General features: G+C 40.7%; 3 protein-coding genes across 3 annotated transcripts; 2 read left to right on the forward strand and 1 right to left on the reverse strand.

Annotated features, from left to right (window-relative positions):
- Positions 1–10,157: 10,157 nt before the first annotated feature.
- LOC121898619 (retinol-binding protein 2-like) lies at positions 10,158–13,301 on the forward strand. The gene is made up of 4 exons (XM_042413853.1): positions 10,158–11,302; positions 12,420–12,598; positions 12,711–12,812; positions 13,148–13,301. The coding sequence occupies exons 1-4, from the start codon at positions 11,230–11,232 to the stop codon at positions 13,196–13,198; spliced, it is 405 nt and encodes a 134-aa protein (XP_042269787.1). The 5' UTR covers positions 10,158–11,229; the 3' UTR covers positions 13,199–13,301.
- A 1,186-nt stretch (positions 13,302–14,487) lies between these two features.
- On the forward strand, positions 14,488–26,113 carry LOC121899192 (coatomer subunit beta'-like). Its single transcript, XM_042414840.1, has 22 exons — positions 14,488–14,635; positions 15,342–15,479; positions 15,670–15,756; positions 16,012–16,138; positions 16,417–16,565; positions 16,864–17,010; positions 17,461–17,560; positions 17,669–17,811; positions 18,546–18,745; positions 19,008–19,118; positions 19,234–19,322; positions 19,429–19,535; positions 19,623–19,766; positions 19,904–20,034; positions 20,265–20,472; positions 20,797–20,907; positions 21,895–22,109; positions 22,259–22,351; positions 22,581–22,761; positions 22,940–23,011; positions 23,937–25,004; positions 25,163–26,113. Exons 1-22 carry the CDS (start codon positions 14,633–14,635, stop codon positions 25,250–25,252), a joined length of 3,714 nt encoding a protein of 1,237 aa, XP_042270774.1. The 5' UTR covers positions 14,488–14,632; the 3' UTR covers positions 25,253–26,113.
- Positions 26,114–26,144: 31 nt separating this feature from the next.
- mrps22 (mitochondrial ribosomal protein S22) lies at positions 26,145–31,257 on the reverse strand. The gene is made up of 8 exons (XM_042414842.1): positions 31,099–31,257; positions 29,939–30,096; positions 29,681–29,845; positions 29,011–29,154; positions 27,995–28,078; positions 27,458–27,603; positions 27,136–27,244; positions 26,145–26,564 (listed from the first exon to the last, which is right to left on the reverse strand). The coding sequence occupies exons 1-8, from the start codon at positions 31,223–31,225 to the stop codon at positions 26,472–26,474; spliced, it is 1,026 nt and encodes a 341-aa protein (XP_042270776.1). The 5' UTR covers positions 31,226–31,257; the 3' UTR covers positions 26,145–26,471.
- Positions 31,258–72,089: the final 40,832 nt, after the last annotated feature.

The following is a 72,089-nucleotide window of genomic DNA, read 5'->3' on the forward strand; positions in this document are numbered from 1 at the left end:
AGACCCTACCTGTCTGAGCATGCAGCACAACTCCTGGTACAGGCTCTTGTAATACCATGCATCGACTACTGCAACTCCTTATTGGCAGGCCTCCCTGCATGTACACTTAAACCTCTGCAGATGATCCAGAATGTGGCAACACGTCTGGTCTTCGATCAGCCCAAAACAGCAACTAAAACGGCTCCTGCCTACCTGAACTCCCTCATTCAGGTCTACACTCCCTCCCGCTCACTACACTCTGCCAACGAAAGGCCCCTGGTACCACCACCACAACAGGGCCCTAAGTCACTAGCTAGACTCTTCTCCTCTGTAGTTCCCCGGTGGTGGAATGAGTTACCAAACTCTGTTCGATCTGTAGAGTCCCTCTCAATCTTTAAGGAAAGACTAAAGACCAAGCTCTTTTGCAAACACCTCTGCACTTGATGAACTGTACGGAGAGAAAAAACCCCCCCCAAAAAACAAAAAAAACAACAAAAAAAAAAAACCCAAAACAAAAAACATGCTTCTATGCACTCTATGCACTCTAATCATTGCCTTGTTGCACTGCCTGTTGGCATCTACGTCCTATCGCTCCCAAACTTAAGTCTTACGGCGCTTACTTGTGTTGTTGTCTCCTGACTAGATCCCTGGTTGTGTTGTATCAGTCTCATATGTACGTCGCTTTGGATAAAAGCGTCTGCTAAATGAAAAATGTAATGTAACGTAACTTCATGCACCTGATTTTTATTTTTAGTCCCTAGGAGGAAGCTGAGAAAACCATGATGACATTATTATGACATCATTAGGGTTGTTTTCTCAGAACTGTGGTTCCTCCAGAGCCACAAAGACATCCGTCTTTACTGGCTGATATATATGTATGTACAGCTGGTGGAAGTCCCCTTCAAAAGCTGCTTTGTTCCAAAAAGTAAACGTATTGACAGATGGGGGATTGTGTGCACCCACAACTATCATGCAGAAATGAAGATGTGATTAAGATAAGATAGGATAAGATGGAACAACATACGAATGTCTATATAAATAATGTAGACAAAACAACAAACAATTACCCTCATGAAATAGCTTCCCAAAGAAACAGTGGCTACATCAACTGCACTGAGTTAATATAATGTTATAACTATTCAGGCCCAAAATGAATTGAATCTCCAAGCCTCTGTTAATATTCCTATAGTCCCAAATTTTAGATATTTAGGGATTAATATCTTTAATATTGACTAAATAATAATCTGGAATTACAAGAATACCCTAAGGAATACCACAGAGGATCTTAAAAAATGGAGCACATCTCTAAACTCCTTTCAGTTGTGCTTGTGAATTATCAACATGGCTATCTTACCAAGAATTAACTTTTTAACCTCAGTGATTCCTCTACCTCTCCCTATTGGCTTTTGGAAAAAAATAGAAAAATTTAGTGCATCCCTACAATCTGGAAGATTTCATGTATTTGGGCATTCCACAATTTCAAAATTCCTGTATTTTTAATAACAATTGCCTTAAATTACACAATAAACCAGTTATTTTTTCACAATGAAGACAAAATGGTGTACAGTATTTTTCAGACATTGTATGCCTGCAGGGGCTACAGCAATTCAGAGACCTCCAAACTAAATTTAACCTCTTCTTCTATCTACAGCAATGAAAGGACATGGCATACCTTTAGATTGTGCCCTTACAGTCCATCCTCTATGCAGCCTTTTAGCTAAAACTCAAGCTAAATCTAAAGGTGTAGTCTCTGGGATGTACAATATCCTGGTGAAAGCCTCTTACAGGCCCCTCTCTTTAGATACACTGTGGAGAAAGGATGGCACTTTATCCCAATTCCTAAACTGGAAAGTCATACGTCAGCATCACCTTGTCATCAAGAAACCCAAACCGCCAGATGATAGACTATAAATTTATCCACAGGGCTTATCTCTCTCCCTGAAGGCTCTGCCAAATGAAAACCAGAGCAGACCCCTACTGTTCTATTTGTACAGATGACACCATTGGCACATTTATTCACATGGTTTGGGATGCCCCAGAGGTTAAAGGTTTTTGGGAAAATGTTTCTACTGTTCTCTCCACCCCGTTGAGGAGACCGATCCTTGCATCACAGGACATATTACTCCTTAATGATACCTCAGTACTGGAGTTGAACATACAGAGCAGACGTCTCCTCCTTGCTGGGCTCACTGCAGCTAAAAGGATGGTGGTCCGCTGCTGGAAACCTCCACATTCCTTATCGATAAAAGAATGGCTCTTGTCATACTGGAGCCCTCCTGTGCAAGGTTAAAAACATCAAAACCCCAAAACATCACTTGCTGGGCAGAGTTGCTGGAAAAAATCAGGCAGTTCCTTGAAAATGCATGAATTACTGGTTGTTGTTTTGTATTGTTGCCGCATTTCTGTTTTTTGTTTATTGTATTCAAGTTGCTTGAATATGGACGTATCCATATGTATATATGTATATCTGTGATACAGCAGCCCCCTACCATGAAATAAGATTTCACTTGCATTAACAAGAGTCTCAGTGATGATGGGTGGGGAATGGGGGTAATGTGTTGTGTTATTATTTTGTTTTCTTTGCGTGTTTGAGGGTGGGGCTGGGGGGTAAAACTCCTGCATTCAAAAATTTACTCAGGTAAAAATGCAGAAGAATTATTAGCACAATGGACTTACATTTACTTAACATCTGGTCAAGGTGGAGCTCATTTAAGCTGCTTTATATACTGCTGGATAGTGTATTGTAACACATCATATTTTCTTTCATGATCATATATTTTGTGTAAAACCTTAATCTATAAAGTAACCAGTAATAAGCTGTCAGATAAATCTAGTAGAATGAGTAGAAGTACAGTGTTTCTCTCTGACATAGAAGGAAGTGAATCCCTCCTATAGAAGTGGAGGAGAAGCATACAGTTGCATAAATTAAAGTACTTGTAATTGTAAGCATAATACTTGAGGAAATGTACTTGGTTACTTTTCAACATATGGTATTAAGGAGGTTGATGATTTCCATTACTGCAATCATTTACCAGGTTTGTCCTCTGCTTCTCTGACATGAACATCTCACTGAACCAGCCATTGACAAAAACTATATTTGTTTACTCAAGTGAGGTACAATTACTTGAATATTTTCATTTTATGCTACTTTATATTTATACTCCACTGCATTTGCAGATTAAGATTTTCAACACAAAATATATGAAGTGCTAAAATATGACGCATCATTATACATTAAACTACCCAGCAGTATATAAGGTTGTTAAAATTATGTTAAAATTAACATTCAAATGATGCTTATAAGGCAATACATCTGTAATAATAATACATGTAACACAGTAAAACTTCATATAACACAAGTAAAACTTTAAATGCAGGACTTTGACTTGTACTAGTGTATTTCGATGTGGTAGTATTGCAATATATATATACTCTGTGTACTTTAAGGATCTGAATACTTCTTCCATCACTGGGAGCAGCATGATGTTGCACATTGACCTGAAAGCAGTTTTCTTTTCTTATAGGCTACTAGTTCATGCCTTCTCTTCATTGAATACAGTTTACGGGGGGGGGGGGGGGGTCGTACATGGACCTTTTTTTTTTTTTGGGCCCTCTGGTATGTAATTTCATGGTTTAATGAGTTAGAATAGTAACACCATTTCATATGTTTCATATCTAAACGTTAGATAAAACATCATACTAAATCTATAGCTGTTTGCGGCCCCTTTTTGTTGGGGGGCCCATGGCAGTTGCTTCACTTTCCTAATAGTAAAGTCCGCCCCTGAGTCACGGCTCATTGTCTAAATAAAGCTTGTATTATATCACCCTAACTCAAGTGTGAGAATGGAGTAGTGATGACTGAATACTACTTTGAGTTTCAAATCTCTACTCAAAACCTTCATCAAAATGTCCCTTGTATATTCATCCTGGCGCAGAGACACAAGCCTAAGGCGTGAATTATCACACAGAGACAGTTCTGGTGATAATTGACTGAAGGAATGCCAGGCACTTACTGATGAACATGGAAACACTCCACTGTGTATCTCCAAATGGCTTTAGCGTGCTAATGGTGGTGTGGGAAAAATTGAGCTCACATAAGGCAGGGGAGGTAATGTAGCTTCCAGCTCAGCTCATTTTCTCCAAACGAAAGAGATAATCTGGACCCCCTGAAGGCCTGCGAGATTGAAAGCTTCAGTAGCGGAAAGGCCAAATAAGTAAGAGAAATTAGACGTGAACCTGGGCCAAAGTTTTCTCATTCTGCTCCCACGCCTTGCATCAGAAGCACTGACGATATTCACATATCTTACAGTGAAGAAAGGATGTGAAATAACGGTTTACCTTTTCAAGGGATTTTTCTTCCTCCTCACACTTTTCTTATATTTATGCCTTCCTTCCTTTTTCTCACATTGCCTTACACCACCTCTTCTTCTTTCATTCATTCTGTCTCCTTCCTTTTCTCCTTCCTTCCTTTTTTCTCAGCGTTTGTTACAGATTGCGCAGGCAGAAACACAGAATGTTTGTGACAACTAGAGCACTTTGTACCTCCATCCAGAGAGACTGACAACCAACTGTCTCAGAGCAGGTTTTCATTCCCACCAACAGCTCCTCTCCTCCCCAAAACCTGCACAACCAGTGTACTGCTAGAAAGAGTCTGAAAGCAGTTACATAGACAGAAATGATACCAATATATTGTTAAAGTCCTCCACTCAAAAATGTGTTTTTTTTTCTTGTTCCTACAGTTGAATGTTTGCGCTTCACAGTGCAGAATGATGTATGTGCAGAGTTTGACACTAGGAGGCTGTTTTCACATTTATCTGCTGAAATTGGAAAGTTTCTCCATGCTCAGTGAAAATCTGATTTTAAAAGGCGGCCCTACGAGCATGATTTGTGACATCACAAATAGTTTGGATGCCGATCCTGGTCCAATATTCAACTTATACATGTGGAAACTTGAAGTCGCCACTGCATATACACTGAGAATGGACTTGTCAGTATAGCAGGAGACATCTTGTGTCCAGCAGTTCAACTTTTCAAATGAACAATATTTACATCTGGAATTTTTAATGAGAGAGAAGGAGTAGATGTCATTTTAAGGATTTTAATGTGATATTTATACTTTTTTTTGTGAAAAAATGGACGTAGTCACCGTGACGTCACCCATTGGTTTGTAGACTGCCATTTTGAAGCCTCAAGTTTAGCAATTTGACTGTCGCCATCTTGGATTTTTGGAACCAGAAGTGAGCATATTTCGACGAAAGGGTGGAGCTGACCCTAGCGCTAGCTGCTAGCTTGGTTAGCACTGTGCATTTACAGTCTATGGTTAACTGTGATAATGCTAATCCTAATGCTAATTTTCACTAGCAAAAAACAGGCCTAAAACCATTGAAACAAAATGTATGTACAAGAAAAACTGAACAACCAATTCCTTAGAGGATCTACAACCAAACACTGAACAAGACCTTTTTAGGCGACCAAAATGTTACAATTAACTTTCATGAACTGAAAACACACTGTCTGGAGGGGATCCTTACGTATTTGTTGGGGATTGTTAGGAATTAGATTACATGCATTAGTTGTCTACAAGAAAACCCTGATGACATTTGTTTATACATCTGTTTTCACAGTAATACTCCTTATGACAAGTGAAGTGATGCAACAAAACAAAATGTGACAAAAAAATATTTAGTAAAATTGCGAACATCAGAAGAACATGTACAGACAAAGAAAATTAAAAATACTGTGAGTAGTGTACATTTAAACTGTAGCTAGTGAAGCTAGAGCTAGTGGAAATATATTGAGCGATGGCAACGCCACACTTTTGTTGACAGTAATAAGTTACACTACAAGCTTCTCATAAAAAAATCCATACGAGGCTGCTTGCTTGATTCTCTCCTGAATCAGAAGATGAGGAGACATGGTTGCAGATTCTGTGAGGGAGGTGAAACAATATTTCAATCGGTTCTGAGCTGTTTCTTTTCTATAAGAGAACATAAAATATAGCAATTTAGCATTTGATTGTGCTACTTCTAATAATAGCTACTAATAGCTACTAATAATGGTACATGATTTTAATCAGATGAAAACAATTGCCAACCAGTAAATGGGCTAGAAAAGGACTGAAAATGCCCACACAACAGTACAACTGTCTAGTGTATACAACTGTATACACTATCACACTATGTAATCATGTATAAATATGTTATACGCATTAGATGACATGAGATGTATTCATTAAATATCAAATTAAACAAAATGAGAATTCTGGATTCTGCACAGTTTGCCAGATTAAAATTTAAGAAAACCAGAAAAGCATTACAGTAATCTGTACCACTAACACAAAAACATAGGAGTGAGTACTGGGCAAACAAATCTTTTTCCTCCATCTCATCTCTTTGACGTGCTTGGCCCTACACTGCAGAATGTGAATCTGGACACCCTTTCCCTTTCTGATCCCTTAGGACCCACAGCCCTTTCCAGCTCCATATAGGAAGCCCCATGCATTATGCATCACCATCCAGGCCTATTTCGGAGCAGAGAAGCAAAAAAAAAAAAGAGAGAAACACAGAGCTTCCCAGGCTCCCGCAATCAGTCCCACAGTTGCTCATGTTTCTGTGGAAAACGAGGTCTCGTTCCGACCATACGGAATTACCAAGAGGAACACATGAAATATTTAGCATTGTCATCCCCTTCTTCCCCTCTCTACTTTCCAGCTCAAACTTCCTGAGGGGGAAAAAAGTCAACAACAAAAAAAAAAAAGAAAAAAAAAGTGAAAGATGGCAGAGAGCTTACAGTATGTTCTCTGCCTATGATTATCTGGATGCTCTTCTCTGGGGGTGGATAGGTGAGGAAACACCACATGAACTGGTGGAGGTCAGGATCGCAGGATATTCCCCTCAGGGGACGAGATGACATGCGCAGAGATGGAACATGGGATTTGATTTATGTTCCTTGGAAGCAGTGAGAAGAATGGGCTTGGCTGGTATAGGTTGGAATCAAAGCGCGTGTGCAGGAGAGTGATGATGGTCAGGCAAGGCGAGGCATTTAGCATACATAAATGGACAAACAACCACAGGCAAGCATACAGTGCATGCATATATTCATGACAGGATACAAATGCACAGGACATGGAGTTTTGTTTTGTTTGGTTTTTTTTAGCGCTTGGACAACAGAATAAGCCTCCACATGTACCTTGCTATGAGAATGTGTCTGTGGCAGCTGAATGGGTCTTATCTATTGACATCAAGGCTGCCCAACCAGCAGACCTATTATTTTGTGTTCTCCTAAGGACTGTACACTGTTTGTGGGTGTGCTGAAGTTATAAAAAAGGTCACTGACCTAGCTTTTGTCCTCTGTCTGAAATTGTAAAGCTTTTCGAATATATATAAAGTGTAATTTTCTGCGTACGTGTGTGTGTGTAGGCATGTGTTCATTCTGTGCTCTGTGTACAGTCTCCTCTTAACGTGGCTACTTTTCATCTTGCACTGACGCATGAAACACCATTGCTGAGCATTTTTTCCCCCCCTAGAAAGGCTTCCATAAGGAGGATAAAAGCAAAAATCATTCAATTGTGTGGGAACACTGGGGCCCTTTCAAATCTCACTGGGACATCAAAGCACACAGCAAGCCGCTGCACTATTAGAGTCCATGGGTGGGATGAAAATATATTACAAATATATCTACTATCTGCTGAAATCCATGACTAGGCTTTCATAACAAAGTGCAGAATTTTACAGTCATTTAACTCCACTGAGGATTGTGATTAATCTGACCTTTGATGTTTTGAAACAACAGGGAGGCGGAAGAGATGGGAGAGATGAGGAGGCCGCTGGGGGATCTGCACGGGGTTTTAAAGATTTAGTAATGCACTGCTTTGAATGCCACACTAATGAAGCAAATTGAATTGAATCAGACAGGATATTGAAAGTGTATTGCGGGGAGTGACGCAGCATGCAAGCACAATGCACAGCAACTTACTGTTAAAAGATTAGGCTGAGATGGAGGGATAAAACACTGAGCTCTCAGAGGAAGAGGGGAGAGATGAAGAGTCGTAGGAAATAGAAGAGCAGGGTTCGTTCACAGCCTGTTGACCAGTGTATACGATGTGTGTCTGAAATGAGATCCAGATCTGCACAGAGCCTGTTTGCTGTTGCCCACGTGGTCAGAAATGTTGAAACACATTCACACAGACATGTATGATGTACTTCCAGAGAAGTCGTCAGTGTGCATGTGTGTATGAGTGTGTGTGTGTGTGTGTATGTATGTGTGTGTGTGTGTGTGCCTTCAAGGTTATGGGGCGCAGGATGTGCCATTAGGTGTGAATTAGGCAGAATTAAAAATGAATCTGCTGTCATGCATTATTAAAACTACCCTAATCAGGTTTATCAGATGCTGTGTAAGTGTGCGATGCATGCAAACATATGTGTGCATGTGAGCATGCATGCATGCGCAAGAGGGTGCAATCTTTCTCACTAAAAGGATTGATGCTTAAAACAGCTATTGCCTCTCATTGGTTAGTTCATATAAGTTACACATTTCCTCCAATTCACCTACTAAAGTAACAAACCATAGACAACAGATTTCTACCAAGTCAGCCCTCGGTTACCAGATGGCTGTGTGTCATCATAACTTTGATCTCGGTGTAACATGTGGTAATGTTTTGCACACAACTCAGGAGGATACTGTTGCCTGTTTTCATGAGGAGCTATGACTTATACGTAGCAACATTGCCCCTGTGTGGTGAAATGAAAAAATGCTCATGCAATCCTGAAGTTGAGTTAAGGTGAAGCTTGATTTAAAAAAAAAAAAAAAAAAACAACCAGGATATCAACAATCGAGTTTCCTTGACAGGTTGCCAGTACATTATAAATCAGTTAATCAGTTACTAATCACCATGATTCTTAATAGACTGCTGATTTACTTTTATAGCACATTGTGTAAATAGACATAGTTGAGGTCAGCTGCATTGCTGCGGTGTACATACAGCATTGTATGATAATTTATTAGTCACAAGAATAATACATTGAATTAACATCTTTTAACTGATCTATAAATAAAGTTTCTTTCTTATTGTACAACTTGATGCTGACTGTATGCAAAGTAAAAGTGCAATTCATTACAGCAGCATTATAAATTGTATAAAATGAAAGAACTAAAAGAAAGTACCAACTTTCTATTCAGAATTTCAAATGTAACCTTTCTCATCACAGATTTACATTGATGTGCTATAATCATAAAATCAAACATTGGTGTTTCACTGAATTTAAAGACATATCATTTGCAGGTAAATTCATTTGATATGTGGAAAAAAAAGAATACAGTATTCAATTTAACTATGTAGTAGCATTGGAAATGTCTGGGGTTTTTGCCATTTGCTGGCAGCACAACAAGCTGTAAACACAATTTAGACAGTATTATACAGCATTATCACTTTATAGAGTTATTATGGAGAACTTGTTAGCGGACAGTTGGGTACATATACGTCCAGCTGACACACAGCAACATTAGCGTTTATTTGGTAGCATGTTTCTGCAAATGTGAATCCAATATAAACTCTCCTTTTAGCTCTGTTTTGCTCTACACCAACTCCTGACAAGAATATCAGTATTTTTAGCTGCTAAATGATCCTCTGTGTTCACCGTATAATTGCTAACTTTGTCTGTCTGCTCTTTGGTTCTGGGCAGTCAGAGTTTTTCACTGAAAACAGTTGCCTCCTGCTACAAGAGACAAAGCTGATGAGAGAGGAGAGACTGAACCAAAACATTAAAGTTTTAGGTCATAAAAGTTTGGTAGTAATTTTCTGTGGGTTTGTCACCACAAGTGACACCTTTCACTTAACCAGTTGTCATTTTTTCTTTTGTTAATTTAAAAATATTGATTTAACTTGCTACACACTTCTACAATACCTTACTTGATGATGCTATGGGTCATTTAGTGTATGTACTGTATATTAATTGATAGTTATTCATATGTAGGGGGAAAATATGCATCTTATTGATCACAGATAATATATAATTCATTGTCATTTCAAGGTGAAAGTAATGAGTGCAGTAAGATATTGCGTGACGGATTAGTGTAATCGTATATTCAGGCATCTTATCATCTCTGATAAAGCATGACACACACCGCCCGCCTCACCTTTGACCCTCCACATACAGCCCTATCGCCAGAAGATCAAATTGGCATCTGTCAGATAGGGCACTATAGTGCTGCAGTTGTGAAACCATATCACGACCACAGCATTTTTTTTTTCACTGTATGCTCTTTGAAAGCACTTCAGCTCCTCTGAAAGAGATCCAGAGAGAAAACTGTATTGATTATGGCTGCTGCTGAGAGACAGTCTCTGGTGATGTCTGAGATAAAGAACAGAAGCAGGTATTAGATGGCAATGCAAAATCCATTTCACATTTCTTAAACATAAATAATGAACTGCAGTCAGTTAGACTGTGGCCTTGACCCATACCAATCAGCCACTTTGCATAAGCCAGCAGCTGGGCTCCTTGGACATGTAACACACAAAAACACGGGGATGAGTAGGTGCACAGAAACTCTTTTGTTGATAAAGCAGCTCCAGCTGATTGAGACATAGGTGTTTTATCTTGAACTGATTCCAAAAAAAGAGTGAAGAAACTTCTGAGACATTTTTTGTGAAATAAGGATTGAACTGCGGTCTTGTGGAGTTGCATTTGTGTCAACAAAATTTCTCCCAATGAAGTTAAAAACTTTGTTCTCTGACATGAAACCAGAAAGGGATCTTTCCACTGCAAGCCCCAAAAGACTTGAGACATAAACTTATGAGCAGTCAACAGTCAACTGAGGTAATCAGCACTCGTCTCTTTCCCTGCTTATGCCAGCATTTTGAAATGAGTGATTGCAGATGCTGGCTTGCTGGGAGGAAATGGGTAAAAGTGCAGTAGACTAAGTGCATCCAAGTCTATGTGCGCACACTTATAGCACAGACACACAAGTCTGTATATCCAGGTCATATGATATTTGTATCAACACACAGTTCATGTAGAGAAGTGTGTGTTCACAATGCACAATGTAAACCTGAACTTTACATCACACACCAAACACACACACTGCCCTTAAGGAATTATCAGGCGGACCCTGTCCTTTGGTCCACACATGCACACGCACACACACACACACCCACACACACAGAGTGTATATAAAGGGCTGGTTCCTTGAGCTGTCAGTCTGACAAACGAACCTAAAGACAAGCTGCTACCTTGACTCACAGACCAGTCAAAAATGCCTGCAGACTATAATGGACGTTGGGAGATGGTGAGCAACGAAAACTTCGAGGAAGTCATGAAGGCCCTCGGTGAGTTGCCTGCATACTGCCTGCTCTTAATTTTGAGATCTTGAATTGGTTAAATGAAGGTATAACGTCAAAGAAATAGAGAATATGGCTTGTAACCCTCATTAAAACACATAGATTAATTAGACGGTAATCTTTAAAAATGCAGCCAAGTGAGAAGGAAGGCTTGAGCAGAAACTGTGGATGAGAGAAGAGTCTGAGTGTGACAGCAGGAGAGAGAGAGAGAGAGAGAGAGAGAGAGAGAGCGTCAGTGTGAGGGAGAGAGAGAAAGGAAAAAAGAAGAATGCTGTGGCACTGCTTCATTTCCTCATTGAGCTGCTGTCAGGCCAAGTTAACCTCCACTCTGAGAGCGGTTGCCGTCTGTTACCACGCCAAATAAATATTGATTCACTCCTTTCTGCATTTTCATCCTCCTGATCCCAGAGAAGGAAGACAGATTCCGACCCTGGATCAGGCAGCAGGCCAGCTCATAATTTGAAAGAAAAAAAAAAAAAAAAAAAAAAGAGCACCATTGATCAAGCCCAGAAACACTTTTCATTATTCACGATTCTATCTGCAATTCATAAAACAACCCCGGTACACTGAGCTCACACAAATCCGGGGGAATCCTGAATGCCTCGTTCTTCCACGGCACCTCATTTCCATCGAGCGGATGGGAAAATGACATCCTTATGGAAATGGGTCAAAAATATCATTTAGATGGGTAAATATAGGGGCCTCATCTGTAAGAGTGATGGGAAGAAATTGAATTTTCACTTGAGGGCAAATGGGATATGAATATATCAAAATGGTCAGGGTGGGTGGTTTTCTTTGGCAGGGCCCAATGCTGAGCGGGGCGGAGAAACTCATTTAGGCCTATTCTGACTGGGAGCAAGGTCGTTTTTAAAGGGTAAATGAGACTGTCAGAAGACCAGTGGGCTAGGAGAGGAATCATAATAAGTGGCCTGTGGTGTCATGTGTGTCTGTGTGGATGTGTGCTTGCGGTGCATCTGTGCAGTCATAAAGTAGAAAAAAAGTCAAACCACATGCCAAACCAGGATGATTTTTTTTTTCTTTTTTTTTTTTCTTTTTGCAACTCCATAAAGCTCTTGCCAAATTGTGCATGTGTTCATGCTTGCAGACATTGACTTTGCCACCAGAAAGATCGCTTCCCACCTGCATCAGGCAAAAGTGATCGTCCAGAACGGGGACAAGTTTGAAACAAAGACCCTGAGCACCTTCAGGAACTACGAGGTCAACTTCACCATTGGAGAAGAGTTTGAGGAGCACACAAAGGGCCTGGACAACCGGAAGGTCAAGGTGGGATCGTTTTCTGAGTTTTTGAAAAATAATTTTCACCAAATGACTGAAAGTAACCGTATATGCATTGACAGCAGTTATAAAACAGTAGTTTGAATATGTGACGTTACAGACGCTGGTTACCTGGGATGGTGACAAGCTGGTGTGTGTTCAGAAGGGAGAGAAGGAAAATCGTGGCTGGAAACACTGGATCGAAGGAGACATGCTACATCAGGTAAGAGCAGGAGGGTGACGCACATGGGACACGGATGTAAAAGTTTTGATATGTTCCCCAAGAAATGAAATATTCCTGTGTGGATATTGCTGCAGCAGGAGCTTGTACATGTAGACACGAGTTGGCCACACTAACCAACAAAGTAAACACCAAAAAAATATAAAAAGAAAACACACTTTCTCTTGTCACTTTGCCCGACGGAATCTCTTCAAAGCCTCATTTAGATCAGATTGATTTGTTTCATATCTGTAGGCAATAACAATAAAACGAGATAATGAACCATCTGTTACATCATGTTGGACTGCCAGTCTAAAGGTCTGTTTCTTCTCTTTCAGGAAATCACTGTGCTCGACAAAGTCTGCCACCAAGTGTTTAAGAGGGCATAATAAGATGGGAACAAACTATCACTGCTCAAAACTGTCGTGTATTGCATGTTGCTGTCTATTTATAATGTGACTGTGAAGACCTGTAATAAATTGATTGAAAACAGTTTTCTTTTTTTTTTTAGTTTCCTTTTCTTTTTCAAGTATCACTTTTGGGACATTTTGTTCATGGCAGATTCATGAGGCCGTGATTCTCTATTGTATGGAAATTATGACTTGAATATACAAAATCATATGAAGAGAAAGGCTGTAATGTACTGCAAAAAAAGTCGAAATAAAATTGGTTGCAGTATCATATAACAAGCTGAACTTCTTAAGATGTTCATGGCACACGTGATTATTTTAACCCGTGGTCATATGTTTGCCTTCGCTTTAGTAAACTGTGGGGATTTAGATTTAAAGAGTCTAACTGGTGCTTAGTGTGGTTGTAGCCTGCAGTCTGTACTTTTTGCAGTGTGGAACGAGCTCACGGGCAGGTACAACATGTTCTGCCTCTCTGCCGGATCTCCAGCTACTCCACACAGGAAGCGCTGCAGGATCCACGTCGCCAAAAGAAGCAGCGTCAAGTCAGACAGCGGCAGACAGATGTAAACCGGAAGAGAGGAGATCTGTCGTCAAAATTAAACCGCCAATTTACGCAACAGCATCGAATTAAATGATTAAAAAATATATTGGAATAAAAACAAACTCTTGTTAGTTACATAATGGTCACTACAAAGTTACAGCTTTGGGAAAGCACTGGTATATCACTTTCAATTTATAAATATTACAGTTTAATATTCACATTGTGCAATAACACATGCATATATTGTATATTATTATCAAATGTAATTCTAAGCTGGCTGTATATACTGCACATAAACCACATAAGGCATGTGTATATAGTCAGATACAGTTACATTACACATATTTTATTGATTGATTGCACTTCCACACACACTTGTACTGTTTCATCCCTTTTTACAGTAACAGTCTGATCTTTATGTTAACAATGTGGGTCCATTTGTTGTTTAGATAAACACACATGTAACTATTATATCTATGATACAACACTGTTCTTTGAACTGCGGGTAAATATTTTAAGCCGAGGCAAATTTCTGCTATGAGTAAACATTACTGGTGACTAGTTTTCTCTTAATTTTGCTGATTAATAGTGAAAACTGCAAAATAGAATTTGAGTTTTACGTTATGTTTATGGTTTTGTCATTTTACTTCCACACATAATTTTCCTTATAATTTTATGTGGTTCCCAAAAGTTTTCAGTCCTTACTGCTTTGAAGTTTATTGTGAAAAGTCATACCGGACGTCATCTTGTTGTTAGTGTGGTTCACTTGTGACAAAAGTTTTCCTGAGCGATCCACAAACGAAGCCCGACGAGGGCAGCTGGGAGGCCGGTCTGTTCAGTGTACAGCACCGCGGACTTACGGACGTGGAAACATGGTAGGCGAAACAAACAAGCAAAATACTTTATAAAATGTAGTTTGTTTGTTGTTTTCTTGTTCTCATGTCAGTGGAACATGACTTTATGTGTTTACAATAACTTTTATGCTTAATCTCAAAGATTAGAAATGCAAACTCCATGCAAAACATACAGTACAGTACGATTCATTCAGCAGCCACATGCAACAACAGGTTTTACAAACTCCAACAATTTAATGATCAACATGATTAAACCAGCACAGAAAAAAATAATCATTTTTGCATAATATGACAAAGTCTTTAGATTTGTTTGCAGGGGATTTACATTTTCATATATTAATAATATAAGCTGATTAATGAAAAGTTTTAATATATTCATTGACATGAAAAGACTTGAAAGGACCCAGTCATTCTGGAGCAGGCATGCATAAAAAATGTGGAATGGGAAGTATCAACAGACACGCCCCCTCCATAACTATCTCCAAAACCTGTTCGAGTAGAATTAAATTGAAATACTGAAATCGCCCAGCCTTCACAGATATAGGTCATTCTGAATAAAAAAGTGTCTACAGTGCAAAACCTGCTATATAGAATATGATATTTTTAAATACAGACTGCTTATTGTCTTCTTGTTGAGTGTTTTTTTTTTTTTACATAAACTGTCTGTTGTTGAGAGGAGCTTCTTGGGTCATCATGTGTCTTCCTTTTTGTCTTTCTCCCTCCATAGCCTCTGCGGTTGGACATCAAGCGGAAGCTGACGGCTCGGTCCGACCGGGTGAAGAGTGTGGATCTGCATCCCACTGAGCCGTGGATGGTGGCCAGCCTCTACAGCGGCAGTGTGGTGGTCTGGAACCATGAGACACAGGTCACTATCAGTCAGACACACACTCATCTAATCATGCAATCACTTCACTGATCAATCACCTAATCACCCATAGAGTCATTCCCTCAGAAACACAATCAACTCAACTTTCTGATCTTTAAATGGATGGAAATACATTCTGTGTAATGTTAATAATCTTGAATTCTGTGTGTGTGTGTGTTTGTTTGTGTAGACGATGGTGAAAATCTTTGAGGTGTGTGATCTGCCTGTCAGAGTGGCCAGGTTTGTAGCCAGGAAACACTGGGTGATTGCTGGATCAGTAAGTATTGTAACTCAGTTGGAGAATATATATATGTGTGTTAAATGTTTATGAATCTTTTCCATATCTGAAGTCAGTTGAATTCAGTTGCTTTATTTTTCCTCCTACATTAAACAGTCATATTTGAACAGTCATCTGTTACTTTTCCTTTGTGTGAGCACTCACTCTGCGAACACTCACTCCTTTTAGATATACTTTCATCAATCACTTGTTGAGGGCCAAATGCACTTATCAATCTGTTTGTTCCCCCACCAGGATGATATGCACATCCGTGTGTTCAATTACAACACTCTGGAGAGAGTTCACATGTTTGAGGCTCACTCTGACTACATCCGCTGCATCGCTGTCCACCCTACGCAGCCCTACATCCTCACCAGCAGTGGTAGGAAAGAACTACACCCACACAAAACACCCCAAAAACCACGTATTTCTATAGAGGTTCCTTGAAGTGAAAGACTAAAACAAGAACACACTCATGGACAAATAGTTATGAATTGCTCTGATATATTTGTTAACAATATATTCTGCTGTCCAGTAGGTCCAGTGTATGTGCACATTCTAAATCTATCTAAAATTGAGTCCATGAGGGGATTTAAGACCTTCAGCTTTACTAACTGTATACACTCATTGTCATATTTAATGTGTGTGTATCTTTTTTAGACGACATGCTGATCAAACTGTGGGACTGGGACAGAAAGTGGGCATGTACTCAGGTGTTTGAGGGACACACGCACTACGTCATGCAGATTGTCATCAACCCCAAAGACAACAACCAGTTTGCCAGCGCCTCGCTGGACAGAACTATTAAGGTACACACACACATATGTAAACATTTTTAAGAGCACGTAGAAGATTGTTTTAAGGTACAAACATGACAAAGGTGCTTTGAAGGTGAAGGTGAAAGAGACAAAAAGTAGGATCATTTCCTTCACAGCCAGAAGCAAAATTCACTGTTCAGTTTGTTCCACCAGTTACAAAAAATGGATACACTGATATTTATAATGCATCCATCAAATACCCTTAACTCATCCTGTAACTCATACTGCATCAACTTACCTTGCTTGCTCACTGTCCCATACACTATTTTGACATGTTTCAACTTTGAAGGTGTGGCAGCTGGGCTCCAGGACTCCCAACTTCACTCTGGAGGGCCATGAAAAGGGAGTGAACTGTATTGATTACTACAGCGGAGGAGACAAACCCTACCTCATATCAGGGGCTGATGACCGCCTGGTCAAAATCTGGGATTATCAGGTATTTTCTTTTGCTCAGCATCCTGTGCCAATCTGTCAGTTTGTTAACTGGGGATTAGACATAAGCTATAATAAAACTATGTATGTAAAAATAGATGTAACAGTGGCAGTAGTAGTAAAGAGTCGTGTAACTGAGTAACAGTAGTGTATTTCTACAGTGCAGTGTATCAGTTTTCAAAAACGAAATATTTGTCTACAATTCATGGAATTTTTAAAACTAAATATCTAGTTTTAAAAAAAACCTATGATGTTGGCTTGTCTGTGATCAAATAAAACATACGCGCACTCCAGTAGCATTTTATACTTCATGTTTAATGTTGCACTTTGGTAGCATACACTCATTAATAGTGTCTACATAAAAACATAGAATAACATACAACACTTTTCTATAGTACTGAAGTATTTTAATAGCATTGTGTGATGAGTGTTTTTGCTGTCTGTGTTCTCCTAGAACAAAACTTGTGTTCAGACCCTGGAGGGTCATGCCCAGAATGTGACCTGCGTCAGCTTCCACCCCGAGCTGCCAATCATCCTCACAGGCTCTGAGGACGGTGGGTTGTGTGATTTAATGGAGCATTTTAAACACAGACACACATTAACTATATAGTACAGTCAGCACAGCATTATTTTTTCTATTTGATTCTCTATTTTTTCATTAGGCACTGTTCGAGTGTGGCACTCCAACACCTACCGACTAGAAAACACACTCAACTATGGCATGGAGAGGGTGTGGTGTATCTGTGGCCAGCCTGGCTCCAACAGTGTTGCTTTGGGCTATGATGAAGGAAGCATCATCATCAAGGTATACTGTGCTGTTGTTTTGTATATAGCACTATCTATCTATATCTATATTTTCATATATTATGTTTTAGGCTTTATGTACTATACTGTACTCAAGAATAGAAGGAACTGCAACTCCTAAATTAAAGGGCTGATTACAAGTAGGCCAACAGGTCAAGAAGGGTCATGATCTTACAGCATTCATGTGACTATCAAACAATAATTTATCTTCTGAATAAAGAGCTCATAAAGAAAACAAAACCTATTCCAAGCACTTTAAATCCATAGGAAGAGGATGATATGAGCCACTTATATTGGAATATTTCAGCTTTTTATACATTTTGAGATTAAACATCATCACGTAGTTCACGTTTTCCCCAGTGCAGTTTACAGGCCAGTTTAACTTCTGCACCAGGTCCAATCAATCAGCGCGTGGGTTGGGGTCAGTAATCTTGTGTCAAAAGAAAATTGAACATTAACATTGAATTTTAAACTGCAAACGGCACCTCAGGTTGTTAAAACATCCAAATATTCAAAGAAAATAGAGGACATGACCTTTCTATCTGCATCAGCAGCTATCAGCAGCTATGGGCAGTCACCTGGAGTATTATAGCAGATAGCTTTGTGTAAGCTGATGGAACATTTATTGACCTGTGATATTCAAATGGCGCCCCTCCTTTAACACAATGATCTTTTCTCATCTATTTTTCATATCTTGCACCTCATCCTCCTCTTTCCTCTCCCTCTCTGTCCCAGCTGGGTCGGGAGGAGCCGGCCATGTCCATGGACTCCAGTGGGAAGGTCATGTGGGCTCGCCACTCTGAAGTGCAGCAGGCCAACTTGAAGGCCATGGGAGAGGCAGAGGTCAAGGATGGAGAGAAGCTGCTGCTGAGTATCAAAGACATGGGTAGCTGTGAGATTTATCCCCAGACCATCCAGCACAGCCCCAACGGGAGGTGAGAGACCAGACTGTAGATGGAAACAGTGTTGATGACAGTATATGTGTAAACCAATCAGAGGACATTTACTGATTCCTTTATACCTGGTGAAAACATGTTCCATATCCAGATTTTGCTGGATCTTGAATGTATACTGTCATGTAAAGTAATATATGCCCCAAAAATCTTTTTTTGTTTGTTTTTTTGTTTTTACTATCGTAAAAATGCATGCTTGCTTGGTGCACTTTGTGAGCTGTATTTTTTCTTTGTGTATTGGCAGGTTTGTAGTGGTGTGTGGAGATGGGGAGTATATCATCTACACTGCCATGGCCCTGAGGAACAAGAGCTTTGGCTCAGCTCAAGAGTTTGTTTGGGCGCATGACTCCTCACAGTAAGTCTGAATTCCTAAACATCTTAACCAGTCGGAACTGTACCACATACTATATACCAAGGGTAAGTCACTCCATTTTCAGGTGTGGCATTAAATGTGTGCATCATATTTACAGGTATGCCATAAGGGAAGGAAACAGTATGGTCAAAATCTTTAAGAACTTCAAAGAGAAGAAGGCTTTCAAACCTGACTTTGGAGCTGAAGGTGAGCGTCATTTCATATTTTCACATTTGATCTGATGGAAAGCTGTGTGGGCAAATAGTATTTGTTCTTTATTGTATGAAATGCTAACAATTTCTTTGTCTAATAGGTATCTTTGGTGGCTTCTTACTGGGAGTGAGGTCAAACAGTGGCCTGGCCTTCTACGACTGGGAGAACGCTGAACTGATCCGCCGCATTGAGATTCAACCGAAACACGTGAGTCGTACTCTGATAATGAATGTTACTCTTTCAAGAGCTGGCCCCCTTATACTCCTTGTTATTCTATTGTTTTCCTGTCTTTAGATCTTCTGGTCTGACTCTGGGGAGCTGGTGTGCATCGCCACAGATGAGTCTTTCTTTGTGCTGCGCTACCTGCCAGAGAGAGTGGCAGCGGCCCAGGAGTCCAAGGAAGAGATGACGGAAGATGGGATCGAGGACGCCTTTGAGGTCAGAAACCAATATAAGTGTATTTTTGTTTGACTATGCTGTAATTGAATGGTGGACTGATCTTTCTTGAAGCTCAAGATACTCTGGAGAGGAATTATTTTTCAAGTCTTCTTATCTTGTTTTCCTGTGCTGAGCAGGTGCTGGGGGAGGTCCAGGAGGTGGTGAAGACAGGCGTTTGGGTAGGAGACTGCTTCATCTACACCAGCTCTGTTAACAGACTCAACTACTATGTTGGCGGGGAGATTATCACCATTGCTCACATGGACAGGTACGATGCATGTACATGTGCACTGTCAGCATTACATCAGGTCCATCCGTGTGCCTGGCATGCTGGAAAAATTTACTTATGCCATTTAATTATGGCTTTTAATCCACTTGATGTCTCGTGTCATCCTCCCTTCTCTTCCTTCTACTTTCTATCTGACAAAGCCAAAACATAAAACATTCTCAAAGAAGTGGCTTTAAATGTATATTAAAAGCAGATTTTCTTTTGTGTAGGACCATGTATCTGCTGGGCTACATCCCCAAGGACGACCGTCTGTACCTTGGAGACAAGGAGCTGAATGTTATCAGCTATTCCCTGCTGCTGTCAGTACTGGAATACCAGACAGCCGTCATGAGGAGGGATTTCAGCACGGCTGACAAGGTTCTCCCCACAATCCCCAAGGAGCAGAGGACTAGGGTAGCCCTCTTTTTGGAGAAACAGGTATGTGTGTCCTCTAGCCTTTGCCCTTGGAAGTGCACACTCATCTCTGTGCTTTTCTTTCTGCTTGAACTGATTATAAATTCAGGTTTTTATGAATTCGCTATTTAGAGAACATCAGGCAACCAGATGGGGTACAACCTCTGGGCAGAATTCTTGTGTTTCTTTTAAAGTGTATTTAATCCAGGGAATGTTTTGCTTCTCACACAGTCTCTTCTACTACTTTATACTTGGAAGTTGTGTACTACTTATTTAGTCTTCTACTGTTGGCCATTGTGCTTAAATAAAAATGTGCTTGTTATGTATTGTGTTGCTTACATTGTGTAGGGCTTCAGACAGCAGGCCCTGGCTGTGTCCACTGACCCAGACCATAAGTTTGAACTGGCTCTGCAGCTGGGAGAGCTCAAGACAGCCTACCAACTGGCCTTGGAGGCAGAGGTCAGAGCACACACACACACATACACACACACAAAAACAAGACACAAGCTGTGTCACAAATCCACACTACACACTAATTCTAAGCAGGTTTTCAGTATGTAGGGAGCACTGGAAAAGTGACAAAATGAATTAAACTCAAAACAGTCATTATGCATACTAAAAAGCCCTTGAGTTTTAAGTGTGCTGTACACACTGTTCCCCCACAGTGCAATGCACAAAGGAAATGGAGGAGCTACTCACAGCTGGAAAAAGTAAAATAGTGGATGATGGTGAAACATCTACAGGAACACCTCAGGAAACAACTTTGTGGAAAAAAAACACGTTGCTGTCTTTTTGTTAGGTTTAACTGGCCGATTTCCTTTGCACATTGTACTTGCATCATTTCCTGCAAGTATAAAACAATGTAGTGTGTTGATTTCTCATATACTCAAACAGTACACTATGAAGATTAGTATATAGTAAATATTGTATACAACTAGTATGTTGCACTGTACTGGGACATTTCGAGACATTTCACTTAAAACCACAGATGCCGACGTCATCGTGGCACTAGAGGAAAAGTCAGAGATCACCGAAGTCAGTAGGATTCAACCTCTGTACACCATGAATTCCTGTACAAAATTTCAATCAATCAATCCAAATTTCGGTCAATGGGAAAACTATGCAATAGATGTTGACACTGGCTGACACTCCACTAGCATAGCTAACAGCTATACATATGTAAATGTATAGAAGGTGTTGCGACTTTAAGAATGACAGTCCGGAGACTTTAAATGCATTACCATGAGCAAACATTTACTTGTAACTGATAATATGCAGGAAAATGTATGAAGAATCAGTCATTTTTGCTCTAGAGGTCTTACAAGGTGAGTCACAACCTGTACTTAGTAACTGCTTCACAGTGTGTTGTTGTTGAGGCTCATGCTTTTCTCCCTGTGATAATCCTCTCTCCTGTCTCTTTGGCACCTTGACATGTGGCGGCTCCAGTCAGAGCAGAAATGGAAGCAGCTGGCAGAGCTTGCTACTACAAAGTGCCAGTTTAGTTTGGCTCAGGAGTGTCTACACCAAGCTCAGGATTATGGGGGATTATTGCTGCTGGCCACTGCCTCGGGCAACGCCACCATGGTGGGAAAACTGGCTGAGGGGGCAGAGAGGGATGGCAAGACCAACGTGGCCTTCCTCACCTACTTCATGCAGGGGAAGTGAGTGTCTGAGGAGTAGAGGGAAGAGGAGGGGGCTGGGAAAAGGAACTATGTTTGAACCCAAATTTTAATGAATATGTTTATGTTCACAATTTTTTAAATCTTTTATTTATTTTTGTCATGACCATTTTTTGTCTATGTTTGCTCAGATTGGACAAATGTCTGGACCTTCTCATCAAAACAGATCGTTTGCCAGAGGCCGCATTCCTGGCAAGAACATATCTGCCCAGCCATGTGCCAAGGTAAAGTTGTTTATGTGTAGATGAGTGTGCAGTGTATACAATCTGTAATTTGTAATAAATACCGGCATTTGCTAAATTTTTCAGGTCCAAATCAAAATCAGTGGAGGTATAATGCTATTCCTGAAACTTTCTGATGATAGAAAGAGTCTGCATGACTACATCTGTGTACAGTATGTGCATATTTGCATTATGCATCTCCACTGAGCTGTATATCACTCCCTTCCTCCAGGGTGGTGAAGCTGTGGAAAGAGAGTCTTTCCAAGGTCAACCAGAAGGCAGCAGATGCTCTGGCTGACCCCACCCAGTACAGCAACCTGTTCCCTGGCCTCCAACAAACCCTGTTGGCTGAGCAGTACCTAAAGGAGACTCATGTCAGGGTCAGACCTGCTGCAGAATATCCACTCATCATGGTCAGTGGAAAAGTCAGAAGAACTGTATAAGAAAACTTTTATTTACCGAGGTGTGCTCTGATACTAATATGTGCACAGAATTTGATTAATCGCTGCATAAGTTGACTTCATACTTTGAGCATCAATCAAAGATCAAATATGTTTCAGACCTAATCTTGTCTGTTCCTCTATTTTTCAGCCAAATGAGGACCGTAATGTTCTGGAGGAATCTGCAGGTTTTGTGACAAAAGGAGAGATCACTGAGCCAGAGGTGAGGACCAGAATCTGCACCTCATCCTTTCAGACATGCACCTCTTAGCATAAATGTGATGTCAATTTTGTATATCGCTCTCATGCCTGAATGACTGCCCGAGTCACTTTTAAAAGTCAGGACGACAGTCTTACCAAGTCGGACCTAGTAACATTTCCAGAACACACCCACACAGCATGTCTGAAGTGAATGTCATCACATTAACATAAAGGCTGCAGCAGCACAATGTCAAATACACAGAGATTAAATGCATGTCTTGTTCTTCCTTCTAAAAGCACAGTCATAAATTCTGTTAATAATATTATTCTCATGTCAGATCAGTCTATAAAAATATTTTTTCCATTCTTAGTGAAGGGAAAAACCTCTCATACAACCACAATAGTAATCACTTTCACCCCGCCAACTGTATGAAATTACACATCTCCAGTTAAACACTTTACATGCAACATGAGCAAATGGGAATTCAATGAGAGTCCCAACTTGTCATTCAATTGATGGGAATATTTTTTGTGGATTAGTGAGAAGAGTGGGCAAGTGTCCCTCATACTCATGACAGTGGCAAAATAAGTTTCAAAATCTGTCACTGATACAATCTGTGTGAGAACAGACAACACCCTTCCTTCCTTCATATCTTTAAACTTTGCCACTCATAGCTGTTCTCAGCAGTACCACCCACTCCTTCATGTCTAAACAAAGCAGTTACAAACATTTACTGAGAAGACACCTGCTTTGTGTGACTGACTAAAGGCCATCACTTCAACAGATAGATACAGGCAGCAATGTTACGTATTGCATGTCTGAAAAGGGCTCATCATTTCAAATAGTCCACCAACTCTATGACCCAAAATTGTAAATTAATACAAAAACTAATTGAATATCTGAATTCGAAACAACAGAATGGTAATTCTGCTTGGTCTGTTTACAGGAAGTGGTGGAGAGCATGGATGAAGCCCTTGTTGCAGCAGCAATAACAGAGGCTGCACCTACAGAAGCACCGTTAGTGGAAGAGCCCATACCACAAGAGCAGGGGTCTATTGATGCTGCTTCAACAATGGAAGAAGAATCCATCACAACCGCAGCACCTACTCTGCCTGTCACCATAACAGAACAACATGTTGACCAAGAACTCGCACCACCAGTGTCCTCTGAGGTGGCTGCATTTGAACCGGAGGTGGAGGTGGAGGTGGAGGCGGAGGTGGGGGTAGAGCCTTCAGTCTCAGTAGAGGAGCCTATCGTAGACATTCCCCCCGAAGAGCCAGAGATGGAGCAGTCCACTCCTGTGGAAGATATTGGGTCTCCGGTTGAGGAGGAGGTTCTGGAAATGTCTCCAGAAACTGCTGTCATACCTGCTGCTTGTGGTTCTGAAACTTCTCTTAGTGAGACAACATCAGAAACCATCATGGCAACAGAAGAAGCACCAAGTGAGGCAGTGGTGACAGAAACCATAGCAACAGAGGATGCTCTAGTAACCACTGTTCTAACAGCTGATATTGATGTAACAGCATCAGAAGCTATAGTAACTGAGGGAATGCCTGTTGATGAAGAGCTGGAAGAAGATATAGTCTCTTCAGAAGCACCAACCATTATAGATGCAGCAGCAGCAGCAGTACAAGAGACTCCTGTTACCGAGGAAGTACCACCACCCGTAGCGGTGGAGGAGCTCATTACTTTTGATAACACAGACAGTCCAGTGGTGGATGTGCTTGTTCCAGTCCCAGTCCAGAGTTTTCCAGATTTGGCCGATGACCCACTTTTAGACCCACTTGGCGATGCGATACCAGTATTGAAACCAGTCTCAGCACAAGAGGAACAAACCACAGCACTCCCAGTAAAGCCAGAGGACAACCTGGAACCTGCTGTGCCTCTGCAGGCTGAGCCAGAGGTTTTATCCCCAGCAGCAGCAGCTCCTGCAGTGGAGATTGTGGCGGAGGAGGCAGGTCCTGAGGGAGTGGAGGAACCAGCAGAGGACCTTGAGGCGGAGCTGAATGATGAGGTAAACAACATTTTTCAAGTTTATGACCAAGATAAATAATTTCGGGAATACAGTCATGTGAAAACTTGTATGTAGCCATGAACTTGTTGTTGCTCTGAATACAAAATCAGAACCTCGGGGCCTTTTGACTCTCATCCACTGATATTTTTCCCCTGTAGGTGCTGGATGATCTGGATCTGGAAAATTTAGACCTGGAAGATATTGACACCACGGATGTCAACCTGGATGAAGATTTCTTGGATGACTAGAGAGAGATATCTTTCATGAGTCAAAACCTTTCAACTTTTAAAGCAGTGACCAAAAAAAAATAAATAAACACAAAGGGCTGATTTCGTGAACAAGGTGAAACTATAACCTGACTACAATGCCCTTTTAAACTTATTTCACGTTTATCATTTTCTTTCTTTGTTGTAGGAATTAGTAACATTAAGATGCAACTTGGTGGCCTATTTTACAATTCTTTTGCTATGTTGACATATTGTAACCACCAAGAAACAGTTTTATTAAGTATTAGTAGTTTAAGTGTCATCAGTTCACAGTAACAATCTAGATATTTGGGGATTTCTATTTTCTATTCTAGGTGACTCCTGACTGCAATTTACACCATCATGAAAAGTCAGTAATAATTACTCTTCGTACCTCTTTTTCTTCATACCTCATGTAACACCACTGTCAATCAGGGCATTATCAAAGCCACTGGTGAATTCTCCATTCTTGAACTGACATTAAAACAGTTTATTTTTCATAAAAGTGCTGGAGTTTAGCTGATCAGAACAGTATTTTACTTTTATGTGGTACAAGGCTGCCTTTATGTCTGCCAATTGCTGTGTTCTCTACATAATAATGCATTCTGAAATGTTGAACAAACCCCCACTGGGTTGTATTACCACTTTGTGGTTTTAATATTTTGTTGCATGTTTACTTCTCAAAACCAAATCAACACATACTGCTGCTTTCAGTTTATCAAATAAACTGATATGAAATCTACAGTATGTTGCTGTTACAGGTTTTTTTAATAATTGTTTTTCTCCTATAAAAAAATCCTGATGGATGGTACTGTTTACCTAGACTTGAAAAGTGAACTTATGTCAATAAAGTTCTTCACATCAGCGAGGCCTCAAGTTATTTTACTCCATCACATCACACAAGTACAAAGATCTGTTTTATTTTGTTATGTACATCGTTAACTTGACACATTTGCTTTGACGCGGAGCTCCAAATGGAATACATACATAGACAATTTCTCTCCATACAGTAGGTTTCCATGCAAATTCCTCAAATTGACTGCCGTGAAGTATATGGCTTTCTCACAGTCATGTATCACATTTTACTCTTCACCCCAAACAGCGAAAGAACTGAATGCTATCATATTTTAGATATGGGAGGCAAGTTTCACGTTGTCCTTTCTGGATGTGGGTATCATTCCTCATGGATAGATTTGTATATTTCTATCTATGAGGGAGCCAGTCAGGCAGCCGAGCTCTCAGCAGCAGTCTGTTCATATGCCTGCAGGGCCAGTTCGATGTAGCCCGACCTCTGCGACTCCTTCTGGGCATAGATCTGCAGGGACAAATTTTAAAGGTCAGCGAAATGAATAGAATTACTTGAAAGTTGTGGCTGAGTACATAACTGACTAGAAATAAGACTGTAGAATTGCAGTATTTATTGAATTGGTGGCGTACTTGCTTAGAAAGTGCTTCACAATCAACCATGACTAAATGAGAGGCCTTGCATGACAGTGACTGTAGTGGGCAGACACCCATGTCTCCTGCTGCGAACCTTTCACATTAAATGGCTGTCATTCTCAATGTCCATCCCCTCTGCTTCAAGGCCAAGGGGCTGTGAGCACTAATAAGACCTGATGTGTCCTGGGCCTGGCCCCGCAGTTCCCACACTGGAGAAAAACCCAAACCTCCCGCACAGGAAACCTTAGATGAGACGGCCTTGACTTGACCTCTCAAGAGCTACACTGACTTCTGATTTACCCTAATACCCGCGGGACAACATTTATATGACCTGGACAATTCCTGGATAAAATGTCAATATTCTATATACACATAGGGAAGTGAGTAGAAGGGTAAAAGAAAAAAACAAGGAGTCAGGAGATTTTTTTTATTGAGTATGTTCTCACCTTCAGCAGGTCTGTGCCAGTGGCCTGCTGGCTGGCGGCTTCCTGGGCTGATTCGCTGTGAGGGTGGATCATGTGGAACAGAGACACAAGGCTCACCGCATCCTGGATCCTGAATACACACACACACACAACAAGGACTTAAGTCAGAGCTCTTTGCCATCAGGTATACTATCAGTGGCTGGTGTGTGTTGCTCAATTTAAAAAGAACAAACAAAGACATTGAAACCACATATTCCAGCCTGCACATCCGTTACGCTAGGGTCAAAACAGTCTCACATAACGGTCTTAAACATGCATCCATGCATAATTAACACAAACTCACAGTTCTCTCTTCAGCATGTCCACAACGAGCCCATCCACCCTGCGAGCATTCACCAGGTACCAGGCCATTCCTCCAAAGTGTCTGGTGGAGCGCAGCAGCTCATATTTGCTATGCTTGTCTATGTCTTCATAAGTGGCTGCGTGCACCTAGACACAAAGCACATTTGATTGCATATAATTGAATGCAGACCTCATAGTGATTTTGTCTCATTTCTTCACACTTGTCCGAGCTGATGTTTCACCTTTTTCACAGACTGCGGTTGTCACTGTTTCAATGAATAAAATATATCCTACTAAATTCACTGCGTGTTGTCGATTCTCAGCGCAATGCTGTTTCAGATTACATCGAATTCACAAGTTTCCACTCTACCCCCCAACCCACCACCCCCTTCTATTTTACACTACAGATCAAGTGACCCAAAGAAAACATAGAAAGTGACTGAGGAAATTTCATGGTTGTACTGGCTTAATACAGTCTACAGTTTCCAGCACAGTTGGTCATCAGGTCAAAATAACAGGAAGTTCAATGTCATCCTACCCTGATGTATTCTGAAGAGTCGGGTTCAAATTGAACCAGACACAAGTTCAACACATCTTCATGACGGTCCTGAGAAAACACCATCTGATGGAGAGAGAAGTACAGAGTGAAAATTAAAGTCTCTGGAGTCTTGTTGGACACACATCTCTACCAGTTTATAGCAGTGAGCCAGATGATGTCAATGCAAGAAGATCACAGGTGTAATTAATCCCACTAATGCTGTCTCTGTTCAACTGTGTGTTCAAAAGTGTTCCAGTAAGTCATGTCAGTGATCCTGCAGGCGCAATACCAGGGTGCTGTAACTGAATTATTAATGTTATTAATTACACCTGTACTTCTCCTGCTGTGAGAAAAAGTACAAGAGCTGTGTCCCATTTCCATTCTACATACTAATTTTAAGCACATCTTGAGCACATGGTGTGTTCACACTGGGAAAGTGACAACTCAAAAAAATCACGAGAAGAGAAAGTGCCTGTATAAAGTGCTAATAAACAGCTGATAAAAAGTAAAATATTCACATCTGCAAAATGTATCAGATACAACAAGTTGATTGCAGAGAAAACAGTATATACATGTACAAGCCTCAGACCTCAGGTGTACAACATTTGCTTTAATTAAAAGGCAATTAACTTGGTGGGTATGCTGAAATAGGCCTTTTTCAAAGAAGATATTTTGACTTGTCACTTTAAGAAAAGCACAGGTGTAAACCATTTTCCATTTAGCTGCATCAGTTTCAGGGTCCTGGTACTGTGCAAGCTGGCTCACTGTCACGGCTTACTGGGACACTTGAACAGAACTAAGCCATTGTTAATGTCATTAGAAACATCTGTGTTTTTCCTACTGAGATAAGTCAAAATGTCTGTTGTGAAAAAGGTCTATGGCAGGAGCTTAGGGGGAAACAAAGTAGAAGAAAGAAAGACAAGAGAGCTGAGGGAGAGACACTTTCAGTAACTTAAGCAGGAGGGATAAAACACGTCTCTAATAATAAAAAAAAGAATCCTTTCACACTTTCTTACCTTGAGGTTCTCCTCCTTGAAGATGAGAGGTGCTGTGAGTTTGCGTCCTTCCTTTGGGAAGTAGACCTGAATGAGCCGGTCTCTCTCCTCCCAACTCGCCTTCCTAAGAGTCCCGTTGGGTTCTCGTACAACAATGAACCTCTCCTGAGGGGAGGAACAATTATAACATTATATAGGTAAGGGGTAGATTTGAGCAATGTAAAATCCTTCTGAATCCATCAACAAAGTACAAAGGTGAGTCCTAGACAATCAAAGATCTGCAGGTTTGATCAACTTAAATGTAAGACTTTGGGGTATTATTATTATTACATATACACTTTTAAATATATATGTAAAAGTAAAAACATAAGGGCAATTAAATTAACATTAAAGAAACAACCGAAACTATTAACACCTATGTTTGTGTAGCATCACCACCAAAAAACAGCAAGGCTGATACCTCCAAAATTGGATACACAGTTTAAAATGCTTTGTGTTTTTACAGATACTATCCCTAATTTTGTTAAAACACACTCAAATCCCCATTTTTAAATTTTCAGCCTGACCTTCTCTTATGTTAATGCTCTTAAAATTGTACTAACTCATTAATTCTGCTGTGGCACACACCAAGAAATAACACTTCTAAACCCCAATTACACACATGCACATAAATAAAGCGCCATGTGTCTACCCTGTGTGGGATATTGTAGGTGATGTCTGTGAAGACGTATTTGGCCGTGTCCATGCCATCCAGGATTTTGTCCTCAGACAGCACATCGTCGATGGGCTTCCTCTCCGGTAAGACAGGGGGCATCTTAAGCAGGTGCTTAGCCTGCTCTGTGGCTAACTCCACCGCCTGGAAACACACACAAGACTCTGTATGACTCAGCTGTTACTGAGGCATGATGTGGGTTTGTGATTGAGAAATGATGGTGTATTAAAAGGGCACCTGTGCCAACTGGTCCTCGGTCATGAGTTTGTAAGTGGGCGGCCTCAGCTCCTGTTTAATAGGTCGGAACACTTTCTGCAGGTCCAGGCCTGTTATCCTGGTGAGGATGTCCTGCACAGCTGGATCTGTGAACTGGGGCTTTGCATGGTCTGAGAGGGCTGGAGAGAAAGACACATTACTTAATGACTTGTACAAATGATAGATAACTGAATAAGAATACTTGAAGTAAACTAAGTGTATAAGCTACCTTCAACTGTAACAATGATTTCTGTTAGAGCTATATTGAAAGGTACTGAAATGTAATCGTAACAGAGTTAATTAAACAAAGGACATTATAATAGCTCTTCCGTCTTGATCAGACAGGCTTCTATGTGAATCACTCTTTATCCACTGCTGTTCGGGAGTTTGGGGCCACTGAGGGGTCTTTGTGTTTTTCTGTAAGGTTTCATCGGTTTTTAATCGTTTGTTTGTTTTTATCTCTTGTATGACCTTTAATTCCTATTGTTTTATTATTTTATTTTCTATTATTCAGCTCTATTATTTATTTATCTGTGATGATTTTACATCACTGTCTCTTTGGGTTTGATTGTATGTAAAGCACGTTGTAAACATTATTTTAAGAAAAGTGCCATACAAATAAAGATCAGTGTTATTATTGCTCAGATGAAAAAACAGACAAATCTCCTTTTTAATATCACCATGTTTTGCTAGCTGCCTTTCTCATCAATAAAAGCTGTAGCAAAATGTAGCCTATTTCAATTCATACGTGTCTGCTCGTCAACCGCGTGTACCTCTCAAGATTAAAACTCACTTTTTAAAATGAATTTGAATTTAGTTACAGTCATTTTCCTGTCAAATATAGGCGCAGTCGAGTAAGCTAGAAAAGCACTAAGAATCAAAATCTTTAGATTTCATCACAGAGATAACTAATTTACTGTAAAGCCGAATGTATACAAGGACTCCAACGATTTGTAAAATAGATTAAACACCTTTCAGCAAGGTCTATGTCTCTGCCAATACATAAAGCAACATTAAACAGACCAGATTTGTCAACAGAGTTTGACACGGATCCTATCGAGGCGAGCGAAACACGTTACAAGGTCAGTGTTATAATTAGGAGTTTTACTCGGTTACAATGATAGCAATGACAGCCTACGTACCGTTATCTTGTGTTCCGCTACAAAGCGTCCTGGCGCTACATCTAACCAACATTTGCTGGCTCCTCTGAACATTTTTCACCCGATAGTAGCTTCGAAATAAGCACCGCACCGTACCGAGCCCCGCCATGTTTGTTACTACGTCACCGAGGCGACCCGACCTTTCACCTTACAGCCGAGCGGTCATGGGATATGTAGTGTTTATGCGGCTGTATGTAGCCTCAACATTTCATCTGTTTATGTTCCTTTCCCGTTGCTTATCATTGGCCATTTTATCACCAGTATAAAAATAGACAAAACAAATAGACCAAGAAGTGAGAAACTTTAGGTCGTCAGTGCTGCTCTGCAATTTTATCTGTGGCACTTTTTTATGAGCAAAGGTCCTTTAACTTTGGGACAAGCAAACATGTTCTAATGTAATAGGAAAAAAAGTAAGAACAAAGACACATATAACACACATAATATATCATTGAAAATAACATTGTAATATCATAAAAGACACCATGATGATATTTGGCCTTTGAAATCAGGAGTGATTAATTTGTTTTAATATAATTCTGGTCCAGACTCCTGTAGGCTCATGGTTTTTTGGTACTGACTTGTAATGAAATAATAGAAAGGTATACTAGTCATACTAAAATAATTACCAAAACTGTCAATTCATATGCTATTTTGATCACCAGATGGCACTGTACTACCATAATCCTGAAAACCTGCTACGCCACCCAAACCAGAGGATCATATCTTAACCTTGCACTTAGTGAGAACAGTGTCAGACATGATCCCCATTCATACATATTGTGTCACACTGCCTCAACTCTGTGTAGCCTACAAACATACCGAACTCGTCATTACAGTATGTTCTTGAATTGGCTGATAACTTTAAAATCTGTCTGGACAATAAGAACTGTGTTAGAAGTCACACACTCCACTTAGTGTAAACACACACACTCATATAGGCTCATGTAGAACTACAGTCACTTTCAACATTTCTATTTGCCCACTGATTTATTTTCACTCACCTTATTTTTTATTGTGCAGTGTGCAACAGAAATTTGTAGGTATTTATACAACCATCCATAATCATAACAGTCTGCATATGATATCACGTTATGTAATAATTACTTGACAATTAGTCAAGTTTTACTTGACAAGTTTTTTTCTCCTTTTTGATTCATAATAGATTTTAATGATTGATAAGTTATGCATTCAGTGTTTGAACAACAAAAAGACAAAGACAGGATTATGTGGACCAAATCTGTGTGTTTCTGAAGTGTTTTACTCATACAGGTGGTTTGGTTCAGCTCAAAAACTGAAACAAAAACAAAAGAAAGTGTTGTAAGTAAAACAGATAAAAATGCCACTTGTTTTCTTCGGTGCTTTACACAGACCAAAGAGTCCTTGAACAGTAGAGATACTGTTCACCAGGCCGAGTAGCTCTGTAGTCATTTACTGTCTCTAAGCTTCAACAATGAGTCAATAATTGACACATAAAATTGAACCACACGCTATCAGAGTGCTTTATAGACACATCCAACCTTGATTATAAACCATAAAACGTCTGTCATTAAAAGCTGATGTGAAGGAATGAAGATAAAGTTGAGAATGAGTAATCTTTACAGGAGTTGTTTGGCTCAGATTTAGCTGCTGTAGCAGATTTTACAGTTTCATTCCAAGAGGTTTATATACTTTTCCAAAATGCAAAAAAAAATGTACCTTTCCACCTTGTTTTCTTCCCATCACATTAGTCCTGACAGTATATTAGAAAAAGCCAACAGCGGGTTCACATTTTCCTTTTCACTGACTAAATTCAAACAGTGGTTGAAAAACAGATTTTTGCTCTAAACGGTAAAAAACACAAATTTGATCACTTCACTTTATCGACCACATAAACATATTTAATGATTTTTTTCAATACAAATTGATTTATTATGTGTAATACCATAATTTAGATTGACCTAAAAATGATTTTCTGTGTTAGAAATTGAACCCCAACTATTATTATTGGTACTATAAGTGAACAACTATTATTATTCTTTGACACAGAAACTTGCAGGAGTGGAAAGAAACTATAATATTCTCTTCTAGCAGCACTTCTTACAAATACTCATGTTAAAAATGTTAAAAAATGACCAAATTAATGGTAGAAAAATAGCACTTTCAACCCTACTAGCCCAAAATCTATTGATCTGAGAGTGGCCTTGCATGTTATCGTAATCAGCAGTTAAAGGATCATTCTCGCGATATTCTATATTATTATTATTGTCAACAAATCCAATGAAAAAAAAATCGTCACGTATTAGTCCGTCCCTTAACGCTTTCCAAGATCCCTACCTGTCTGTAGCTCTCTCTCCAAGCCCATTTGTTCCTTCTGAAGATGTAAATCTTTAAAAACGGGTCACAAATATAAACTTTCTCTGGGGTACTGTTGATTTCAGCAAACATTACTCAGACAAGAATAAATTATGTATTTATGTGCAGCAGGGTGGTGTCCGTGTTCATTGTAATGAAGGAACATGTCGCCCAGTGTGGAAGTGTGGCTCAGTTATGCGTTTTTAATAGCCTTTGGATATAAAGACAATACTTGTTAATATAGGATCAATTCATCATTTGATTCTGTCTTTTCATGTGATTTGTTGACAATAGGAAAAACACAGAATATCACCAGACATATCCTTAAAGTTTCAGGACAAAAAAAAGTATGAATAAAGACAAGCATTCAAATGAAGATTCGCATGCAGAACAGAAACTTTAGAATAAAGATTGCATACATTTTAGACCATCTTTGAGGGATTATGAGCTCATACCTTCTGTCCATCTTTTCTATTTCACCCTTGACACACACATGCACAAAGTAGTCACAGTCACAAGCCCCCCCAACGAGCCACTACCATCCACAACCCAAAAAGCAGCCGCCATCCCCTCCACCCCACCACCACACAACCCATAGAGATCATTAATAAAACCTCATGTGCCACGCACAAACCCTCCCTCCAGGATCTTGTTTCCCTTCAGATACTCTCCCCCCCACGCCCCCCACCCTCCTCTTCAGGGCCCTGACTCCCCCACTAATCTGCAGTAGGATTTAGATATTAGGCAGACAGATGGAGGTGTGGCTCAGTCGGTAATGAGGTGAGCAGTGGCAGCGAGTCCGGAGGCCCAGACACCGGCGAAACGACGTGTGGATTGAGCTGTAAGAGGCCCCTACACAACCAGATGTACACAGCTGTCACACTGCTGACAGAAAGTAATCCTGCGACCCCCATCCCACTGCCAGAGAGAGAGAGAGAGAGAGAGAGAGAGAGACAGGATTAGAGTCTCTTCTGTGCAGTTTTAAATCTATGTATCTATGTATCTATCTATCTATCTATCTATATATCTATATATGTATGTATGTATGTATATATGTATGTATGTATGTATGTATGTATGTATGTATGTATCTATCTATCTATCTATCTATCTATCTATCTATCTATCTGTCTATCTATCTACATCTTTTGGCAGGAAGGGGAGCATGAACCTTCAATGTAACTCTAAGTGATCCTAAAGTCCACTTAGATCCACTTAGCTTCAGCTCCCAGGTATGAAATGTGAAATGCTCGCTGCTGAATTGGAATTTCCGTTCACCTCCTGAACTGAGATTGAATTGACCCTGAAACAGAACGCATGCAGCGGAGGCACATGGACGTGACTACTTTTGCTCACACACACTCACAGAAAAAAATCCTACTTACTGGAATAATTTAACGTCATATTCAGACATATTTCTCTTCGACTAATTTCTGCCAGTTAGGAGAGATAATATCAGTGCCGATTTTTATTGCAATTTCATGTGTCATTTACTGCACTCATCGTGTCATTTTTAGCATCTTTGAAATAAGCTTGACTACATAAGACCAATGAAGCATCAAAAATCTTATGCTTGATTTAACCCTAATGTTGTGTTTATGAGAATTACTGAAAATGATATTGAACTAACGACATGTTTCAGAATGATGCATTATTCCTGTTTGGGCTCTCAGAGACCCCAGTCACAATGGAATGGTTGCAGTGGATTTTCATCTGTCATTGATGTTGATTTCTTGATGACTTTTACACAAACAAAATGCATATACAGTATATAATTATGTCCTTATTTGGTGTAATAATAAAGGTTTATAATTTCTGCAATCTGTCACTTTCATCAAATGAGCAGGCTTAGTTTATGGCAAAGAGGTATTATTAAAATGTGTTGGCTTCCACTGTAATAAAGTCAGGGCAAAAAAAATGAGAGAATGTATGAGAGTCAAAAACAGTATAAATTACTAGTATTACTGTAAGAAGGTTCTGTTTGCTTTTTACACACACACACACACACACACACATGTGCACACTCCTACAACGACAGTCAATAGGTTGACTGTAAGAGTGTGTGTCAGCGTGACTGGGAGCAGCAGGAAGCTGAGAGGTGAAACCTGAGTGTAGAAGAGGGGCTGGATGGGGGTGGAGGGGTTTAAGAGGGGGGTGGGGGGGTCAGGGAGAGTGGATGCAGGGGGTGTAAAGGGTGGTGAGCCGGTAGGTGGGCGGGTGGGTGAGCTGTGGTTATAGTGGGGCAGTCTGGGAATGACTCGCCGCACATGTTTATTTAGCTTTCTGCATGGTGGACGGAGAACGGGTTCAGAGCAGGGTGAAACGGAAAGGTGTGTGTGTGTGTGTGTATGTGTGTGTGTGTATGTGTGTGCGCGCACAGAGAGCGAAAGAGAAAATGTGAAGAGGATGTCTATCCTCAAAACATAGAGCATCAAATATGTAGGAGTGCAAGAGGAGATGGAACAAATAACCTCATTTTAAACTTGTCATTGTGAATTTTGGCACGTTGTTTTCATTTCTGATTTATGGGATTTATCAGGTGATGAGAACATGTGTGTGTCATTATTAAGTAACATGCAAATATGGTGCAGTCAGTAGGCCCATTTCTCAATATTCTTCATATAACAAATGCTTCCAGTGCCTTTTTCTATGCAATAAGCCTCAAACATTCTTTACATTTGATATGTCAGAATCATTTAATAATTGTAAAATCAAACATTTTTGTGGCTCAAATATATATTTTTCTTTTCTTCTGACATTATTAAAAACATAATATGTAGAACAGTAATAAAGTGGTGATCCTTTGCAACAAACACGGCTTATACATTTGATGAAGGTGACAAAATATGAAAATGGCCATAAAACATTGTTATTACACTAAATAAAGCAGTATTTCATGTTTTATATGTTATTGCAAATGGGTTACGCTTTAACACATACAATATGTATTAATTTTACATATATTCATTTTATTTTCACAGACAAAGAAATACAGTACAGTACATAGTGACTGTTTGGGGTCAATTAGACAGATCTCTCATGAACACACTGATATAAAACTCCACTATTAAGGATCCAAATGGACTATTAACGAGCGTGTTTAACATCTATTGTACATTGTACAGATGTAGAGCAGATGAAGATTCATTGTATTTAAACATGTTTTACAGCTGTGGTCTCTGAGACCCCAAATAGAAGTAATGACTCCTTGTCTGTAGTAGACTGAAACATGTCATCAGTTCAAAATCGTGTTTATAAGCAATCGTCATGAAATTAGGGAAAGACATGAAGTTTTGAGCTAATAAAACAATGTTAAGTTTGTTATTTGAGCTGTTAAAGAGGGCCTCCTCTCTCCCAAACAGAACAATGCCCCTTCAAGAAATGTTTCATGAGAAATGTAAATGTTTTAATTTTGGTGGCAAAGTTATGATTTCCATCTGTTACTCCTGTGTTTTATCTTTAGAGTGCCACACGTGATCTTTGTAAACTATTTTTTATTGTAACTATTTTTATGCTGCCGTTTTTTTTTGCCCAGTCTGTCTTTTAAAAGAGATGATGTGTCTGAAGAGATGATGTAGTTAAATAAAAGCCAAATACATTTTTAATAATTTGTGTTAGTATGCTAATAGGAACAAATATTCACACAGGTAACAAAAAGGTGTCATCGGTTATGTATTTATTTATGTGTGTGTGTGTGTGTGTGTGTGTGCATGCACCTGTGTGTGAGATGTTGTGGCTTGGGAGTGGGCACTCAAGGCCAGTCTTATTCCCCCCCTCCTCCTGGTCTTTGAAGAGGAATGAAGATGGGAGAGAGGGCAGATAGAAGGCCAGAGGAGACGCAGTGATAGGAGAAGTGAGGGGGAGACAGAAGGAGAGGAGGGAGGGAGGGAAGGAGGGAGTGAAGGGGGGGCAGAGGGCACAGTGACATTACCTCTGACTGCCTCCACAACCTCCCTCTGAAGCTGATTTAATAATTCAAAGACTGAGAGATTCAAATACAAGGTGAAGCAGGGTGTGTGGTTGTGTGTGAAATATGCAGAACACTATCAATGTATTTATTTAATTTGTTAAGCAGATTTATAACCTGTCTTTTTGGGAAAACAAGGTATATACCAGTTGTATATACTCCTTTTGATTCCTCTTTCTTACTCTCTTTGTCAGAAAAAAAAATCTAATTGTTGTGGGCTTATTCAAACAAAAGCAAAAATCTGCCAGTTAATAAATTTTAAATGGATCCACCAAACTTCTTTGCAACTTTGAAATTAAATAAATACTAAAAATGATTCGCTTGATTTAACCTTATTTCAAAACATAGTTTCAGTAAGAAATACCTGAAATAAGTGAAAACACACTGGAATAAAGTGGAATAATCTTTTTAGTTTTGGTATTTTGCCTCTATTTAAAAGTGATGGTAGAGATACACACAGGAAATGAGGGAAGGGAGAGAGAGATGGAGAGATGGGTATGACATTGCAGTTATATGCTATGTGAGGGCACCAGGACAACCCAAGAGGAATAATCTTAACCAGTTGACAAAATGTTCAACCGTGAGTCAGAGGGGTGGGGGGGCGGTGAGGAGGGTCTTTATGTCAGGGAATGCAGAAGATATGAATGCTGAGGGCAGCTGAGTTCACCTGGACCTAATGACCTTCACTGACCTCCATCCATCTGTTTATGTTCATCGCTGATTCCTGCCTCCCAGAAAAGACTGCATGTCGGTCTCCATCTTGCACACGCACACACACAGATTTGATGAAGCAGGTAACATTTAAGTACTTTTTGTATTGTATTGTATTGTTGTATTGTATCTGCATTATCACAATTAACTTTGATACTTACTTAATAAGCCACTAATTATATTATGTATTAAATACTGACTTAAGCATCAACTGGTTTAAGTTGAATAACTTAATGAAAGGATAATTCTGAGTAATTCCGAACAGGATCTTATAGTTGTAATTTTAAAGTTCTAAAGTTATAGTGGTTCAATTCACACACAGTTTTGTTTCAGGTGTGCTGCCATTTTCTTTTATCTTCAAATAAAGTGGTTTAGACAATCTGGAAAAGCTGTTGGCTTGTTTAAAACCTGTCTGATCATCTGACCGCTTGTGTTCATTGCCCTGTGGGACTTTGTTGCCACATTCCTAGCTCTCAGTAATTACTTGAGTGAGTACAATATTATCATAACCGATAGAAATGATGGCCAAAACTATAAAAATAAGACCCAAGTTCTTATAAACTATAATTATCCCTTATGTATGCACTTGTAAGGAAAGACTTTCCACACAAATGCACCCTTACATAGATATAAACATGCACATGCACACACTAACCTGACATCAGCCTCACCTTCATCTCCCACAACCCCCCACCAGCTCAAGCTGAAAGGCAAACCAGTACCGACCCACACACACCTCCATCAGAAAGACCTCAGCACCGCATTTGCTTCCAACTAAACCCCCGGCCGGCCCGGGTGGGTTTACGGGGGTTTTCATGCAACGCGAGAAGCAGCGCACACTCCTGCACCCCCTCCCCTCCCTCACTCTGACTTTGTTATTTTTATAATTCAAGATTGGGGTGGGCAAGAGATGAGGTGACAGGGGGAGTGTGGCACTGATAAGGTAGCTAATACCCAGCTTTTTAAAAGGTCAAAGGTCACCTCTGCTTGACTGGGAGGAGGGGGTGGGGGGCTGGTTGGACTGCTGTGGGAGGACTGGGTTTTTCTTATCCGGGAAGTTGTCTTTTACAATTTTATATTTAGCAATAACCAAAAAAAAAAACCTGAAAAAAACAAGAAAAAAGCTGCAGAAGGAAAAGGTGGGAATGATTTTACTCCAGCAGCTCAGTGACAGTAAGCTGAATCTGTGTCCCATAGGAACAGGAAATCCAGTGGGATCAGTCTTCTGATCTACCCCTGCACTCAGACAACACACACACACACACTTGCTACCACTAAATCAGACTGTTGATTGAGCCGGCCTCTAATTTTAGCCACAGACCCCCGGCTCCCAACCAGCAGCCCTTTGCATCCCGGGTCCGGTTGGGAATAGGCGGAAGAAAAGGTGATTAATAACTGTCATGTCTGTCACGGCAGAGTCGCACACGAGAGAGGAGGGGTCGCTGCCATGACGCTGTGGGGGAAATGGAGTTACACGCGAGATGCTAACAGCTGTTCTTGTTGTTGTTGTTGTCCGGGGAGGATTGTGTGCATGTTTCTGCGTTTGGTGCAGTACAGATACCTAATAGCTAAACTTTAATGAGAACATTGGAAGTTGTGGCAACAGAGAGAAGCTTTTAGATCACGTTAAATCTTGAATGAAGACACATATCTCATCATTTGTTAGAACATCTTGTAATTTTTTTTGAAGCTGAGAGAAATGATGCAATTATGATGCAAATTCAGAAGTTCATTCACAGTAAGCAAAACAAATAAGTTATTGCCTTTCTATGATTGATTTCTTTATGATGAATACTGACCAGTTGTCATAGTATCCCCTGAGAATTATTTTCTACAATATGGGTATTAATTCATGACATAAAAAGAATCAGTGTAATTTGTCATGAAGAAAACACAGAGAGAAAGAGTTGGACAGAGCGTTCTGATGGTGAAGCAGTGGCTGAACACTGTGTCTGTACATTGATAACACAAACACACACATATATACAGTACATGCACACACACACACACACTGCAGCCATCACAGCTGGTCTGCCGCAGGTCAAATATTCTGTCATTCTTCTTTTACCTGTTTCAAACCAACCTTCACTTTACTCCGCTTTCACCGAACTTATATTTGTTCATGAACATGATCTCAATCTCCATCTTTATATTGTGGTCTGATTTTTCTTCTAACATCCCTGCACAGTGACATCCAGCTTGATCTTATAGTGGACAAGCCACTAGAGGGCGTCAGCTCAGAGCGCTGCGGGTGATAACAAAACCAGCCTCACCTGATTTCCTCAAATACTCCAGACTAGTTTCAAAATGTTGTGTGTTGAGGAGGATTTTTGCTTCAGTCTAGAAATGACTTTGCAAGAACTTGTATGGGCCATATTTTATTCTTTACCACAAGTATTTCAGTGTATTATTCTTTCATTTTACAGATACTGATCACATCAGATACATTTTAATATCTGTAAAGTAAAAATGTTCATCTGATTGGGTTTGGCATCTTAGTGTATAAACCATTTTCCTGTCATGACAGGGTTAAAATGTATTGCTTTGATCAGTGTTAGAAGAAAGATCCTTTACTTAAGTAAAAGTTGCAATATCTCAGTGTAAAAATGCATTCAGAATTTTACAAGTAGTAGTTTTAATTTTACAAGTAATAATAGTAAGTGCAAGTAGTAAGTTTGTAGTAAAAGTATGCATAATTAGAAAAATGCACTTAGCATATCAAAAGTAAACACTCATTATGGAGGATTAATGGCCACTGTCTGTTAGATATTTATAGATTATATTATTGGATTATTATTATTATTATTGATGCATGTAAGCAGTGTTTAATGCTGCAGCTGGCTGAAGTGAAGTTGATGTTCACTGCTTTATTTACTGTTTGGTAGTTTTGTGTAAAGCAATACATCATATTTATCAAGATCTATAATAATTTCCTCTGAAATGTAGAGGAGTTGATTTATAAAGTAGCTTAAATGGTAAATACCTCAAAATTGTACTTCAGTACTTGAGTGAATCTACATAGTTACATACAGGGCAGGTTAAACTAATAAATGAGGTGTTACAGTTTTTATTGTGGATCAAGAATATTAAATGAAAATTAGTAGCGCAAAATGTTACCTTTCAAAGAAATAAGACAGTTGGAATAATTGGCATGAGGAAAGTTTTGACTGGGCAGAGTGTGAGGAGGAGTCTGTTTGTAGGTTTCTACATGAAAATAATAAATGTCTAAGATCTAGATCCAGGTCTAGATGTTTAAGTGTACTGTCACAAGATATTTCACACTCTTTCACTCCGTGCTCTGTCTTACACTTCTTACATCACTCATTCACTCTTTCACTCACACACACACACTCCCACGTACACACCCAGACACACTACACCCATATATTAAATTGCTTGTCAGTGCTGTGTAGAAGGGTTTAATCTTAATTAGCAGCCAACATTAGAGATGTTTACACGTTTCTGTCAGCGCCAATCACTTAGAGCCAAGCTGGTTTTGAACAAATCAGCTGCAGTTGACCTTATTGCTTTGGTGATTACCCAGTTAGCACCTGTTCAATCTGCCATAGGTAAACTCCTGTTATGACTTCATCTGATAGAAAAAGATAGAAGGATGACAACTTTGCAATGTGCATATGAGTACGAGACTAAATTGTTTGCTAAGTTTGACCACAGTGCACAGTGTGCATGCACTGAAGCATGCACGTGGGTGTGCGTGTCCATCTGTGTGAGTGACCTCAGTCTGTCCACCGTACTGTATCTCCGGGCCTGCAGACTGTGTATCCCCTTGTGAGTGGGAGGCTCCAGGCGTTTGATGTGGCTGACAGTCGCCTCCTGTCTCCCTCTGGCCTCAGATCAGTGGCCCGGTTGAAATGACCGCAGCAACGACGGTCAGCTGCCAAACCCACCGGTCAGGTTCTCCTCGGTCACATGACCCGGGTCACGTGACCCAGTGGGGGCAGCCAATAGTGTTGCTGCCCTTGCCTCTTCATGCGGTGGGAAAACATTCCAACAGCTGGCCTCAGACAGTTCCAGAAACATCTGCAACGTCCGCCACTGGTGAGAATCTCACCCCCTGCCGCTTCAGAACATAACCTTATGATAATAGAGTTGGTGGATTAGGAATGATATTGAAAGGGCGCCGTTTTCTACAGTATCCGTTGCTCTTGTGTCCCATGGTGCATTTCAAACAGTTGTGAGAGAGTAAAAAAGTTTTTAAGAACGCTTCATCATAGCCTCACACACTGAGCGGACTTATCTGTAGAGGTGATGGGGTTATTCCTTATCTTAAAGGAGATCTGAGTGTGTGTATGTGTATGTGTGTGTGTGCGCGTGTGTGTGCGCGCCTGTGTGTGTGCGTGTGTGTGTGTGTGTGTGTGTGTGTGTGTGTGTGCATGCCGAAGAGCACTCCATAGCCTTTGACATATTGTTAATTTGAAGAATGTTTGAAGTATGATGCAACATCAGCTGCTCTCACTTAGCTTTGAGCTGCTTTCCTCTGAAAAGTCCCCTCCGGTCTCAAATTACGACAGAGACAGCACTAGTACCACACTGTGTGAGTGGATTGTAAAAAGAAATATGCTTTAAATGCCTTGTTAATGTACTCGAACATGCATTACTTATGAGATTCATTTGACATTTTTTTTACACGTTTATTTATAAAACTGACAAAAATTGCAGCGCATTCCAAATCTCCAAATCCAAAATGTGGAATAGATAAGATCCATATCTGTTTTGGAAATTTGTGCTCGGTTAGTGCACTGCTTAGGCACGGTCTCCAGTTAGGGACTGTTATGAATAATATTCTGTTGAGTTATGTGCAAAGCTTCTTTGTTGTGATGTGGATGTTAGCATTAGTGGGTTGAGTAAAACTGTTTTCCCAAATTTCCAAAATCTGTTGGTGGATGTGTGTGGTAGAGATTATTTTGTTTCCATTGGGTTCCATTTGTTTCTGTTCCTTATAACCTAGAGGAAGGTGTTTGACTAAACCTCTTCCTCCTCTTGTCATGACGTAATGTAAAGAGTTATCTCCATTGTTAAGGCAAAGTTAAGTCAAAGTATACTCAGTGTTCTCATCGTTTTCCTCTGTACATGAGCTCATTTGTTCATTTACCTCTTGGGCTGGCCTCTATCTATCCTCGTCTTCCCAACAGTTCCTGTTGGTGCTCTGCCAGCTCTTCAGCACAAGTCCCAGCATTTGGTACTTTAGGATCAGTTGGAATTTTACATGAGCAGCAGGGCTAATCCTGATGCTGGCGTTTGATAAACAAGAGAGGACAGGATTTACGGCGCCTCACGGCTGCGGCTGCACAGAGGATGTCAGGTAGAAAAGCTTTTCAGCCAGAATGTTTGTGATAAAGCAGAAATACATTTGCATAGAGGGTTGAGTAAAATCCACTATGCATTACAAAACTTCATATCTGCTGAAGCTGCATCGAAGTTGACCTTGTTTATTATATTATTAAAAGAGTGGCATGTAACTTATTACTCGTACTTATTTACTAAACAGTGTGTTCATGTTTGAATGATTATAAAAAAAGATAATGTCATACCTGATGTTCTTGTCGTTCTTTTGCTCAATCAAGTATTAAATAGTGAGAATAATTACACCAAAATAAAATATACTTTTTCAAAAAGGAATTATGCATCAATACTAATTATATACAAGTTTGTGTTAACTGACATTATTAGTTAATTATAGTGAGAATAATTACACCAAGTTAAAATACAATTTTGTAAAATAATTTTTATTAATTCCATGCATACCTACATTATCTGACATTGTCAGTTAATTAAAAATAATGGGAATTAGGGGAGGAACATAAGACAGAATGATTCATCTTTGACTTGATGACAAAAATGTAGTAACTCTAGTATTATTAGTTATCTTAAAACATAAATGCACTTCTTGTCCTTTTTACCACCCAACATTAGCAGATATGCTGCTTGACTGTTAAACGTAATGGCGAATGCACCTCAAACCACCTGTCTGCTACATCAAGCAATGTACAACAACAGTTATAATTTGCATTGGCATCGTCTTTGACCTCTCACCTACATGAAGTAACCTCAGGGTCTGCCCTTGTCTTTCAACTCTGAGATCAGGCCCGGGTCCTCTAGCTGCTAGCCTCTAGGTCAGTGTGGATAAAAGCTCTCCATTATAGGAAGAGGAAGCTGCACATGTTGAGTTTGTTTAACATGGGGCTTAATGGATTCCCGCTTATGCATGCATGTGTGAACGTCCGCTTCCCTTCGCCGCTGGCCCGCCGGCACAGACACGCGTGACCACGCACATGCCTGGGGACAGGATGGGCACCCACACATATGCCCACATTGCCGGGACTGAGGGGGCGTGATGCAGTGGCAGACGGTTGCTGAGGCGGGCATGGCGGGCACAATGGAAGGATGTGGTGAATTGTTTTAGACCATGGGGCAAGGGGGCGAGGGCTGTCAGAGGCAAACGTCACGGTTTGACACATGTGACGAGGCCGATGACTGATGGTGGTAAGAGCTGAATTGTTGCACGTGGAAATAAACCTGAACTGTGAACTTGAACTTTTCACAGTGGCCTGTATAATACAACATTATCAGTGACATAATAAGGTCAGGAAGGGAAGAGGAAAAGGTTATGAAAATGAGCAATATTTATTAGGTGCTGCCAAAAATGTGTTTAACCAAGGTACTTTTTTGCCAGTTTTGTAGCAAAACAGCCACAGTTTATAAGCTAAAGTGTCTTGGATCCTCTTGAACTTGGTGTTAGGACAAATTTAGCACATTTCAACTGTCTTCAGCAGCCATGTATAATCTGATCGGGCGACATCAATGGGAATGTAAGTTGGAGTGGGTTAGAATGTGGAATGTGCCACAGCCAATCAGGCGCCTGAATCTCAGGCCGACAGCCAATCAGGTCATGGCACCTCAGGTCCCCCAGAGACCACTGAACTCCATGCAGAGGACATTTCTGAAGAGATCATGAACTTTTCACTCCAGGAGATCTCTGCTTCCTTTTCTCCTTCCATAAATTGCTTTCTTTTCTGTCTTAGAGAAGTATGTCTCTCTGGTAATTGTATTTTGCCTCATGCCAAAGAAATGTTTCCTCTCTCACTGCCGTGATCTCGCTCTCTCATTCTGTCTCTCTGTCTGTCTCCCCTCGTCCCCCCCCACCAACCCCCCCCCACCCCATCTCACTCGAATGATGGGAAAAGAGCCTGAGCAGGAATTTCTGTGTCTGTGAGTGCTGTTTTGTTAGACAGAGTCATATAACACGGCTATGGTGCGTTCACATGTGCCTGAGCGTTGGGGCAGCGACAGCTATTTACATTAAAGAGCCCAGAGCGGGCAGCACTGGGGCTCCCAGCCCTCCATGGTTACATTAAGTGAAATAGAATCAGCCTAACCCTCACCACTCACCACTCTGTTTCTGTCTTCTATTCTGTCCCAACATTTTGTCTGTCTGCCTCTTTCTCTCACATTTTGTCCATGATCAGACTTCATTGTGCTCTCCAAAGTCTCTGAGGCATCTCGGTCACTTTAGCACTGCTTCCATTTCCTCTCTTTTGCTCCTCACGCCGCTCTTTCTTTGGTGGATGCTGGTGATGTTAACACCCTCAAGACCAGGGAAGCCCAGCAGCGCCGGGCCACTATACAAACTCGGGATTCCATGTGGAGCAAGCTTTCAAAACAACGGAAGTGTTTTAGGCACAGTCACATCTGTCATTGGTAAAATCAGCGGCCTTTCTTTGGCTCTTGGCCACCCACCCCTGCAGTTTGCACCCAGTACTGCAACATCTGGCAGGAGCGGAGCCATGCCTCACCTCCACCTTTACCTCTTCACCTCTGCTATCCAGCTGCTTTGGTGGAAAACACCACAAAAACGTCCCAACTCACACATGGTTATATACCCCTTCTTCTGACACACACACACACACACACACATATACTTAAAGGAGTAGTTTGACATTTTGGGAAATATGATTATTTGCTTTCTTGTTGAGAGTTAGATTGGCAGATTGATACAAATCTCATATTTCTTAGTTAAATACAAAGCTTGAGCCAGCAGCTGATTAGCTTAGCTCAGCATAAAGACTGAAAATGGGGAAACAGCTAGTCTGGCTCTGTCCAAAGGTAACAAAATCCAACTGAATCCAAACAGAAGAACACTTTGCACATCTTTTTCATGAGAGGGACAAAAGGATCAAGAAGTTGCAAACAAACTCCTGCACACTGTCTAGCTTGCAATGGTACATTTATTTGCAACATTTCAGTGCTATTTGCCTGATGAAGGTCTAGTACCAAAACGTCGCAAATAAATGTATCATCCAAGTTAGACAGCATGCAAATGTTTGTTTGCAACTACATCCAACTACTACCACTTCAAAGTCTCTTATTATCAAAATGAGGTTGCTAAGCAACGACTGGCAACTCCAAGAAGTCACTGTGCTTGACCACAAAATAGTCCATCACATAACACAGCATAAACCCACAGACTGTCGTTTTTACACTTCAGTTTTTGTGTGCATTAAACAAATGAAATATAACATGAAAATTAATGAACTTTAAAGGCGCTGGTAGTCAGATTTAGTTACTTTCAGACAGAGCCAGGCTAATTGTTTCCCCTGTTTCCCGTCTTTATGCTAAGCTAAGCTAAGCAGCTGCCTGTGGTCGGCTTCATATTTATAGCACAGACATTAGAGTGGTATCAATCTTCTCAAGTAATTTTAATCTTTTGACAATTTCGTTTCTGTTTGAACCTCCACTCATTCCCAGGATCTGGAGAATCAGACAGGTATTGGCTTTGGCTGCCGTTGGAGGAGGCTCAGCTGCAGCCAAAAATCTTCCTCACACACACACACACACTCACACACACACACATGCACATACACATGCACGCACGCACACACACACACGCTCACACACACACACGCACCAAGTTACCATGACTAATACCGTACCTCTTGGCAGGCACCGGCTGGGTTCAGAGGTCAGCCCTGTGTCAATAAACAGGGGACCATGTGATTGGCTCCACAGTGACTCAAAGCATTACTGTAGCTGTCTTTGATTGGTGTAAACGCAGTGTACCACCTCTGAAATGATCTCTTAGTGGGTGAATTTTTGCAAAAAAAAAGTTTTTTGCTTAAATCTGAGACATAAAAATAGATCATAGATAACTTCCCAGAGTGATTGAGGTGTGTATCACTAAGACACACATATCTATAATCAATAAGAGGAATAAATAGGTGAAGGTTAATCAAATTAACCTGCATCTGAAGCAGTTAATAACGGCCTTCTAGTGTTTCATAAACTTCCAGTCTGACAAAGCTTTTAATATTTTGCAGTGTTTTTTGGATTTGTCCGCTGATGTGAGTTGAAACTAACTGAGCCCTGACTTTGACCCCCTTGAGATCAATTCCCCTGCTTTTTAACCTGTCGGTGGCTCTACCTCCAGCCTGCTCCAAAAGACAGGTATAATGTTTCTCCCTGAGCTTTACACTGAGCTTGACCCCGCCACATAGAAAACATGTTAGATAATGGGCCCGGCTGGCCAGTGGGGCCAAGTCGCAGCGTTTGATCAGGAAATCCTGCATGCGGCTGTACTGGATGGAAATCTGATTAGTAACCTTAGTGACGAAGCGATGGGATCCACAAGGCTTTGCTTCAATCAGATGTGACAGCCCGAGTTTTGTCCACGGCTCCAGCGCAGCAGGATCACCTCGGCCTATAGGACTGAGTTAGAGTATTAGATAAAGTGCCGGAGAGTCTAATTGAATGCATCAGCCGAGGGCAGTAGATGGACCTCTGATTGTGCACTGATAACCTGCACCATTTACCTGATTTAACTGTTCCCAGTGTCCTACGTGCCATGTAACGCCTCATTTTGCAAAAGCACTGGATGGTTGGATATATATGGCTCCAAATATCAAACAATTTCACTGAGTTCTTGAGATGTTTATGTGCCTTTTAAGGGTGTAGGGGGAGCGGGGCCAAGACGATGCAGTGGCCAGGAAAATCAGCAACCTGAAGGGTGAAAGTAGATTCCAGTAGTCAGGAATTTCTAAGCATAACAAACATGTCAGACCTATTTACAGGCAACGGCAGGTCGCTAGCTGGAGCTGTGAGGTGTATATTGTTTCTGATTAAGCTGTTCTATGCTCATGTTGCTGCACTTTGTAACAATTTACTTTAAATTCATTAGAGCTTCAAACATTTTGCTTTGCCATCTCCATAAAAAATAAATCAGCCCTGTGGAAGGAATGAAACAGAGAGCTAATTAGCAGCGGCCTCTGATCTGCGTTCTCTATTTTCTGCATCAGAGGTGAATTTTCCTGGATTCTGAAAGCATGCAGATAAAATTAATTTGTGTTCTTTTTACTTTTGCCAAAGTTATACTCTCTGTAAGACTTCCAATTTACTATTTCCTTTTTTATCTATACACTGATCAAGCACAGATTCCTATCACTACTTCTTAACACTTAGACACTCAAAATAAATCTCCTGGAGTTCTAAATCTATTTTTCCCCCCTAAGGTCATGGATATTGATATCAAGGGGGAACATTTCACACCAAAACACCTCATCCTCTGTGTGTGCGTGTGTCTCCCCTGAGGATATTGAACAAAAGGGATGAATTGGGTGACCATAAAAAGCGAGCGCACCGATAATTTCCCAGACATCTGCGAAAAATGTAACCTTTCCGTCGCTCTCATGATGTCAGCGGGCTGTTGTGTTCAGCGGGGGATTGGGCTAAAACACTTGTGACGGAGCCAAGGTAAACCATTCCAAATGGAGCGCGGCGCGGGAAAAGGGACACCATCGCAACAAAAGGAGTTAGATATGGATCGTTGGGTCTGCGCACTGGCCCCAGCTTGAGCCAATTATTGGTGTCATCTTGATCCAATTTAATCAATCTGAGGGAGGACTCAGGGAGGGGAGGGGGATAAGAGAGGGGGGAGCGTGGAGTGGCGGGCGGGTGCAAACGTTGGTCAAATATCCTGAGCTGACTGAGCTGTAGACCCCACCACCACTGCCACCCACCAACACACATATATACACACGACCTTCAAGAACCCCTCTCTTCTTACCCACCTACCTCCATATACCTATATCATCACAGACATTTCTCTGAAAACCATCTAACTCGATGTTTGATTGATTCTACGTATAGCTATCTTGAATTTGCATAGACCATAATCTACAATAACCCCACAAGCTTTAGTTTTATCTGTAAGAGTGGATTAGCAAGGAAATGAATATAAACATAGTGAGGATAGAGAGGATTTCATAATATTCAAATTTTGGGTAAATGTATCCGTGCCAAGGTTTTTTTTCTGTGCCAGTAACGTCCACTTACACCATTCCTTCCTCTGAAAATGTAACAGGAGATACGGCTTAGCGCTCATTGCCTCAAGGCATTGGATCCCTCTGCTAAGCAGGGCTTAGTGTTTGGACTTCAACAATGTTTTTTTTCCTGTTTTCTAAGGTGGTCCAACTACACTGTTGTTTCAACAGTTTTTTTCTTCGTCGTTTTTTTTTTTTTTTTTTACCATATATTTACCATGAGTAAAGCACCAATGCTGTTCTGGAGGAACACCCTCCATATTCACAGTTACACACAACCATGTTTCCTCCAACTAAGGTCTACTGTAAGTTTAGTTAGTCAGCCACAGTTCCTGGTGTAAAAAAAGTCCCTGCTCTGCAGATAGTACATTCCGATGGTCGATGAACTATTGTGGCAGATTTTCCAGTGCTGACTATTCACTCAAACATCTTTAATTTGTCAACAGTTTCAGTGCAGTTACACAATACAGCAGAAACAAATTACCATAAAACACTCCACACGGACGCTCGTTACAAGTTTTCTGGAGTTTCCAGTTGTCCTTCCTCATGTGTGAAAACAGCATCTAAAAAGCAACAGTTGTTTTTAAATCTGTTATCAGTCTCATTTGCCTAGCCTTCACAATTCTTTCAAATGTGATGGAAATACACAAATGAGACTTTTAGTTCCTAGTTTAGTTCCAGTTGTTTCAGAGCAGCTCTACTGGAGCAATAGAGGGCTACAGTAAGTGCAAGAGCATCTTGACAGAGGTCATAATGCCCCACTTGCCTGCTGGTGCGAGGATCAAACCAGCAGCCACTTCGTCATAGGTCAGCTTCTCCAATCAGACGACTGCTGCACTCAGTTTCTTCTCTGTGAGGCAAATATACACCAACCAATACACACACGCTCACACACACTGACTTGCAATGTGAAACAACATCTAAAACACCTAATCAGTATTTTAATCTCCAGAAGTCTGTTGAAATAATTAAGGCTTGAGTAAAACAATACACACGACTGACTATTATTTTTCATCTAAAGCCAGGTCACGTTCCCAATTACTCTAAAATGTTGTGATGACATGCTCTCTGTTTTCACAGAAAATATTGATATTATTCCAGGTAATGTGTCTCAGCACGGGAAGTGAATAAAATGGTCACTCTTAACAGCAGCTTAGATTAAAGTTTTGAAAGAACTAAAGCAAAACCTACATAACAAACCATTTTGATTTGTTTAGTTCCCTTTATATGTTTTTTCTCACCATAGACTCCTCTATTCTCAAAGTAAAATACGCAAATCAAGTGTGTTTTAAATGTTTTTTTCATGCATTTATTCTTTTTTTTCAATCTTCCTTAAAAATTCATCCTTAAAATTCCTTATCTTCCTCACTCAAAATTGCAATGATTTGTGCACGCTGTTTATCATTTGAGCATAACTCTGGATTTTGTTTGTGTATTTGTATTAATGTCAGTCTTAAGGTCTCCTTAACAGTTGTTGCAGTAATTTACTTCCTGGCCCACCAGTCCTGTGATGTTGTGGCAACCCTGGAAGCCAGTGTGTGCATCCACAGGATGGTAGCCAATTATTTGGAGCCCGCTCCAGTTTTCCAAATTAAAAATGGCCTCCTTCCACTGTTGACCTTGGATCAGCTTTCCATTTCTTATTATTATTAGGTTATTAACACAAACCCCTGAAAGTATCTTTTTAAAGTCTAAAACAAATTCGATTAGGCCTCTTTACTCGCACCGGTGCAGACATACCTATCGCTGTCTAACTCCTGTCTGCTCCCTATTACCTTCGACACTGAAGTCAGTGAGAGAGCCTGGACCTGAAAGCCTATATCCCTCTGCACACTGGACAAGGCAGGGGGGTGCCGGGTTTGCAGCACATTACCGCTTTATTGAATTAATTACGATAAGGATCATAACTTTAAACGCGGGGTGAGGCGCGGGGCGTTTTTCGGCGTGGATCGCTCGGAGCAATTTCTCCCCTGAACGACGGTGGAGGGGTTATTGGATCTGTCAGGCCTGAACTCTGTGGCATCGTAACGAGCTCCATAAGGTAAGCCGAGGTTGGGCACAGTTCGCCGCACTGATCCCTATATGCCTGCAACACGGGGAAATTTGTACTACATACTGAACAAATAACAAGAGAAGAGAGGGAGAGAGAGAGAGAGAGTAGAGAGGCGACTGGTGAGGCCTTGTTTTGATGGCGCCTCAGTCCAAAGGCCTAGAGGGTCATGCAGGGTTATCCTGAGGTCTCGCGCCATATACAGTTCCAGTAGATGCAATGAAGTGTGTCATTATATTATAATGCTGCTTGGATGTTGCAAAGACTCTCTTTTTTTTCCTGCTTACTAAGCTCTCACTGTTCCCAAAGGGCTCTGTGTGTATGTGTCTTTGTGGTTTATACAAGATTTTTTAACTCCTCCGCAGGGTCCAAATATGCCAGAATCCAGAGAGTTTTCAAATATGGTGAAGTTTGGTGAAACCACATCAGTCAAGGAGCTATTTTTAGATGTTGCAGGTAATTTTAGGTTGAAATAAGGTAAAAGAAAAGGTTCCAGTGAGTGCTGGCATGCTGTCATATCGAGTCTAGAGGTTAAAGAGACAATATAAGTCAACGTTCTGTCCTCGTATGTTTAACAATTCAAGGATGTGTGTGTGTGTGGAAACCCCGACCCCCTATCCAGTTCACTTCAAAGAATTCCAGGCCCATTGAGAGTCCTTTCTTATTTTCACCAAGCATAGCCGCCAGCACCATTGAAAGTGGTATTAGACATTTAGTGAGAAACATTCGTCGTTTTGTTTTGGGATAACAAAAGCCTTTAACGTGCATGGTTGTGAGGAGAAAAGGCTGACTTGAGGAAGGAAGGAAATCACCACGGGTTAGTCCGTTTCGTATTAGCCGCCATATTGATCAATAGGCCTCCCCGGGGCCTGATGGGTTGCTGATGATGTGCAGATAGCGTTTTTATTACTTTAAGCCCACCAGCGTTTTAGCACGTCTGACAGCTCTTGGAGGTTCCTCTCTTTGAGTTTTCAGACGCGCGAGGTGTGTTTTTGATGTAGGAGTGTGTGTGTGTGTGTGTGTGTGTACTTCTGCGTCTGTACAGGCTTGTGTCTGTGTGAGTGTGTGTATGGCTGGGAGCTAAATATGTGCAGATGTATCATAATATTTTCACTGTAAGAAAGCGTCTTTGAGGGACAATAACCTGCAGCTGAATCAGCGTGCTGCCCCGCCACGCGAGGGCCTTTCATATGAGCAACCCAACTATCTGGAGAATGTGTAGGCTCGCTCAGGGTGAAAGTTGGAGCGCTCTTTCCCTTTTTTGCTTTTTTTTTTTCATGCACTTTCATGGCCTGTGTATATATATACAGTGAGCTACTCTAACATCAGCTTGAATCTCTCTCCCTGTGTCTTTCCTTTTGTCTCTCTTTTTCAACAAACCCATTCTTTCCCACCTTTTCATCTTTGGTTACAGGAACACACAGACACACCAGCGCTACAGATAACACACACAAACCTACGCCTGTTCAGAAAACACGCCCGTTTGATCCAATACACTTCTGCTGGACTGCATCGTATTTGCTGATGAAGTGAGCAACAAGTCTGCTGTTGGGGTATTTGGGGCAAACAGTGGGGAGATGAGATGCAATCACAGGCTTGTACAGCTGGCTCTTGTTTAGCTGGTCGACACTGTCGAGGGGGGAGGAAAACTAATTCCCAATCAAAATACATCAGCATCAAAGAGTCTCCAATAAAGCCTGAGAAGTTCTTATCCCACAGATGAAGATTTTGTGGATTTGGAATCGAGTCTGTAACAGTGGTTTCAGGATTAATGCCGACTACAAGTGAGCAGAATGCATCCAGAGACATTTGTGGGTAGTCAGGGATCATCAGCTTTAACGTATTAAGTGTAGCATGACTTATTTATAATTGTCCAATTAAATGTGAAACCTTGGTACGATTACCATAAACTAATGTCACAGTGCTTAAGATAATCATCAGATTTTCTCTGAAATATTTAAACTGTCACCAGGCTCTCTTGACAGCTTTCTCTCTCTTTGAAGAGGAAGAATAGTGCCATCTACCTGAGGAGTCCAGCTGAATGTCTGTTACATCCAGCCATCAGAAGGAAGTCGGTGTCACAAATGTGTATGTAAGTATATAGAACACCCACAAAGATCATTCTATTGATCTTTGACTTCCTTCATCTATATCAGTTTTCCATCTTTCTTTTCTTCTTTTTATCTTTAAAAAACACAAGAATACAAAGACATAAATTGTTCTGGGATTATTATCTCTGTTAAAAGAGGAAATGCAGAGAGAATGCTAATCCCTTAGCACCCTTGCACATGCCAACACACCAACATAGAATAATGCAAGACACTTCATCTTATCAGCCAAAGACTGTATGTACGCGCCATTAAACTGAAGTCTGCAAATTCATGAATAGATGTAAGGAGAAAAACATACATTTCAACAGCACTGATAAGTAATAATAAAGCCACACACACACACACACACACACACACACACACACACACACACACACACACACACACAGATGACCCTCTTAAGCCCCCTTCCTACTCTCTCCTCCCATCCCTCCCCATCTTCCAAGCCTTCAGTTATCAACACGTGTTCAGCAGGGTCCCACTAAGCCTGGTAGCACAGAATGTTAATGCAGTGTGGGCTGCTTCTGTGTGGGCGCTGTTCAAATATCTTAGTACAGTGGAAGCTGCTGTATTGATATTGTTGTAGTGATGACTAATATTGCATTACATAATACAGTTTATCTAATGTTTGTAGATTTGGCCATCATTACTAACAGTAATGAAAACATTGTACATTCAAGTTAATGACTATCATCTTGGAAAACAGTTTTCCTGTCCAATACCACCAAAACCTTATTTTTTTTACCCCAAATTAAGTATTTAGTATGGTATATTAAGTAAGATAAAGTATGTGAGAGATCAACACACTACCAGGCAGGCTACTATGGGTTATCTAGTTCAAACCCAGAACACATGCAGTGTGCAGATCTGTAATGTCATCACAATATGGAACAAGTTACCAACTATGATCACTGAAGCACTTAGTAAGGCAAGTTTTAAGAAACTACAATGTTATTCAACCAACCTGAACAACCACAATGGAATGCAATCTGATTTAATTTTTTACTTGGCTTTTACTTGTCTTGAACATGTTTTTGTTTGAGACTTGTTACGTGCTTTATATGTCTTGTTATATATGTTATGTTTTTGTTGTGTGTGGACCCCAGGGGAAGTAGCTGCTACCCTACTGACAGCTGATGGGGATCCAAATAAAGAATAAGAAAAATGTTGTTTGTACAATCTCTCCGATCATCTGACTGCTTGTGTTTCTCATCCCTTCAAACTTTGTTGTAACCGTGTCACTATGTTCCTAGATCTCAGGAATGACTTGCTCCAAAAGTAAAGTTGTAAAAACAGGAAATATACATGTGTGTACATGTGTCTGCACATACATATATACCAGTAATGTAGACATCAGGGCCGCATTATATGTTTGTATCAATAATCCAAAATTAATTTATGTGACTCATAATACAAACTGCAAAGCTGAGATTGGTAAAAGTGGTAGTTGCTTCCTACTTCTCTACCATATTTGCTGGAGTTGAATGTCTGCTCCTTTCTTTCAATCCTTTGAAAAATGTCAAATATGTAGGCAGACTTTGACTGGATCAATGTCATGTGCCTGCAAGTGTGTCACATTTAAAGCCTTCCAGCAGCTGAAATGTGTGAAGCAAATATTATTGCTAAATATTTAGATAGAAATAGATTTACACATTTAAATAGACTTTTACATTTTTTTTTCCAATTTTTAATCCTAAAACAAGAAAAGGATTCATACTAGACATCATTCACATTGTGCAGCCTTGGCTGGTACGCATGCATATAAATAGAACCTGCCCCTCCATCACCCATCCATTCCTCTCCCCTCTCCCTCTTTTTATTCTATTTGCTGAATAAATATTCTGTTGGAGCGTGCACTCTTTTTGGAGTGACAACCTCTCTGAACTCCACAGAAAAGCCTCTTTCTTTCACACTCAGGACCTTATTGGCTGAGCTATCTCTCCATCTTTGGCCCGACTGAACCTCTCCATTTTCTGGCCGCTCTCTATCTTTACATCTCCGTCTCTTTGCCTCACTTTCTCCCCCGTCTGCATGTTTCTGTCCTCATCTATCCCCTCCATTTTTTTTTTTTTTTTTTTTTCCAGGAACGCCTCATTTTATCACCTTTTCTTGCATTTCTCTCTTGGCCAAAGCATATATTTTTACAGAATGATTAAGAAGTGGAGTTATGAAGCACTGGAGGCCCATGGGAATGACATATTTTCTTCGGCTGATCTCTTTATCAGTCTGCCTGTGTGTTATTTTTTTTTTTTTGTTTCCCTCTCTTTGTTTTCTGTGTGGGTCCACGGCAGTGCTATTTATGTTTTGCTCACTTGTCACATCATTATTTGTTGTGCCACGGTACAGTAAATGTTTCTGATAGAGATAGGAGCTGCTGGAAAAGCACTCCTTCATTTGTTTTGTGTTTATTTTGTTATCCTTCCCTCACTCTCTTTCTCTTCATCTCTCGGAGGCGAGCAGGGCCGAGTCTTTATCTGGTAGCCAAGTTTACACACTGGAAGGGGAGAGAGGCTTCAAACAAACAGCTTCGCTACTCTTAACGTAAACACCGTCACTTTAACTAGACCAAATATTTACCTTTCGCCCCCGTTCATCCCTCTGTTCAGCTTCTTCCACCTTGCAGTGCCACACGCCGGCAGATGGATATCACACGCTCACTGTATCAATAATTTGACTTGGATATAAGGAGCCCCTACTGTTTGGGATTGTTCTTTGGTGTGTGAATGTGTGTAAGCGAGTGAATGACTGCCAACAGGTGGCATTTAAAGTATAAAAACATGTATGACCACACATACACTCACACACACACACACACACACACACACACACACACATCACAACAGTTACGTTTGTTTTCATATTCATTTTCAAAATAGTGAAGCAACTTTCGCTCTCTCTGTCCCACACACACACACACACACACACACACTTTTGCACCTTGCACACAATGGTCTCAACTACTATCACATACACGTATACATGCGCACACACACACACACACACACACACACACACACACGCGTACTGTATCTCAGCAAGCGCATGATTGTTTTCATACTTGTTTCAAAAATAATAAAGCAAACCTAACTGTGTTTTTGTCTTTCATGCATGCAAACACACACACACCCACACACATGCATACACACACACACACACACACACACACACACACACACAACATGGCCTGCTTTTAGAAGGTGGAACAAGGAAGGATATGCTTTGGCTTTAAATACCAAATGTACAGATTCACACACAAACACAGTTGTGCAGATAAGCTGACTTTACATGGGAGCTACTTATAGTTACATACTTAACACACACACACACACACACGCAAGCGCACACACACAGGCGCACACACACACACACACACTTCTGTGTGTTCAGCTCTCTCAATGCTCATTGTTTATGTGTGTTTGTTTAGGGGCACAGCTTTTGTTTGCTCCTGTCAGCCACACCATCATTCTCTTCCTGTGCCATGTGTGTGTATGTTTGTAGTGAGTGCACGTGAAAGGGTTTAGATTAGAAGAAATCGGTTATCATACACTTGCAGTGGGTGTGTTGCACTTTGGGTAGAGGGTGTTAATCTATATTCAATCACACTTCTCTTCCTCTTTTGCTCTGCACTCTATGATCTACTGACTGTTTGCTGGTATGGAGCATCCAGACCAGACCAGATACACACTGTTTTGCTGTTTTTTTTTTTGTGATTTTGGAGATGCTTGTATGGTTATTTACAGTAATGAAAACAAAAGCAGGTGCATTATTATGTAGTACACAGTACACTGTGGATTTGCAGTGCAAAACATTGTGAGTACCAATGTGTGACAGATTCACATGCACATGCAGATTCAGGTGAGTGCAAAATGTGTCAGAAAACCATTACTGCTTCTCAGGAAAATAGCAGTTTGTCTTTGCGCAACATACCCTGATCACTTTCTGTACAGGTTCAATTGACAAGGTTTCTTTTTCTGTTATCTTGTTACCAAACTGTCAGTGCAATTACAGATAGTCAGATTGCACTGTTAAACACAGAAAATCACCAAACTGCTCAACACTGCGTTACAATGCTCTGTGTGCATTTGTATGTTTAGCTGCGTATGAGTTTGCTCCAGTGTGGCAGTTTTCATGTATTTCTGTATGTTGTGAGTCTTGTTGAAGAACAGCTGCGTGCAACAGCAGTTAGGTTGAGAGTGTTAGTACTGAGTGTCACTTCACAGTTCGACCCTGAGCCAAAGTCTGCTCAGACATTCCATCCTGTCACTACTGACACCTGCTGCCACACATGCACGCACGCACGCACACACACACACATACACACACACACACACCCTAGTACTGCCTGCCAGGTACTCTCATGATGAAATTCATGATGAATTGTTATTGTGCCATCCAGTCTCATTACTTTGAAGCCTCTGTTGTCCAGGATGCGTTCCATGATGTCAAGTACCTTCCTGTAAAGAGCGACGACGAGTGTGCAGTGGCCATCTTGTCTGAGCCGTTCAAGAAGGGCCAACAGAAAAACAAGTCTCCCTTGATGATGCACAATATGAAGCAACATACACATAACTATGAATGCTGAGCTATTGCAATTGCTCAGACTGTAGTATCTAACTAATGCACACAAAAAATAAAAAAATATTGGGGTAAAAACTCACCCAGTAGAGCTGCACTAATCCAATACCACATACAAGTACAAATAATATGTGCATGATTATTATGTGATATACAGTTATACACACTTTGGTTCGAGGAAATGCACCCTCTTTTCTTTCATTCTAAGACATTTTTGAACAAATGTTGCATATTTTGAATCCTCTCTCTTGTCATAGTAATCAATTATTTACATTCAAATCCTCAATGTTTTATGCATTTATCTATTCATTTATATGGAGAGTGTCTTATACTAAGAATGTGAATACTTCATTGTTAATTTGTATTTTGTTTCAGACTAAAAAACACCCCTGAAGTAAAAATACATTCACAGCACTGCAACACACATGTCCATAAACCACAAGCATCGTGTGGATATGGAATGGCACTAATCATGCTAAATGGAGAGCAGCAATCAAGAAAAAGTCTGCAGAAATGCATGTTAACACCATTTCAAAACTTTGTGGAAGTACTAAGACACCAGTTCTTATTCTTAGAGCTGATCATTTGATGATCCAAAAACTCATAATCGTTCACCAGTAATATCCTGTGAGTAGTCAGCTTTAGCTTAATTAGTCTCAAGATATTTACTCTATTTTGGTGTTCCTGAAGTTTTGCTGGATAATGATAAACACACCTGCCGAATGAATTTGTCTCCATATAGCAAGGAGTAGAAAGTTGGAAGTACAGTACGCTGCTCTTGATGGAAGTAAACAGCAGACTTCATTTTTTTTGGAGAGATAAGTACCAGGATTTGGGCATTTCCCTGCCACAACCCCCCACCACCTCCCTCCACCCACCCTACCCTGGTATTTGGGAGCCTCTCACGAATACCAGCATAGACAAGCGTGTCCTATCACTGAACCCCGTCCCACCTCCCTGGTGACACAGGCACATACACACACACACACACACGCACACACACACGCCCTTATCGCCAGCATCGTGCTGCAGAGTAGTTCGCTTCCTGCTTTGCTCACACACATATACATACAGTGAACTTGCTGGCCGGTGCCATACACACACATGCACACACACAACTACCACAACACACCCTTTTGCACTTTCTCACAAACAGCTTCATCACAGCACAAACCTTATCTCATTTGCTGAGATTCGATCACACATAACTTTATGTGCACCCACACACACACCCAAGCACAAACCTCAGACACAGGCATACTGTACACTCACTTGCTCTGCAGGTATGTGATGGTGGTGGTGGTGGTGGTGTGTGTGTGTGTGTCCTAGCTGTCTGAGATTTTGGGGAGATGCCTATCTGGACCCAAGAGGACGAGTTAAGAAGACAATAGATGGGAAGAGAGGGACTGAAATGGATAGAGAGAATGGAGAAGAGGAATGACTCAGAGGCAGAGACAGGCTGAGGTGTTTTATCTTCTGCTTCCAAATTTACCTGCATATCATGTGAACGTCGTGGCACTGTTACACACACACACGCACACACACATACAAACATAGTTGTGAACACTATGCCACTATGCCCTGCATGCAGAATTGTGCAAAACCATACTTAGAGTTCACAGACACACAGCCAATAATCCATGCGGGACAGAACTTGGCCGATAGCCTTTAATAATTAAAATTCAAAAGTGAGCCATCAGATTTTATAAACACTTCCAATCTAGTGACCCCTACTCCTACCAGCACAAGGCCCTTCAGTGCCAAGAGTTGAACAAACATAAGAGTCCTCTCTGCCAGCTGCTGTTGATGCTCTGCCCACGCACACTAGGGCTTCAGAATGACACCAAACCATTTGGCCCAACCAAATCCTCTCACAACAAAAAGAAAATTACAACAAATATTGGAATGAAACCAATCAAATCACAAAGTAAATTCTATTTGATCCTAAAAAGAGAATACATGGTAGCAGAGTACCTGACCACCATGACTGATAAAAAACTAAGGAAAATGTTGATTGAGTGGACACTGCCTGGCAATAGAAACAGGTTGTCACAGGCAGAACAGGCCACCCAGGGAGGCCAGGCTGTGCTCACTTTGTCATAAAAGAGACACTGAGACAGAATCTCACTTCCTACTATACTGTTAGAAAGAATTTAGGAAAGGTTTTCTTTGAAAAAATAAAAAAATATGTATCCTGAGTTTATCCCCGATCCTCAGAAACTGCCCTATTTATGTGGAGAGAAAAGTCAGTGTGCAGTATTAGCTGTAAAATATGTTGACTGTTGTCATACACATACAAGAGAAACAAGCTCTGTAGTAAATATTTCTGAGTGATGATATCTATAAAAGTATTACAGCTGCCATGTTATTCTATCTGCTGGACTCATTCCTTCCATACATTATGGAAAACTTTTCTGTCCTGTATGGTCATAAATTGAATTGAATGCAAATGTTATTTCATGCCTTTTATATGGCACTGGCTACGGCTACGGAACCGGTGCAATAATTTACCGACTATTGACATGGAACAGGATTCTGTGCCAGTAGTCCACAGGCTGTTGATCCGGACTGGTTTTCTATGCCGATAGTAGTTTGTTCTATTGGTACTGGTTCTGGAACCTCTTGTACACCACTAACCAGACATTTTTTTTATCATCACAGGATTTTAGTGCCATTAAACAGGACCTTTTCACTGCATTTTACTGTTTTAACCCAAACCATGGGAAGGGCTGGTGTCTCACCTGCAAGCAAAAACATTCCTCCATTTTGAAACAATTAGATTTTGATCATGATCATGATCTTGCACAATCAATACCAATGTACATGCATAATAATTCCATACTACTCACATGACTACTGACACAGAGGAATCTGTACCAATAGCCTTACTGTCAGTGTCTGTCAGTGTTAATAATTTTCTGTACTGCTTTGGCAATATAGGTTTCTGATCTGTCATGCCAATAAAGCCTATTTGAATTTGAACACAGTCCGCTTTGACTGAAAGAACTTGTTGACTTATTCTTAAAATCATTTTTGGAAAAATCCTCTTCTTTGCTGAGAGTTAGATGAGAAGATTGATACAGTGCCAGGCTAGCTGTTTCCACTCTTTGTGCTAAGCTAAGCTAACTGTTGCCTAGCTGTAGCTTCATATTTAAAGCTACATATATATCCATGAACTATGAAGCCATAGTCATGAGATGGTTGGCTAAACTCAGCCAAACTGAGGTTATAAAGGACTAGGGGTGTGCCCGAATACAAATACGTTATTCGGCAAAGCACAAATTGTGGGTTTTTTACGAACATTTGTTTCATACAAATATTTTAAAAATGATCTGTTTTTGGGAAGAAAAAAAAGAAACATGTTAAATACCAGCACGCAGGTCAGTTACATGCTATCTCAGTCTCCCTCCTCTGCTGCACTGTTACATCTATCAGCAGGTCTCAACGAGGGGAGTCACATCCGCCTGCTACATGATGCACATTTCCTTCTTTGGACGTCACTCTCGGAGTTGGGGGTGTTCCCCAGAGATAAAGCTGAGCTACTGACACATGTGAAGTGCTCTTAAGGGACTTTCCATAACCTGTTGTTCTCCTTCTCCATTTCATAAAGTTTGGTTGTAAAAGTAAGTTCTAGTTGTAAGTCTAGTTAAAAGTTGTAAGTTCTTCCCTACATGTTACACGCTGTGCTGTCTCTATGTTATGGGTGTGTAAGTAAGTAGAGGTCTGTCTGCATATTTGTGATGCATTTGGTTTTAGCTCAGTAGTCAGCACAATCGTCTATGATCTGGGAGACTCAAGTTTGAGACCCGGTGTGGGGATCTCCTTCAAAACACTTATCTTAACACTTAAATATCCTAAAATTAAAAGCATGATAAAACAAAAACTGTATTTTTACACCCATTCCCATCCCTTTAGTCAAATACAAATATATATAATTTCGCTGCCTCAACAAATATAAATACAAATACTGGGCTCTCTGCACATCCCTGTAAAGGACATACATTGCCACATACAGATATTGTGCCAATATCTGAATGCATCATGTTGTCACACAAGGAGTGAAAATTCACTGTCACTTGTCTAAGAAATTTTGGAGAAAAAAGGTGGGTCACTGGTATCAAGATAGTGATTATAGGTTTGAAAAACATCATGGCATACAGTTGGTTATCTTCAGGAGTCAATAAAACAACTTTTCTTTTTATATGAACTCACCTTATTGAAAGTGACATTCTTTGTGATTGTAAAATTTAGGAAAATAAACAATGTACAGTCTCCAGAGAATCATCTCTTTCTCTTTCTCTTTCTCTCTTTCACATACACACACACACACACACACACACACACACATACACACACACTACAATTAGCAGTGGCTTTGCCTGGAGGCGGTGAGTCTTGGTAATAAGTGCTTGTTGATGTTTTCCAAATCTTGCTAATAGAAAGAACAAACATGGCCTAACCTTTTAATTGAGTGATGACATGATGATGATGGAGAGATTGTTAAGCACTCGGTGTGGAGCCGAAGAGGAGAGTCCTTGAGCTCCCTTCTTTAATTTCACCCCTCCATCCCTCTCCATCCATCTGCCCTGTTCCTGTTTGTGTTCATTAGAGCAGCTCGCAATGTCAGGATGACTGAGGAGAGTGTGTTGTTTTATTTCTCTTCCCGTCACTGCCAGATCTACAGTGTGTACTGGAAATGCCTCAAGTAGCCCTTGGTAAAGGTGTTGTAGCTTTCATACCCTGTGTCCATACCAGAATGTAAATACCTCTGCTGTTCTGCAAATCTTACTTTTTGTCTGTGGACAATTACTGTCAGCAGCACATAAGCTACAGATAACCCTCCACTCCTTCTTCTTCTCTTCCTCTCTCTTTCTGTTGTGATATATCCTGTCAGAGCCCTGCCAGTGCTAATCTCTGTGACAGATTCCTGTCCTTCATTCCTGCTGTACTAACCTCCACTGTAACCCGTTCTTCCTTTATTTGCCTTCCACTGCTGACCCAGGGGAACTCACAAAGCTGATATAACCACGACCTAACATCCATGAAGTTTTGCTAAAAACTTGATCTAATTATGGGAAAATATATCACAACATTAATTTGTTATGTTATTTTTGGTTAATTCTTGTGAACAGACAGTTAAAACTGGTTTCAGAATATAGCCCCTCTGCTCCCACTCACCTCTACTTCCACATGCTCCCACTAAATCTTTCTTGGGAGCTTAGGGTGGGCAAAAGAAAAGCTACATGAGTGATGGTGCAAGTCCAAGCTTACTGTGATCATTAAGCAGTTTCCTCCCGGGCTCATATGTAGTGATGAGGGCCAAACTAGTACCCCTACCAAGCCCCTGTTGATAGTCTGGGGGTTCAGTCTGGGGCTGAGCTGTGAATGTCTGTAAAGTGAGATCCTAAGATGTCAGACTGTTTCGGTCCGCCTCTTTTTGCTGAGTCTGTAGCCAAAACAAGTTATGAGTTAACATATAGTACTACCTCAGTTAAAAACTTAAATAAATTGGGTAGCGGATTAATGCTGCTTAATGCTGACTTGCCAAACACATGTGTAACGTAGCATTAACAATGGCTGTATTCTATTCAGTTGTACTAGTGCAAGACCTTGTGACTGAGTGAATGAATGGAGCCGAGTGTCACGCCCTCTACCATGAGTTTGCCTGCCTTTAATATCTCCTTTTATTCCAGACCCTGCCATTCTTGACTTGGTGTCATCACACAACTCGAGCTGGTTGTATGAGCGCACAGTTGGTCGAGTGAGGATTAAAAATACTGTGCATTGACAATATAACACCATACCCATCAAATTGGGGTTAAATCACCTTGAACAACAGACTTTGGCTGATGTGATTTGCTTGATTTTCAGGCACACAAAAGTTTCTTGGTCATAATTACGATAATAATTGTAAGTTGGTGTGAACACTATTTAACTCAGAATCGGGAAAAGCATATGACATGAACACAGCATTACCTCTTCCCACTGTTCCCCAGTCACCCTTATCCTACACACCTGCCCCTCACTGCCCTAATAAGCTTCCTAGTCTATATGCTGCACTGGATCATCAATGTTATTAGTTCCTCCTGTGCTTTACCTGCAATGACATGTAAAATGTCTACATGGGATTTACCTGTAAGTGATAACTTTGCTAATTTCTCTTTCTCATACACTTCAGTACGTTTTCTTAACACTGCTAATTAACCACGAGCTAAGATCATAAATGATGATTTAAACTTGCTGTGGGCATTCTAGTTCATTTAGGCTATAAGCTACTGCTGCCTTGAACAGTGACTATACAGGAGACGTTTTGGTGTTTTCAGACGTCTCAATACGCTAGTGCATAGGTAAATAACATCAGTTGAGTTGTGTTTCCCATAGTAAATCAGCCAGCAAATGCGAACTTTGTGGTAGCGTAACCATTAAGGCTCAGTTTCATTCAATTGTCCAAGGAAGCCATGGATTTGGACAAACTAAATGTGATATGGCCATGGTTAATGTAATTACTGTAATTGCACCTGTGCTTTTCCTGCTTTCACGTGTGAAAATGTCTGCTGTGAAGGTGTGAGCTAACAGGAAAGTGACAATCTGTCCCGGAAAGAAACAAAAAGTCAGAGTTTTGGTCTTTGCTCTTTCTGTTGTGAGATTCAGCTGCATAAAACAATTTGTTAGTGGACTTTTTCATCCATCAATTTTCATTTTTATCTACTAGAGGGTTGCAGGGGAGCTGGAGCCAATCTCAGCTGATGTGTAGGAAGTGAATAAATGTAACCAAGTTATGTTTTTTATCATTTTATTATCTGTGTTACAGTGCAATGGCAGGACACCTTGACATTGCTGTGTTTGGCATGCTGTACAATCTGAACTCTAATATATGTGTTTCTAAGTGTTATAAAGCTGACCAGGAGCATCCAAGGTCAACAGAGAACTTCAATTACAGCATTTTGATTGATTCAGAAAAGTTCACAAGCATGATCACTTCCAAACTGTTGCTTTCTAAAGACAGTTTTTCCCACAGGATGTGACCGCAGCATAAAACGGGACAGATTCTCCACTTCAGAGCACAGCGAGTGCTTTTATCTTTCCGCTGCCTTTTTCTTCCTCATTTCTGCCTCAGAATTTGAGCTTCACATCCACACAAGTGACAAATGTGTGTTGAGCGGCTGTTCACAAGAGATTCCTTTTACGCACGCATTTTTTGAACATGAGCAGCGCAACAACAGACAGGTGTACACTGATTCTCTATCTTTCCCCCACACACGCATACACATCCATACACACACTCTTAAGTGCAGAGTCTGTATCTGTTTGAGTGTGGGGGAGGTCTGTGGCCCCCAGGGAACCAATAGCAGGTCAGCGTTGTGAGGCCAGAGGGGGGCTGTCGGCCTATTAGAGAGCCGCAGAGGAATTCTCTGTGAAACAGAGACCAGCCGACTGACAGAGACACCACACAGCTGCACGGCTACAGCGCTGCTGACAAGCTGTACTCGCCATCTTCTTAAACTCGTTTTCTGTGTCTTTAAACCCATTTTCCTTTGTTGTAAATCTCGTGCACTTCCTCCAGCTGAATCTACTTGTTCAAGTGGTCACCAAAGACAACAAGTGACAGACTGAAATCTTTTGAGGCAGTATCTGCAAACAAGTAGTTTGTTCTTTTATAGATAATCAATTAGCCTCACATAAAGTATAATAATATGAAGATTTTATGCTTGTTAGAGGCAAGAATGAAAGTGTAGAGTGATAGAAGACCCTTTGTTTTCCTTTTGTGGATATGATGCGATTTGCACCACTCCCAACACACACACACACACACACACACACACACACACACACAGACACACACACACACACACACATACCACCTGCCTTTAAGTTTCAGCACATCTGGGGAATTGGGAGGGGAGGAGGGAGTGTGTATAGGTGTGTGTGTTGAGATATGAGTGTATCACACACACCTAGTGTTTGTCTTGGCCTCAGAGGTGTAGACACAGACAGAGAGAAGAGGAGGGGAGTGGAGAACCATGCCCTGCAGTGTTTAGATAATGAACTGCGTTTGTGTGTGTGTGTGTGTGTGTGTGTGTGTGTGTGTGTGTGTGTGTTACGATGTAAGGAGCATGTTGATTATCTTCCCACCAGCCAAATGATTTTCATTCTTTCAGCGTGTGAACTGAGACAAGACATTATCGCACATGCCAGTCAGTGCAACAACAAGGAAAAATGCCACAGACGAGCTGTGAGCAATAGGTCTCTGTGGCTACAATGTTTTGTTTTCACATTATCTGTGGAGCGTTTCACACGTTTCGCTCCCAATTAATTCCACTCCCTTAATTGGCATGGCATCGATTAAAGCATAAACTCCGCATGTTGACCCAAACTTGTTATCTCTATTTTCAATCCATAGAAATAATAGACATACACACACACACACACATGAGGACACACACACACACACTCTAATATACACATGTGTGGTTTGTGCGATGTGGCGGGTTGATTGGCAGGCGGTAAAAAGGAGAGGAAGTGAGGCTGACAGGGCTCTCAGGTGGTGTTAACACTTGACTGACAGGCAGGCCGCGCCCTCACTGACAAGGAGGGAGAGGCAGTCTCTCTTCCCAGGCTGGACTCAATGCAGTACCTGTGACATTTTCAAACTTTGGTATTTAAAGTGTTGTTTGGGTTTTTTTCCTTTTAATGAGAGAAATGCTTGATAAAGAGTGTCAATGACATGCGATAGAGGTTGTGAGTGTGACCTTGACCATGATGTTGAGCATATGATCTTGTTTTCCTTAAAATTTGGAATGTTTTTCTAATATGAATTTACCATTTTATAACACATTTTGTTGTTTGACATGTTGACCTTTCAATCATTGCCTCTGTCTTTGTTTCAGTCTCACTTTTTTGCCCCCCTGCCCCCAACCTCTCTTTCTGTCTCGTTGAGTACTATCTTGCATCTGGTCCCTTCTGTCTTCTCCTGTTTCTCTAGAGTGTTTCTGCTGATCCCTGACTTTCCCTGCAGTTCCCCAGGGTGTGTGTGTCTATGTGTGTGTGTGTGTGTGTATGCATGTAAAGCCAGGTGTCTGCTCTTTGGGCTGTGTCTGTCAATGGTGTCGGGGTTAGGGGGGGTTTGGAGGAGGTGTGTATGTGTGTATCTGTGTGTGTGTGTTGGTAAGTAGGAGCTGCCAGGGCACTGTGACCAGGAGCGTCTGGGAGAAATTCCCTACATTCCCAGGGATCTGCCTGGGATAAAAGCTCCACAGCGCTGCCATGCACCTGGCTGAGAGAGGGAGATATACAGACATGGCCCAAACCCTGACACACACACACGCACACACACACATACATACACACACACACACAGAGGCATCATCTCTGCACCAATTAACCTGAAATGTAAAACTACACCATGAAGTACAAAGGTCAAATAGAAAAATTGAACTCGAGGACCACCCCTTCTCTCCTTTCCTGACACAATAAAAAAAGATTTGGCATTTAAAACAGCATAAATGCAGACTGAAAAGATAGTTACTTAACAAAACTAATGAAATCATGTCAAAAACCCGAAGATTCAACCCTTCCTCTTGATGTATTTTGGTATAATTTCCATCTTCTTCTGTCCTGCAGGAGTGCCATTCAATCTGAGTGTATAGAAGTGGGTTGAACAGTGAGTGAAAGTGTGCTGCTGAAGCTGTTTGTATGATCAGAGGCCCTTGACAGTCTGTCATCTGTCAGCACTAGTCATCAAGAGCACTGAGAAAACAACCACAGACACAGACTCAGGCTCAATGTGAGGAGGGAAGAGTGTAACAGGAGACGAAACTCTGGTTAAACATTGTGTTTATGTGACGATATAATATATGGTTATATACAGTACATGGACACAGCAGGTCTGTAGGGATGAGGAAGTGACTACATGCCTTGTGAATGTTTTATTCTTTCATTTTACTTATTTGCTCCATTGTTATTACTGTGGTAGCGAGTTTACTGTGCACTCATGTTCAGTTTTGAGGTGTTAGTTCAGTGCTTCACTTGAGTATTTTCAGTTTTTGTTATGTTCTACTTCTACTTCAGTCAGTTTTTTTACTCCATTTATATTACACACTTGTTACTTTGCAAATTAAGATTAGCTCAACCTCAAAGAGCTACAACATGAAAATGATTGAGTATGCTAAGTATGTATGACTTTTGATAGTAATTGAGTATTTTTATAGTGTAGTATTGCCTCATCTACCTAAAAGCTTCTGGCTGAAAAGATTGATAACATCATGTCTATCCACTGAATATAAAGCTACAGCCATGAGACGGTTAGCTTAGCTTAGCTCAAGGATTGTAAGCAAGGAAAACAGTTAGCCTGGCTTGGTTTCGGTATGGACTAAACAAACCAGATATAATCTAAGATATATCTTACTTCTTCCACTACTGCTCAGTATTTCTGTATCCTGTTAATAACTGCTCAATATTACTCAAGTTTAATCTTATTGAATCCTGTTACTAATGTTAAAATTGTTTATTTCATATTGCGATTTGAATTGACTGTCTGCTGCTGTCTGTTCCATATTTCATAAACAGTTGGACAAAAGCCACAACAGATACAGTATTTCCTCCAAACTGTTATGAAATAAGTGTAATATGACTTTTGAATGTGAATTAAATGAAAAAAATCTACAATTCCATTGATTTGATGGGTTGCTCTCCACAGCAGATTCTGCTTTAGCTCATCACTTTAAGCCCGTCTCTTTGATACAGAGCAAGTGTTTACTTGTACTTCACTCCCCTCCCGCTCCTTTGTTATTCCTCCCTTCTCTCTCCTCATCCCTCCCTCTCTTCTGTGTGTATTGCATGTGCATGTGTGTTTCAGCGCACGTTTCATTATGTCTGTGTGCGTACGTGCAGGTGTGTTTTTGTATGTGCGTGTGTGTGCGGCTGCTGGAATGTTGACCCACACAGAAAGAGGGTGAAAGACTTCCCAGACATCAAAGGCCAGGTAGCTGACAGGGAGAAGAGGGGCCGATAAGTCCAGTTGGATGACAATAGACCCCAATGCACACCTGGACTGTATGGAAAGGCAGTGACGTGGAGAGAGCTGCACACACACACACACACACAAGACACACTCTGCGCTCAACACGTTCTCATTCACTTCTCTCTCTAGTTTATGCTTCAGACACACACACATCCTCTTAAACGCCTTCAAGCACTTAGCTCGGTTACCATGCATGTCTCCGTAACATTCATATGCCTCCTTTAGCCTGCTTGCAATCCACCCATACAGACCCCCACCTCATTCACGACCTCTGCACCCACAGGTGTTGGGGTCTTTGTCCTTGGACATGTGTGAGCAGCCCAGTGTTGTGACGAACCCTTAGACCCTCAACCACCCCAACGTCTCCTCTCTCAGGTGCAACGGGGTCTCAGGTGAACTTGTGGGGGGTTGGGGAGGACGATGAAGGTTAAATATGAACGTAACACCTGACAAGTCATAGCAGTTATGTTGGGCTCACAATGTTTTTGTTTCCTTTTTTCTCCATTTTAGATTTAAATCTTTTTTTAAGTCAGGTAATTTATTTGAGGTGGCACTTTATCAACTATAGCAACATTGTTTTCTCTCCGTACAGCCACACAATTACAATGTATAATCTGTGTGAAATTCAACATACAAGTGCCTGGATTCAAAGACTGTTTTTGCAAAAAAAAAAGTATTAATTCCACATCAGCAGACATGGAGAAACATCCACATTCATTTTGAGTTATGTTTGCTAAATGCTAAATACTCCACTATCTTCACCAGCTAGTCGCTAACTCTGTCTGTCTGCTATGATGCCGGGAAGCTAGCACACAATGGGTTTATTGAAGCTTTTGTATGGAAATAAGTGGCCTGCTGCAACTGGAAAAGATGCTAATGAGAATGGTGAGACTGAACCAAAAAACATTCAAGTTTTTGGACTGTAAAACCAAAACAATGAGCTGAAAGATACTAAAATGCTCCATAGGGCTAATGGAAACTGCAGAATTGGGTAATAAATCTCTGTGGGTTTATTACAAACACCTTCTTTTGCTTTACACATAGTCCTTTGTTTACCCATTGAAAGGTCAAATTAATCTAAGGTTTTTACACAAATGTATCTAAAGAATATTGTGTGTTTTATGTTGAGTTCACAGTTTGAATGTCTAACTATCGTGTTCACAGACATCCTTGATTCCGGGGGGATTCTGTATAACTTCCTCCAGGAAGAAATAGCAAACATATTATACATGTCATAACACAGTGTCCTTTATACACGCATCGGACTACAACTTCAGAGGGGGTCGAGACCAACGGCTAAGGTTCTGAGGAAAAAGGATTTGACATTTATCTGCCTAAAAACTTTGTTTCTCTTTCAGAGGGTCAAGCTGGGTTACAGTGATCTCAAAGAGGCTGACAGGTCCATAAGTCTAAGTGGTTTCGACTGATTTTGTTTTAGCAAAAAGACACTGAGCCATGACTAAATAGCTAAATATGAGAGTTTTAAGTAAAATAAGGGATAAACGCTCATTTTGTGCACATTCTTACTTATACAATACTTTCATTGTTTGGATTATGTAAAATGCGTGAACCTGAAAGCGCTTCTTCTGGGTAGACAAGCAGGTGTTTTGTCTGATAACGAGCCCAAGGACTTGGTAGAGAGGAAGAGAGAGATAACGCAGTGGCTAGAGACGGTTGGATTAACAATGACCTTCTATAGCCTTACACCCTATCACTGAGTGGTAGCACAGTGGTGTGGATTGTGGAGCTGTAAAGGAGTCACTGAGTGCTGAGGACAGACATGGAGAACGAGTCACTGATAGCCTTGAATTCACAAACGCTATCATAATTGTCAGTACAAGAAAAATAAGTATTGTTGGTGTGGCTGTGCGTGTTGGGTGTCACATGTGATACAATGTCTGTTTTTTTTAAGTGACACAGTCCCATTAACACTCATACCACAAATGAAAGAGGGGAAAGGGGCGGGGCTGCCACCAGCCACTCAGTGCCTTTCTTATCTGACTGCACGCGAGTGAGGCGGGGTCCAATCAGAGTTGCTCCTTACCCTGACTTCCTGTTTTTCCTGCCGGGATGTCCCGTCACCTTGGCGACCCAGTGGCACACGCAGCCTTTCAGTACCCCCTTTCTTCAAAGGAGTCGGTAGGCCTCAGGAAATTGGTTTAAGGTCTCTGAGAGGGAATCAGTCCATTTCCTAATGGGCACTCATTAGAACAATGGCCAACTGCCAAGTCTGCACTGACTTCTGTGTGACGTGTTTTCCTTCTCCTAGTTGATTGTGATTCCCCGCCTACTGCACGTCAGTTTTTTCTAACAGTATCCTAACTGGTACTATCTTCTTTACAAGTCAAGCTCTCTTGAGATTGCAATTGTAATGTCTTTTATTTAGCCTGTAAGACTTAAAGACAATAGACGATAAAAGTTCCAGTTTGTTCTTGTAATCTAGAGAACTAGTGTTGTAAAGTTACATTGTTATGTTGCCCTGGGATATCAAGGTTAGGCCTCGAAATATATTGAATTATCTAGTTTTTTGGGTTTTTTTTCTTTTTCATTTTTCAACTATTAGATGTTGCGCACCTTTTAGGACACAAGAATACAGAGTACGTTAGCTGGAAATCTTGGTACTAAAGGGACAAAAAGAAATTTATGCGTCATTATCCTTCCAAAATATTTAACCATAAGCTACATTAAGCTAATAACTTGTAAAACCATGAAGTACTTTTCCTTACTTACTGTAGTAATCATGTTTATTCTTCTTGTGTATTATTTTTGCAGTAAATCAAGTAGAAATACAAAATGAATGGAGTCACAATCAAGGACCACAATTGCAACAGTTTCAGATGTAAATAATGTTTCAATATCTTCTGAATTTCAGTGA

This window comes from Thunnus maccoyii, chromosome 6 (assembly GCF_910596095.1).
Source record: "Thunnus maccoyii chromosome 6, fThuMac1.1, whole genome shotgun sequence".
Lineage (NCBI taxonomy): Eukaryota > Metazoa > Chordata > Actinopteri > Scombriformes > Scombridae > Thunnus > Thunnus maccoyii.

What these genes read in the sequence shown, in the direction of transcription:
- LOC121898619 (XM_042413853.1), top strand. Translation starts at nt 11,230, where the DNA reads ATGCCTGCAGACTATAATGGACGTTGGGAGATGGTGAGCAACGAAAAC. An exon ending in TGGACAACCGGAAGGTCAAG is followed by an intron (nt 12,599 to 12,710) that starts GTGGGATCGTTT and finishes GTGACGTTACAG; the next exon opens with ACGCTGGTTACCTGGGATGG. An exon ending in AAGGAGACATGCTACATCAG is followed by an intron (nt 12,813 to 13,147) that starts GTAAGAGCAGGA and finishes CTTCTCTTTCAG; the next exon opens with GAAATCACTGTGCTCGACAA.
- LOC121899192 (XM_042414840.1), top strand. An exon ending in CTACATCCTCACCAGCAGTG is followed by an intron (nt 16,139 to 16,416) that starts GTAGGAAAGAAC and finishes TATCTTTTTTAG; the next exon opens with ACGACATGCTGATCAAACTG. An exon ending in TGGGCGCATGACTCCTCACA is followed by an intron (nt 19,119 to 19,233) that starts GTAAGTCTGAAT and finishes TCATATTTACAG; the next exon opens with GTATGCCATAAGGGAAGGAA.
- mrps22 (XM_042414842.1), bottom strand. Translation starts at nt 31,225, where the DNA reads ATGGCGGGGCTCGGTACGGTGCGGTGCTTATTTCGAAGCTACTATCGG. An exon ending in TAGCGGAACACAAGATAACG is followed by an intron (nt 30,097 to 31,098) that starts GTACGTAGGCTG and finishes CTTTCTCTCCAG; the next exon opens with CCCTCTCAGACCATGCAAAG. An exon ending in CCGAGGACCAGTTGGCACAG is followed by an intron (nt 29,846 to 29,938) that starts GTGCCCTTTTAA and finishes GTGTGTTTCCAG; the next exon opens with GCGGTGGAGTTAGCCACAGA.